The sequence below is a fragment of the Ascaphus truei genome, unplaced genomic scaffold (assembly GCF_040206685.1).
Source record: "Ascaphus truei isolate aAscTru1 unplaced genomic scaffold, aAscTru1.hap1 HAP1_SCAFFOLD_166, whole genome shotgun sequence".
Lineage (NCBI taxonomy): Eukaryota > Metazoa > Chordata > Amphibia > Anura > Ascaphidae > Ascaphus > Ascaphus truei.
The window spans coordinates 6,374-78,462 of NW_027454552.1; the positions used below are offsets into that span (position 1 = coordinate 6,374).

At 51.3% G+C, this 72,089-nt stretch overlaps 2 protein-coding genes and 1 long non-coding RNA gene across 4 annotated transcripts; 2 read left to right on the forward strand and 1 right to left on the reverse strand.

Moving 5' to 3' along the window:
* Positions 1-18,306: 18,306 nt before the first annotated feature.
* LOC142476725 (uncharacterized) lies at positions 18,307-38,205 on the forward strand. 2 transcript variants are annotated; one of them, XM_075581889.1, is made up of 5 exons: positions 18,307-18,373; positions 19,771-19,836; positions 21,128-21,193; positions 32,547-32,735; positions 33,563-38,205. In XM_075581889.1, exon 5 carries the CDS (start codon positions 34,869-34,871, stop codon positions 36,318-36,320), a length of 1,452 nt encoding a protein of 483 aa, XP_075438004.1. In that variant the 5' UTR covers positions 18,307-18,373; positions 19,771-19,836; positions 21,128-21,193; positions 32,547-32,735; positions 33,563-34,868; the 3' UTR covers positions 36,321-38,205. The 2 variants fall into 2 exon arrangements, with proteins under 2 accessions (XP_075438004.1, XP_075438003.1); XM_075581888.1 differs by lacking the exon at positions 21,128-21,193 and having other exon boundaries at positions 32,547-38,205.
* LOC142476727 (uncharacterized) lies at positions 25,681-28,138 on the reverse strand. The gene is made up of 2 exons (XR_012791938.1): positions 27,053-28,138; positions 25,681-26,212 (listed from the first exon to the last, which is right to left on the reverse strand). It is a non-coding gene; the product is annotated as an uncharacterized LOC142476727 (long non-coding RNA).
* A 796-nt stretch (positions 38,206-39,001) lies between the features above and the next one.
* LOC142476726 (uncharacterized) lies at positions 39,002-50,033 on the forward strand. Its single transcript, XM_075581890.1, is given in 4 exon segments — positions 39,002-40,507; positions 48,331-49,006; positions 49,009-49,394; positions 49,396-50,033. Coding segments are annotated over 3 exon segments (1,032 nt in total). The 5' UTR covers positions 39,002-40,507; positions 48,331-48,453; the 3' UTR covers positions 49,489-50,033.
* Positions 50,034-72,089: the final 22,056 nt, after the last annotated feature.

Sequence of the window (72,089 nt, forward strand, 5' to 3'; positions counted from 1 at the left end):
GAAGCACAGTGAGGGGAGGGGGGAGAGGCACAGTGAGGGGAGGGGGGAGAGGCACAGTGAGGGGAGGGGGAGAGGCACAGTGAGGGGAAGGGAGAGAGGCACAGTGAGGGGAAGGGGAGGGGGAGAGGCACAGTGAGGGGAGAGAGGCACAGTGAGGGGAGGGGGGAGAGAGGCACAGTGAGGGGGGGGGAGAGGCACAGTGAGGGGAGAGGGGTGAGAGACACACTGAGGGGAGGGGGAGAGAGGCACAGTGAGGGGAGGGGGGAGAAAGGCACAGTGAGGGGAGTGGGGGAGAGAGGCACAGTGAGGGGAGGGGAGAGAGGCACAGTGAGGGGAGTGGGGGAGAGAGGCACAGTGAGGGGAGAGGGGAGAGAGGCACAGTGAGGGGACAGGGAGAGGCACAGTGAGGGGAGGGAGGAGAGAGGCACAGTGTGAGGGGGGGATAGAGGCACAGTGAGGGGAGGGGGGAGAGAGGCGCAGCGAGGGGAGGGGGGAGAGGCACAGTGAGGGGACTGGGGGAAGGGGTATAGAGGCAGTGAGGGGAGGGGGAGAGAGGCGCAGTGGGAGGAGGGGGAGAGAGGCGCAGTGGGGGGAGGGGAAGAGGTGCGCAGTGAGGGGAGGGGGAAAAAGAGGCACAGTGAGGAGAGGGACATGGGAGAGGCACAGCGAGGGGACGGGGGAGAGGCACAGTGAGGGCAGGGGGGAGAGGCACAGTGAGGGGAGGGGGGAGAGGCACAGTGAGGGGAGCGGGAGAGGCACAGTGATGGGAAGAGAGAGACACAGTGATGGGGAGAGAGAGGCACAGTGATGGGGAGAGGCACAGTGATGGTGAGAGAGAGGCACAGTGATGGGGAGAGAGAGGCACAGTGATGGGGAGAGAGGCACAGTGAGGGGGAGAGAGAGGCACAGTAAGGGAGAGAAAAAAATTAAGGCTGTGCCTATAGTGCCGTCGATGGCGACACGACGGGTGACGACGCCGTCGCCACCGGCAAAAGTTATGTTTCGCCGGGCGGCGGCAGTGCGGGATTCCGGCAATTTGATTTGTTCAAGTGACGTGACGGCCCTTGAAAAATCTAATTTTGCCGGCTACCAGTTTCCGAACCGGCGACGTCGCTTTGTCGCCGTAGCGCGCACTATAAGCGCACGCGGCGGCAATGCTTCTGTTTTCGGGCGACGTCGCCAGTACTATATGCGCGGCCTAAGAATGTAGATTAAATATTTGAAAAATTGTGCTAATTATTCTGCTCTATACAAAATGTTCCTAATATTTCACTATACTGAGATAGATCCCTTAATTTCCCAGCGTTCTCGTGTGGTAACGGGGGAAGGGAGCAGCGCTGATTGAGACGACCCTAGGGAGCGATTCATGGTATGTTTATCAATTTAAACTTTTACATCCTCATAACCTTTTATAAAACACAGAACAAATGCAAAGAAAGCTGCAGAATGGCCGGTGTGGGGATCAAACCCACGGCCGCGGCATTATTATCCCCACAACTGCGCTATCCAGCAAGCAAGCAACTGTATGTAGGGAAGGGGGAGAGAGGCACAGTGAGGGGAGGAGGGGATAGAGGCACAGTGAGGGGAGGAGGGGATAGAGGTACAGTGAGGGAAGGGGGGAGAGAGGCACAGTGAGGGGGGGGAGAGAGGCACAGTGAGGGGGGGGGAGAGAGGCACAGTGAGGGGAGGGGGAGAGAGGCACAGTGAGGGGAGGGCCGCAGAGAGGCACGGGGAGGGGAGAGAGGCACAGTGAGGAGAAGGGAGAGAAACACAGTGAGGGGAGGGGGGAGAGGCACAGTGAGGGGAGAGAGGCACAGTGAGGGGAGGGGGGAGAGGCACAATGAGGGGAGGGGGGAGAGGCACAATGAGGGGAGGGGGGAGAGGCACAGTGAGGGGAAGGGAGAGAGGCACAGTGAGGGGAGGGGGGAGGAGGCACAGTGAGGGGAGGGGGGAGGAGGCACAGTGAGGGGAGGGGGGAGAGGCACAGTGAGGGGAGGGGGGAGAGAGGCACAGTGAGGGGGGGGGAGAGGCACAGTGAGGGGAGAGGGGAGAGAGACACAGTGAGGGGAGGGGGAGAGAGGCACAGTGAGGGGCGGGGGTGAGAGGCACAGTGAGGGGAGGGGGGAGAGAGGCACAGTGAGGGGGGCAGAGGGGCACAGTGAGGGGAGGGGGAGAGCCACGGGGAAGGGAGAGGCACAGCGAGAGGGGAGCGAGGCATATTGAGGGGAGCGAGTCACAGTGAGGGGAGAGAGGCACAGTGAGGGGGAGAGAGGCACAGTGAAAGGAGGGGAGAGTGAGGAAAGGGGGGAGAGGCACAGTGAGGGGAGGGGGAGAGAGGCACAGTGAGGGAAGGGAGTAGTGAGGCACAATGAGGGGAGGGGGGGAGAGAGGCACATTGAGGGAAGGAGGAGAGAGAGGCACAGTGAGGGAAGGAGGAGAGGCACAGTGAGGGGAGGGAGGAGAGAGGCACAGTGAGGGGGGGAGAAGCACAGTGAAAGGAGGGAAGAGTGAGGAAAGGGGGGAGAGGCACAGTGAGGGGAGGGGGAGAGAGGCACAGTGAGGGATGGAGGAGAGAGGCTCAGTGAGGGAAGGGAGGAGAGAGGCACAGTGAGGGGAGGGGGGGAGAGAGGCACATTGAGGAAAGGAGGAGAGGCACAGTGAGGGGAGGGAGGAGAGAGGCACAGTGAGGGGGGGAAGCACAGTGAGGGGACAGGGAGAGGCACAGTGAGGGGACAGGGAGAGGCACAGTGAGGGGAGGGGGGTGAGAGGCACAGTGAGGGGAGGGAGGAGAGAGGCACAGTGAGGGAAGGGAGGAGAGAGGCACAGTGAGGGGGGGATAGAGGCACAGTGAGGGGAGGGGGGAGAGAGGCGCAGCGAGGGGAGGGGGGAGAGGCACAGTGAGGGGACTGGGGGAAGTGGGTATAGAGGCAGTGAGGGGAGGGGGAGAGAGGTGCTGTGGGAGGAGGGGGTGAGAGGCGCAGTGGGGGGAGGGGAAGTGGTGCGCAGTGAGGGGAGGAGGAAAAAGAGGCACAGTGAGGGGAGGGAGGAGAGGGACATGGGAGAGGCACAGCGAGGGGACGGGGGAGAGGCACAGTGAGGGCAGGGGGGAGAGGCACAGTGAGGGGAGCGGTAGAGGCACAGTGATGGGGAGAGTTAGGCACAGTGATGGGGAGAGTTAGGCACAGTGATGGGGAGAGAGAGGCACAGTGATGGGGAGAGAGAGGCACAGTGATGGGGAGAGAGAGGCACAGTGATGGGGAGAGAGGCACAGTGAGGGGGAGAGAGAGGCACAGTAAGGGAGAGAAAAAAATTAAGGCTGTGCCTATAGTGCCGTCGATGGCGACACGACGGGTGACGACGCCGTCGCCACCGGCAAAAGTTATGTTTCGCCGGGCGGCGGCAGTGCGGGATTCCGGCAATTTGATTTGTTCAAGTGACGTGACGGCCCTTGAAAAATCTAATTTTGCCGGCTACCAGTTTCCGAACCGGCGACGTCGCTTTGTCGCCGTAGCGCGCACTATAAGCGCACGCGGCGGCAATGCTTCTGTTTTCGGGCGACGTCGCCAGTACTATATGCGCGGCCTAAGAATGTAGATTAAATATTTGAAAAATTGTGCTAATTATTCTGCTCTATACAAAATGTTCCTAATATTTCACTATACTGAGATAGATCCCTTAATTTCCCAGCGTTCTCGTGTGGTAACGGGGGAAGGGAGCAGCGCTGATTGAGACGACCCTAGGGAGCGATTCATGGTATGTTTATCAATTTAAACTTTTACATCCTCATAACCTTTTATAAAACACAGAACAAATGCAAAGAAAGCTGCAGAATGGCCGGTGTGGGGATCAAACCCACGGCCGCGGCATTATTATCCCCACAACTGCGCTATCCAGCAAGCAAGCAACTGTATGTAGGGAAGGGGGAGAGAGGCACAGTGAGGGGAGGAGGGGATAGAGGCACAGTGAGGGGAGGGGGGGAGAGAGGCACAGTGAGGGGGGGAGAAAGGCACAGTGAGGGGAGGGCCGGAGAGAGGCACAGTGAGGGGAGAGGGGAGAGAGGCACAGTGAGGAGAAGGGAGAGAAGCACAGTGAGGGGGGAGAGGCACAGTGAGGGGAGAGAAGCACAGTGAGGGGAGGGGGGAGAGGCACAGTGAGGGGAGGGGGGAGAGGCACAGTGAGGGGAGGGGGAGAGGCACAGTGAGGGGAAGGGAGAGAGGCACAGTGAGGGGAAGGGGAGGGGGAGAGGCACAGTGAGGGGAGGGGGGAGAGAGGCACAGTGAGGGGGGGGGAGAGGCACAGTGAGGGGAGAGGGGAGAGAGACACAGTGAGGGGAGGGGGAGAGAGGCACAGTGAGGGGCGGGGGTGAGAGGCACAGTGAGGGGAGGGGGGAGAGAGGCACAGTGAGGGGGGCAGAGGGGCACAGTGAGGGGAGGGGGAGAGCCACGGGGAAGGGAGAGGCACAGCGAGAGGGGAGCGAGGCATATTGAGGGGAGCGAGTCACAGTGAGGGGAGAGAGGCACAGTGAGGGGGAGAGAGGCACAGTGAAAGGAGGGGAGAGTGAGGAAAGGGGGGAGAGGCACAGTGAGGGGAGGGGGAGAGAGGCACAGTGAGGGAAGGGAGTAGTGAGGCACAATGAGGGGAGGGGGGGAGAGAGGCACATTGAGGGAAGGAGGAGAGAGAGGCACAGTGAGGGAAGGAGGAGAGGCACAGTGAGGGGAGGGAGGAGAGAGGCACAGTGAGGGGGGGAGAAGCACAGTGAAAGGAGGGAAGAGTGAGGAAAGGGGGGAGAGGCACAGTGAGGGGAGGGGGAGAGAGGCACAGTGAGGGATGGAGGAGAGAGGCTCAGTGAGGGAAGGGAGGAGAGAGGCACAGTGAGGGGAGGGGGGGAGAGAGGCACATTGAGGAAAGGAGGAGAGGCACAGTGAGGGGAGGGAGGAGAGAGGCACAGTGAGGGGGGGAAGCACAGTGAGGGGACAGGGAGAGGCACAGTGAGGGGACAGGGAGAGGCACAGTGAGGGGAGGGGGGTGAGAGGCACAGTGAGGGGAGGGAGGAGAGAGGCACAGTGAGGGAAGGGAGGAGAGAGGCACAGTGAGGGGGGGATAGAGGCACAGTGAGGGGAGGGGGGAGAGAGGCGCAGCGAGGGGAGGGGGGAGAGGCACAGTGAGGGGACTGGGGGAAGTGGGTATAGAGGCAGTGAGGGGAGGGGGAGAGAGGTGCTGTGGGAGGAGGGGGTGAGAGGCGCAGTGGGGGGAGGGGAAGTGGTGCGCAGTGAGGGGAGGAGGAAAAAGAGGCACAGTGAGGGGAGGGAGGAGAGGGACATGGGAGAGGCACAGCGAGGGGACGGGGGAGAGGCACAGTGAGGGCAGGGGGGAGAGGCACAGTGAGGGGAGCGGTAGAGGCACAGTGATGGGGAGAGTTAGGCACAGTGATGGGGAGAGTTAGGCACAGTGATGGGGAGAGAGAGGCACAGTGATGGGGAGAGAGAGGCACAGTGATGGGGAGAGAGAGGCACAGTGATGGGGAGAGAGGCACAGTGAGGGGGAGAGAGAGGCACAGTAAGGGAGAGAAAAAAATTAAGGCTGTGCCTATAGTGCCGTCGATGGCGACACGACGGGTGACGACGCCGTCGCCACCGGCAAAAGTTATGTTTCGCCGGGCGGCGGCAGTGCGGGATTCCGGCAATTTGATTTGTTCAAGTGACGTGACGGCCCTTGAAAAATCTAATTTTGCCGGCTACCAGTTTCCGAACCGGCGACGTCGCTTTGTCGCCGTAGCGCGCACTATAAGCGCACGCGGCGGCAATGCTTCTGTTTTCGGGCGACGTCGCCAGTACTATATGCGCGGCCTAAGAATGTAGATTAAATATTTGAAAAATTGTGCTAATTATTCTGCTCTATACAAAATGTTCCTAATATTTCACTATACTGAGATAGATCCCTTAATTTCCCAGCGTTCTCGTGTGGTAACGGGGGAAGGGAGCAGCGCTGATTGAGACGACCCTAGGGAGCGATTCATGGTATGTTTATCAATTTAAACTTTTACATCCTCATAACCTTTTATAAAACACAGAACAAATGCAAAGAAAGCTGCAGAATGGCCGGTGTGGGGATCAAACCCACGGCCGCGGCATTATTATCCCCACAACTGCGCTATCCAGCAAGCAAGCAACTGTATGTAGGGAAGGGGGAGAGAGGCACAGTGAGGGGAGGAGGGGATAGAGGCACAGTGAGGGGAGGGGTGGAGAGAGGCACAGTGAGGGGGGGAGAAAGGCACAGTGAGGGGAGGGCCGGAGAGAGGCACAGTGAGGGGAGAGGGGAGAGAGGCACAGTGAGGAGAAGGGAGAGAAGCACAGTGAGGGGGGAGAGGCACAGTGAGGGGAGAGAAGCACAGTGAGGGGAGGGGAGAGAAGCACAGTGAGGGGAGGGGGGAGAGGCACAGTGAGGGGAGGGGGGAGAGGCACAGTGAGGGGAGGGGGAGAGGCGCACAGTGAGGGGAAGGGGAGGGGGAGAGGCACAGTGAGGGGAGAGAGGCACAGTGAGGGGAGGGGGGAGAGAGGCACAGTGAGGGGGGGGGAGAGGCACAGTGAGGGGAGAGGGGTGAGAGACACACTGAGGGGAGGGGGAGAGAGGCACAGTGAGGGGAGGGGGGAGAAAGGCACAGTGAGGGGAGTGGGGGAGAGAGGCACAGTGAGGGGAGGGGAGAGAGGCACAGTGAGGGGAGTGGGGGAGAGAGGCACAGTGAGGGGAGAGGGGAGAGAGGCACAGTGAGGGGACAGGGAGAGGCACAGTGAGGGGAGGGAGGAGAGAGGCACAGTGAGGGGGGGATAGAGGCACAGTGAGGGGAGGGGGGAGAGAGGCGCAGCGAGGGGAGGGGGGAGAGGCACAGTGAGGGGACTGGGGGAAGGGGTATAGAGGCAGTGAGGGGAGGGGGAGAGAGGCGCAGTGGGAGGAGGGGGAGAGAGGCGCAGTGGGGGGAGGGGAAGAGGTGCGCAGTGAGGGGAGGGGGAAAAAGAGGCACAGTGAGGAGAGGGACATGGGAGAGGCACAGCGAGGGGACGGGGGAGAGGCACAGTGAGGGCAGGGGGGAGAGGCACAGTGAGGGGAGGGGGGAGAGGCACAGTGAGGGGAGCGGGAGAGGCACAGTGATGGGAAGAGAGAGACACAGTGATGGGGAGAGAGAGGCACAGTGATGGGGAGAGGCACAGTGATGGGGAGAGAGAGGCACAGTGATGGGGAGAGAGAGGCACAGTGATGGGGAGAGAGGCACAGTGAGGGGGAGAGAGAGGCACAGTAAGGGAGAGAAAAAAATTAAGGCTGTGCCTATAGTGCCGTCGATGGCGACACGACGGGTGACGACGCCGTCGCCACCGGCAAAAGTTATGTTTCGCCGGGCGGCGGCAGTGCGGGATTCCGGCAATTTGATTTGTTCAAGTGACGTGACGGCCCTTGAAAAATCTAATTTTGCCGGCTACCAGTTTCCGAACCGGCGACGTCGCTTTGTCGCCGTAGCGCGCACTATAAGCGCACGCGGCGGCAATGCTTCTGTTTTCGGGCGACGTCGCCAGTACTATATGCGCGGCCTAAGAATGTAGATTAAATATTTGAAAAATTGTGCTAATTATTCTGCTCTATACAAAATGTTCCTAATATTTCACTATACTGAGATAGATCCCTTAATTTCCCAGCGTTCTCGTGTGGTAACGGGGGAAGGGAGCAGCGCTGATTGAGACGACCCTAGGGAGCGATTCATGGTATGTTTATCAATTTAAACTTTTACATCCTCATAACCTTTTATAAAACACAGAACAAATGCAAAGAAAGCTGCAGAATGGCCGGTGTGGGGATCAAACCCACGGCCGCGGCATTATTATCCCCACAACTGCGCTATCCAGCAAGCAAGCAACTGTATGTAGGGAAGGGGGAGAGAGGCACAGTGAGGGGAGGAGGGGATAGAGGCACAGTGAGGGGAGGAGGGGATAGAGGTACAGTGAGGGAAGGGGGGAGAGAGGCACAGTGAGGGGGGGGAGAGAGGCACAGTGAGGGGGGGGGAGAGAGGCACAGTGAGGGGAGGGGGAGAGAGGCACAGTGAGGGGAGGGCCGCAGAGAGGCACAGTGAGGGGAGGGGAGAGAGGCACAGTGAGGAGAAGGGAGAGAAACACAGTGAGGGGAGGGGGGAGAGGCACAGTGAGGGGAGAGAGGCACAGTGAGGGGAGGGGGGAGAGGCACAATGAGGGGAGGGGGGAGAGGCACAATGAGGGGATGGGGGAGAGGCACAGTGAGGGGAAGGGAGAGAGGCACAGTGAGGGGAGGGGGGAGGAGGCACAGTGAGGGGAGGGGGGAGGAGGCACAGTGAGGGGAGGGGGGAGGAGGCACAGTGAGGGGAGGGGGGAGAGGCACAGTGAGGGGAGGGGGGAGAGAGGCACAGTGAGGGGGGGGAGAGAGGCAGAGTGAGGGGGGGAGAGAGGCAAAGTGAGGGGAGCGGGGCACAGTGAGGGGAGGGGAGAGAGGCACAGTGAGGGGAGTGGGGGAGAGGCACAGTGTGGGGAAGGAGGGGAGAGAGGCACAGTGAGGGGAGGGGGGAGAGGCACAGTGAGGGAAGGGGGAGAGAGGCACAGTGAGGGGAGGGGGGAGAGAGGCACAGTGAGGGGAGTGGGGGAGAGAGGCACAGTGAGGGGAGGGGGGAGCGAGGCACAGTGAGGGGACGGAGGGACAGAGGCACAGTGAGGGGATGGGGACAGAGGCACAGTGAGGGGAGGAGGGGAGAGAGGCACAGTGAAGGGAGGGGGGGAGAGAGGCACAGTGAGAGGAGGGGCGGAGAGAGGCACAGTGAGGAGAAGGGAGAGAAGCACAGTGAGGGGAGGGGGGAGAGAGGCACAGTGAGGGGAGGGCCGGAGAGAGGCACAGTGAGGGGAGAGGGGAGAGAGGCACAGTGAGGAGAAGGGAGAGAAGCACAGTGAGGGGAGGGGGAGAGGCACAGTGAGGGGAGGGGAGAGAGACACAGTGAGGGGAGGGGGGAGATGCACAGTGAGGGGAGGGGGGAGAGGCACAGTGAGGGGAGGGGGGAGAGGCACAGTGAGGGGAAGGGGGGAGAGGCACAGTGAGGGGAAGGGGAGAGAGGCACAGTGAGGGGAAGGGGAGAGAGGCACAGTGAGGGGAAGGGGAGAGAGGCACAGTGAGGGGTAGGGGAGGGGGAGAGGCACAGTGAGGGGGGGGGAGAGACACAGTGAGGGGAGGGGGGAGAGAGGCACAGTGAGGGGAGTGGGGGAGAGAGGCACAGTGAGGGGAGGGGAGAGAGGCACAGTGAGGGGAGGGGAGAGAGGCACAGTGAGGGGAGTGGGGGAGAGAGGCACAGTGAGGGGAGGGGAGAGAGGCACAGTGAGGGGAGTGGGGGAGAGAGGCACAGTGAGGGGAGAGGGGAGAGAGGCACAGTGAGGGGAGGGGGGAGGAGGCACAGTGAGGGGGGGAGAGAGGCACAGTGAGGGGAGGGGGGAGAGAGGCAAAGTGAGGGGAGCGGGGCACAGTGAGGGGAGGGGAGAGAGGCACAGTGAGGGGAGTGGGGGAGAGAGGCACAGTGAGGGGAAGGAGGGGAGAGAGGCACAGTGAGGGGAGGGGGGAGCGAGGCACAGTGAGGGGAGGAGGGGAGAGAGGCACAGTGAGGGGAGGAGGGGAGAGAGGCACAGTGAAGGGAGGGGGGGAGAGAGGCACAGTGAGGGGAGGGAGGAGAGAGGCACAGTGAGGGGGGGAGAAGCACAGTGAGGGGACAGGGAGAGGCACAGTGAGGGGACAGGGAGAGGCACAGTGAGGGGAGGGGGTGAGAGGCACAGTGAGGGGAGGGGGGAGAGAGGCACAGTGAGGGGGGGGATAGAGGCACAGTGAGGAGAGGGGGGAGAGAGGCGCAGCGAGGGGAGGGGGGAGAGGCACAGTGAGGGGACTGGGGGAAGGGGGTATAGAGGCAGTGAGGGGAGGGGGAGAGAGGCGCAGTGGGAGGAGGGGGAGAGAGGCGCAGTGGGGGGAGGGGAAGAGGTGCGCAGTGAGGGGAGGGGGAAAAAGAGGCACAGGGAGGGGGAGAGAGGCACAGTGAGGGGAGTGGGGGAGAGAGGCACAGTGAGGGGAGGGGGGAGCGAGGCACAGTGAGGGGAGGGTGGGACAGAGGCACAGTGAGGGGAGGAGGGGAGAGAGGCACAGTGAGGGGACGGGGGGAGAGAGGCACAGTGAGGGGGGAGAGAGGCACAGTGAGGGGAGGGGCGGAGAGAGGCACAGTGAGGGAGGTTGGAGAGGCACAGTGAGGAGAAGGTAGAGAAGCACAGTGAGGGGAGGGGGGAGAGGCACAGTGAGGGGAGAGAGGCACAGTGAGGGGAGGGGGGAGAGGCACAGTGAGGGGAGGAGGGAGAGGCACAGTGAGGGGAAGGGGAGAGAGGCACAGTGAGGGGAGGGGGGAGGAGGCACAGTGAGGGGGGAGGAGGCACAGTGAGGGGGGAGTGAGGCACAGTGAGGGGAGGGGGGAGAGAGGCACAGTGAGGGGGGGAGAGAGGCAAAGTGAGGGGAGCGGGGCACAGTGAGGGGAGGGGAGAGAGGCACAGTGAGGGGAGAGGGGAGAGAGGCACAGTGAGGGGAGGGGGGAGGAGGCACAGTGAGGGGAGGGGGGAGGAGGCACAGTGAGGGGGGGAGAGGCACAGTGAGGGGAGGGGGGAGAGAGGCACAGTGAGGGGGGGGAGAGAGGCAGAGTGAGGGGGGGAGAGAGGCAAAGTGAGGGGAGCGGGGCACAGTGAGGGGAGGGGAGAGAGGCACAGTGAGGGGAGTGGGGGAGAGGCACAGTGTGGGGAAGGAGGGGAGAGAGGCACAGTGAGGGGAGGGGGGAGAGGCACAGTGAGGGAAGGGGGAGAGAGGCACAGTGAGGGGAGGGGGGAGAGAGGCACAGTGAGGGGAGTGGGGGAGAGAGGCACAGTGAGGGGAGGGGGGAGCGAGGCACAGTGAGGGGACGGAGGGACAGAGGCACAGTGAGGGGATGGGGACAGAGGCACAGTGAGGGGAGGAGGGGAGAGAGGCACAGTGAAGGGAGGGGGGGAGAGAGGCACAGTGAGAGGAGGGGCGGAGAGAGGCACAGTGAGGAGAAGGGAGAGAAGCACAGTGAGGGGAGGGGGGAGAGAGGCACAGTGAGGGGAGGGCCGGAGAGAGGCACAGTGAGGGGAGAGGGGAGAGAGGCACAGTGAGGAGAAGGGAGAGAAGCACAGTGAGGGGAGGGGGAGAGGCACAGTGAGGGGAGGGGAGAGAGACACAGTGAGGGGAGGGGGTAGATGCACAGTGAGGGGAGGGGGGAGAGGCACAGTGAGGGGAGGGGGGAGAGGCACAGTGAGGGGAAGGGGGGAGAGGCACAGTGAGGGGAAGGGGAGAGAGGCACAGTGAGGGGAAGGGGAGAGAGGCACAGTGAGGGGAAGGGGAGAGAGGCACAGTGAGGGGAAGGGGAGAGAGGCACAGTGAGGGGTAGGGGAGGGGGAGAGGCACAGTGAGGGGTGAGAGGCACAGTGAGGGGGGGGGAGAGACACAGTGAGGGGAGGGGGGAGAGAGGCACAGTGAGGGGAGTGGGGGAGAGAGGCACAGTGAGGGGAGGGGAGAGAGGCACAGTGAGGGGAGGGGAGAGAGGCACAGTGAGGGGAGTGGGGGAGAGAGGCACAGTGAGGGGAGTGGGGGAGAGAGGCACAGTGAGGGGAGGGGAGAGAGGCACAGTGAGGGGAGTGGGGGAGAGAGGCACAGTGAGGGGAGAGGGGAGAGAGGCACAGTGAGGGGAGGGGGGAGGAGGCACAGTGAGGGGGGAGAGAGGCACAGTGAGGGGAGGGGGGAGAGAGGCAAAGTGAGGGGAGCGGGGCACAGTGAGGGGAGGGGAGAGAGGCACAGTGAGGGGAGTGGGGGAGAGAGGCACAGTGAGGGGAAGGAGGGGAGAGAGGCACAGTGAGGGGAGGGGGGAGAGAGGCACAGTGAGGGGAGGGGGGAGAGAGGCACAGTGAGGGGAGTGGGGGAGAGAGGCACAGTGAGGGGAGGGGGGAGCGAGGCACAGTGAGGGGATGGGGAGAGAGGCACAGTGAGGGGAGGAGGGGAGAGAGGCACAGTGAAGGGAGGGGGGGAGAGAGGCACAGTGAGGGGAGGGAGGAGAGAGGCACAGTGAGGGGGGGAGAAGCACAGTGAGGGGACAGGGAGAGGCACAGTGAGGGGACAGGGAGAGGCACAGTGAGGGGAGGGGGTGAGAGGCACAGTGAGGGGAGGGGGGAGAGAGGCACAGTGAGGGGGGGGATAGAGGCACAGTGAGGAGAGGGGGGAGAGAGGCGCAGCGAGGGGAGGGGGGAGAGGCACAGTGAGGGGACTGGGGGAAGGGGGTATAGAGGCAGTGAGGGGAGGGGGAGAGAGGCGCAGTGGGAGGAGGGGGAGAGAGGCGCAGTTGGGGTTAGGGGAAGAGGTGCGCAGTGAGGGGAGGGGGAAAAAGAGGCACAGTGAGGGGAGGGGGAGAGAGGCACAGTGAGGGGAGTGGGGGAGAGAGGCACAGTGAGGGGAGGGTGGGACAGAGGCACAGTGAGGGGAGGGTGGGACAGAGGCACAGTGAGGGGAGGAGGGGAGAGAGGCACAGTGAGGGGACGGGGGGAGAGAGGCACAGTGAGGGGGGAGAGAGGCACAGTGAGGGGAGGGGCGGAGAGAGGCACAGTGAGGGAGGTTGGAGAGGCACAGTGAGGAGAAGGTAGAGAAGCACAGTGAGGGGAGGGGGGAGAGGCACAGTGAGGGGAGAGAGGCACAGTGAGGGGAGAGAGGCACAGTGAGGGGAGGGGGGAGATGCACAGTGAGGGGAGGAGGGAGATGCACAGTGAGGGGAAGGGGAGAGAGGCACAGTGAGGGGAAGGGGAGAGAGGCACAGTGAGGGGGGAGGAGGCACAGTGAGGGGGGAGGAGGCACAGTGAGGGGGGAGTGAGGCACAGTGAGGGGAGGGGGGAGAGAGGCACAGTGAGGGGGGGAGAGAGGCAAAGTGAGGGGAGCGGGGCACAGTGAGGGGAGGGGAGAGAGGCACAGTGAGGGGAGAGGGGAGAGAGGCACAGTGAGGGGAGGGGGGAGGAGGCACAGTGAGGGGAGGGGGGAGGACGCACAGTGAGGGGGGGAGAGGCACAGTGAGGGGAGGGGGGAGAGAGGCACAGTGAGGGGGGGGAGAGAGGCAGAGTGAGGGGGGGAGAGAGGCAAAGTGAGGAGAGCGGGGCACAGTGAGGGGAGGGGAGAGAGGCACAGTGAGGGGAGTGGGGGAGAGGCACAGTGTGGGGAAGGAGGGGAGAGAGGCACAGTGAGGGGAGGGGGGAGAGGCACAGTGAGGGAAGGGGGAGAGAGGCACAGTGAGGGGAGGGGGGAGAGAGGCACAGTGGGGGGAGTGGGGGAGAGAGGCACAGTGAGGGGAGGGGGGAGCGAGGCACAGTGAGGGGACGGAGGGACAGAGGCACAGTGAGGGGAGGAGGGGAGAGAGGCACAGTGAAGGGAGGGGGGGAGAGAGGCACAGTGAGAGAAGGGGCGGAGAGAGGCACAGTGAGGAGAAGGGAGAGAAGCACAGTGAGGGGAGGGGGGAGAGAGGCACAGTGAGGGGAGGGGAGAGAGACACAGTGAGGGGAGGGGGGAGATGCACAGTGAGGGGAGGGGGGAGAGGCACAGTGAGGGGAGGGGGGAGAGGCACAGTGAGGGGAGGGGCGAGAGGCACAGTGAGGGGAAGGGGGGAGAGGCACAGTGAGGGGAAGGGGAGAGAGGCACAGTGAGGGGAAGGGGAGAGAGGCACAGTGAGGGGAAGGGGAGAGAGGCACAGTGAGGGGTAGGGGAGGGGGAGAGGCACAGTGAGGGGTGAGAGGCACAGTGAGGGGTGAGAGGCACAGTGAGGGGGGGGGAGAGACACAGTGAGGGGAGGGGGGAGAGAGGCACAGTGAGGGGAGTGGGGGAGAGAGGCACAGTGAGGGGAGGGGAGAGAGGCACAGTGAGGGGAGTGGGGGAGAGAGGCACAGTGAGGGGAGGGGAGAGAGGCACAGTGAGGGGAGTGGGGGAGAGAGGCACAGTGAGGGGAGAGGGGAGAGAGGCACAGTGAGGGGAGGGGGGAGGAGGCACAGTGAGGGGAGGGGGGAGAGAGGCAAAGTGAGGGGAGCGGGGCACAGTGAGGGGAGGGGAGAGAGGCACAGTGAGGGGAGTGGGGGAGAGAGGCACAGTGAGGGGAAGGAGGGGAGAGAGGCACAGTGAGGGGAGGGGGGAGAGAGGCACAGTGAGGGGAGGGGGGAGAGAGGCACAGTGAGGGGAGGGGGGAGAGAGGCACAGTGAGGGGAGGGGGGAGGAGGCACAGTGAGGGGAGTGGGGGAGAGAGGCACAGTGAGGGGAGGGGGGAGCGAGGCACAGTGAGGGGATGGGGACAGAGGCACAGTGAGGGGAGGAGGGGAGAGAGGCACAGTGAAGGGAGGGGGGGAGAGAGGCACAGTGAGAGGAGGGGCGGAGAGAGGCACAGTGAGGAGAAGGGAGAGAAGCACAGTGAGGGGAGGGGGGAGAGGGGCACAGTGAGGGGAGGGCCGGAGAGAGGCACAGTGAGGGGAGAGAGGCACAGTGAGGAGAAGGGAGAGAAGCACAGTGAGGGGAGGGGGAGAGGCACAGTGAGGGGGGAGAGGCACAGTGAGGGGAGGGGAGAGAGGCACAGTGAGGGGAGGGGGGAGAGGCACAGTGAGGGGAGGGGGAGAGGCACAGTGAGGGGAGGGGGGAGAGGCACAGTGAGGGGAAGGGAGAGGCACAGTGAGGGGAAGGGGAGAGAGGCACAGTGAGGGGAGGGGAGGGGGAGAGGCACAGTGAGGGGAGAGAGGCACAGTGAGGGGGGGGGAGGCACAGTGAGGGGAGGGGGAGAGGCACAGTGAGGGGAGGGGGAGAGGCACAGTGAGGGGGGGGAGAGACACAGTGAGGGGAGGGGGGAGAGACACAGTGAGGGGAGGGGGGAGAGAGGCACAGTGAGGGGAGTGGGGGAGAGAGCACAGTGAGGGGAGGGGAGAGAGGCACAGTGAGGGGAGTGGGGGAGAGAGGCACAGTGAGGGGAGGGGAGAGAGGCACAGTGAGGGGAGTGGGGGAGAGAGGCACAGTGAGGGGAGTGGGGGAGAGAGGCACAGTGAGGGGAGAGGGGAGAGAGGCACAGTGAGGGGAGGGGGGAGGAGGCACAGTGAGGGGGGAGAGAGGCACAGTGAGGGGAGGGGGGAGAGAGGCACAGTGAGGGGGGGAGAGAGGCAAAGTGAGGGGAGCGGGGCACAGTGAGGGGAGGGGAGAGAGGCACAGTGAGGGGAGAGGGGAGAGAGGCGCAGTGAGGGGAGGGGGGAGGAGGCACAGTGAGGGGGGGAGAGAGGCACAGTGAGGGGAGGGGGGAGAGAGGCACAGTGAGGGGGGGAGAGAGGCAAAGTGAGGGGAGCGGGGCACAGTGAGGGGAGGGGAGAGAGGCACAGTGAGGGGAGTGGGGGAGAGGCACAGTGTGGGGAAGGAGGGGAGAGAGGCACAGTGAGGGGAGGTGGGAGAGGCACAGTGAGGGAAGGGGGGAGAGAGGCACAGTGAGGGGAGGGGGGAGAGAGGCACAGTGAGGGGAGTGGGGGAGAGAGGCACAGTGAGGGGAAGGGAGAGGCACAGTGAGGGGAAGGGGAGAGAGGCACAGTGAGGGGAGGGGAGGGGGAGAGGCACAGTGAGGGGAGAGAGGCACAGTGAGGGGGGGGAGGCACAGTGAGGGGAGGGGGAGAGGCACAGTGAGGGGAGGGGGAGAGGCACAGTGAGGGGGGGGGAGAGACACAGTGAGGGGAGGGGGGAGAGACACAGTGAGGGGAGGGGGGAGAGAGGCACAGTGAGGGGAGTGGGGGAGAGAGCACAGTGAGGGGAGGGGAGAGAGGCACAGTGAGGGGAGTGGGGGAGAGAGGCACAGTGAGGGGAGGGGAGAGAGGCACAGTGAGGGGAGTGGGGGAGAGAGGCACAGTGAGGGGAGTGGGGGAGAGAGGCACAGTGAGGGGAGAGGGGAGAGAGGCACAGTGAGGGGAGGGGGGAGGAGGCACAGTGAGGGGGGAGAGAGGCACAGTGAGGGGAGGGGGGAGAGAGGCACAGTGAGGGGGGGAGAGAGGCAAAGTGAGGGGAGCGGGTCACAGTGAGGGGAGGGGAGAGAGGCACAGTGAGGGGAGAGGGGAGAGAGGCGCGGTGAGGGGAGGGGGGAGGAGGCACAGTGAGGGGGGGAGAGAGGCACAGTGAGGGGAGGGGGGAGAGAGGCACAGTGAGGGGGGGAGAGAGGCAAAGTGAGGGGAGCGGGGCACAGTGAGGGGAGGGGAGAGAGGCACAGTGAGGGGAGTGGGGGAGAGGCACAGTGTGGGGAAGGAGGGGAGAGAGGCACAGTGAGGGGAGGTGGGAGAGGCACAGTGAGGGAAGGGGGAGAGAGGCACAGTGAGGGGAGGGGGGAGAGAGGCACAGTGAGGGGAGTGGGGGAGAGAGGCACAGTGAGGGGAGGGGGGAGCGAGGCACAGTGAGGGGACGGGGGGACAGAGGCACAGTGAGGGGAGGAGGGGAGAGAGGCACAGTGAGGGGAGGGGGGAGAGAGGCACAGTGAGGTGGGGAGAGAGGCACAGTGAGGGGAGGGGCGGAGAGAGGCACAGTGAGGAGAAGGGAGAGAAGCACAGTGAGGGGAGGGGGGAGAGGCACAGTGAGGGGAGAGGTACAGTGAGGGGAGGGGGGAGAGGCACAGTGAGGGGAGGGGAGAGAGGCACAGTGAGGGGAGAGAGGCACAGTGAGGGGAGAGAGGCACAGTGAGGGGAAGGGGAGAGAGGCACAGTGAGGGGAGGGGGAGAGGCACAGTGAGGGGAGGGGGAGAGGCACAGTGAGGGGAGAGAGGCACAGTGAGGGGAGGGAGAGAGGCACAGTGAGGGGGAGAGAGGCACAGTGAGGGGAGGGAGAGAGGCACAGTGAGGGGAGGGGGAGAGGCACAGTGAGGGGAGAGAGGCACAGTGAGGGGAGGGGGAGAGTGAGGAAAGGGGGGAGAGGCACAGTGAGGGAATGGGGAGAGAGAGGCACAGTGAGGGGAGGGGGGAGGAATGCACAATGAGGAGGGGGAGAGAGGCACAGTGAGGGGAGGGGAGGGGAAAGAGGCACAGTGAGGGGAGGGAGAGAAGCACGGGGAGGGGAGAGGCACAGGGAGAGGGGAGCGAGGCACAGTGAGGGGAGAGGGGAGAGAGGCACAGTGAGGGGGAGAGAGGCACAGTGAAAGGAGGGGAGAGTGAGGAAAGGGGGAGAGGCACAGTGAGGGGAGGGGGGGAGAGGCACAGTGAGGGATGGAGGAGAGAGAGAGGCTCAGTGAGGGAAGGGAGGAGAGAGGCTCAGTGAGGGAAGGGAGGAGAGAGGCACAGTGAGGGGAGGGGAGGAGAGAGGCACATTGAGGGAAGGAGGAGAGAGGCACAGTGAGGGAAGGGGTGAGAGGCACAGTGAGGGGAGGGAGGAGAGAGGCACAGTGAGGGGAGGGGGAGAGAGGCGCAGCAAGGGGAGGGGGAGAGGCACAGTGAGGGGAGTGGGGGAAGGGGGTATAGAGGCAGTGAGGGGAGGGGGAGAGAGGCGCAGTGAGGGGAGGGGGAAGAGGTGCGCAGTGAGGGGAGGGGGAAAAAGAGGCACAGTGAGGGGAGGGGGAGAGGGATGGGAGAGGCACAGTGAGGGGACGGGGGGAGGCACAGTGAGGGGAGGGGGAGAGGCACAGTGAGGCGAGCGGGAGAGGCACAGTGATGGGGAGAGAGAGGCACAGTGATGGGGAGAGAGAGGCACAGTGATGGGGAGAGAGAGGCACAGTGATGGGGAGAGAGAGGCACAGTGAGGGGGAGAGAGGCACAGTAAGGGAGAGAAGAAATGATTAAGGCTGTTCCTATAGTGCCGTCGATGGCGACATGACGGGTGACGACGCCGTCGCCACCGGCAAAAGTTATGTTTCGCCGGGCGGCGGCAGTGCGGGATTCCGGCAATTTGATTTGTTCAAGTGACGTGACGTGACGGCCCTTGAAAAATCTAATTTTGCTGGCTACCAGTTTCCGCAACGGCGACGTCGCTTTGTCGCCGTAGCGGGCACTATAAGTGCACGTGGCGGCAATGCTTCTGTTTTCGGGCGACGTCGCCAGTACTATATGCGCGGCCTAAGAATGTAGATTAAATATTTGAAAAATTGTGCTTATGATGGGCTTTATTTTCCTGTTATTTTCCCTGTGCTAATTATTCTACTCCATACAAAATGTTCCTAATATTTCACTATACTGAGATAAATCCCTTAATTTCCCAGCGTTCTCGTGTGGTAACGGGGGAAGGGAGCAGCGCTGATTGAGACGACTCTAGGGAGCGATTCATGGTATGTTTATCAATTTAAACTTTTACATCCTCGTAACCTTTTATAAAACACAGAACAAATGCAAAGAAAGCTGCAGAATGGCCGGTGTGGGGATCAAACCCACGGCCGCGGCATTATTATCCCCACAACTGCGCTATCCAGCAAGCAACTGTATGTAGCAAGCGAGTCAGCGCAGGAGCTGCGGGAAAGTGTTTTACCTAGTATAGAACGGCTGGCTAACCACAGCCATATATAAGTGCCACGCGCGCACGCCGGAGCAAGCGCGCCCACTATATTACGTGCCGTAGTGTATATTTACAGACAGAAAGGAACAAATAACGTTTCCGGGCGGCAGCCCTTCCGTCTGATCGCCCCTCAGTGTTACACAAATATAACAGACAGACATTTATGTAACACTGACATTCGCCCCCACCCACTTGGCGCCAAAACGCCATTAAGCAGACCCCGTTCCAGGTGTGTGGAGGTCTCAAATTAGCCGGTAAGACCACGCGTGTCTGGTTGCCGGTGCTTCCGGGTTGTGACATCACGTGTCACGGCAAGGTCTGCCCCTCATAACGAGCGTCGTTGCCACGGGACCACAGGTGTATCATGCTTGTTACCATGGCAACAAAGGACGCTAGCGCACATTTATATATACAATGTAACAAACATTTAAAAGCCCATAATGAGAAATATAAGAACTGGAACCAAACTACTAGTGAAGAAGCTGGTTAAGGGATAAGAACTGAATAAACAATGTCGTGTGTGTGTGTGTGTGTGTGTGTGTGTGTGTGTGTTTGTGTGTGTGTGTAGACCCGGCGTTGCACGTGAGCTAAATTTCCAGCTATGAGGGGGGGGGGGGGGCAGTGGAGAGGAGGGGGGGACGGACAGTGGACAGGAGGGGAGCGGAAGAGGCTCAGTGAGGGGGAGAGAGGCATAGTGATGGGGAGAGAGAGGCTCAGTGAGGGGGAGAGAGAGGCTCAGTAAGGGAGAGAAAAAATGATTAAGGCTGTGCCTATAGTGCCGTCGATGGCGACACGACGGGTGACGACGCCGTCGCCACCGGCGAAAGATATGTTTCGCCGGGCGGTGGCAGTGCGGGATTCCGGCAATTTGATTTGTTCAAGTGACGTGACGGCCCTTGAAAAATCTAATTTTGCCGGCTACCAGTTTCCGCAACGGCGATGTCGCTTTGTCGCCGTAGCGGGCACTATAAGTGCACGCGGCGGCAATGCTTCTGTTTTCGGGCGACGTCGCCAGTACTATATGCGTGGCCTAAGAATGTAGATTAAATATTTGAAAAATTGTGCTTATGATGGGCTTTATTTTCCTGTTATTTTCCCTGTGCTAATTATTCTGCTCCATACAAAATGTTCCTAATATTTCACTATACTGAGATAAATCCCTTAATTTCCCAGCGTTCTCGTGTGGTAACGGGGGAAGGGAGCAGCGCTGATTGAGACGACTCTAGGGAGCGATTCATGGTATGTTTATCAATTTAAACTTTTACATCCTCGTAACCTTTTATAAAACACAGAACAAATGCAAAGAAAGCTGCAGAATGGCCGGTGTGGGGATCAAACCCACGGCCGCGGCATTATTATCCCCACAACTGCGCTATCCAGCAAGCAAGCAACTGTATGTAGCAAGCGAGTCAGCGCAGGAGCTGCGGGAAAGTGTTTTACCTAGTATAGAACGGCTGGCTAACCACAGCCATATATAAGTGCCACGCGCGCACGCCGGAGCAAGCGCGCCCACTATATTACGTGCCGTAGTGTATATTTACAGACAGAAAGGAACAAATAACGTTTCCGGGCGGCAGCCCTTCCGTCTGATCGCCCCTCAGTGTTACACAAATATAACAGACAGACATTTATGTAACACTGACATTCGCCCCCACCCACTTGGCGCCAAAACGCCATTAAGCAGACCCCGTTCCAGGTGTGTGGAGGTCTCAAATTAGCCGGTAAGACCACGCGTGTCTGGTTGCCGGTGCTTCCGGGTTGTGACATCACGTGTCACGGCAAGGTCTGCCCCTCATAACGAGCGTCGTTGCCACGGGACCACATGTGTATCATACTTGTTACCATGGCAACAAAGGACGCTAGCGCACATGTATATATATACAATGTAACAGACATTTAAAAGCCCATAATGAGAAATATAAGAACTGGAACCAAACTACTAGTGAAGAAGCTGGTTAAGGGATAAGAACTGAATAAACAATGTCGTGTGTGTGTGTGTGTGTGTGTGTGTGTGTGTGTGTGTGTGTGTGTGTGTGTGTGTGTGTAGACCCGGCGTTGCACGTGAGCTAAATTTCCAGCTATGAGGGGGGGGGGAGAGGAGGGGGGGACGGACAGTGGACAGGAGGGGGGAGCGGGAGAGGCACAGTGATGGGGAGAGAGAGGCTCAGTAAGGGAGAGAAAAAATGATTAAGGCTGTGCCTATAGTGCCGTCGATGGCGACACGACGGGTGACGACGCCGTCGCCACCGGCGAAAGATATGTTTCGCCGGGCGGTGGCAGTGCGGGATTCCGGCAATTTGATTTGTTCACGTGACAATGTCACTATAAGTGCACGCGGCAGCAATGCTTCTGTTTTCGGCCGACGTCGCCAGTACTATAAGCGCGGCCTAAGAATGTAGATTAAATATGTGAATAATTGTGCTTATGATGGACTTTATTTTCTTGTTATTTTCCCTGTGCTAATTATTCTGCTCCATACAAAATGTTCCTAATATTTCACTATACTGCTATAAATCCCTTAATTTCCCAGCGTTCTCATGTGGTAACGGGGGAAGGGAGCAGCGCTGATTGAGACGACCCTAGGGAGCGATTCATGGTATGTTTATCAATTTAAACTTTTACATCCTCATAATCTTTTATAAAACACAGAACAAATGCAAAGAAAGCTGCAGAATGGCCGGTGTGGGGATCAAACCCACGGCCGCGGCATTATTATCCCCACAACTGCGCTATCCAGCAAGCAACTGTATGTACTGTAGCAAGCGAGTCAGCGCAGGAGCTGCGGGAAAGTATTTTACTCATCACTTAGGCTGCGGCCACGCTAGCGCTGAGCGTGCTGACCGCGCTGTGCTTGCCGAGTTTAGTTTTCACCCAGGCTTTAAAAAAAAGAAAATGGATAGAAGTGCGGCGCAACTGCGCATGTCCAATGAAAGGCTCCCGGATGACTAGTTCAACATAACTTTATTTGACACACACCAGGGCTACACCAGCATCTCCCCCTCAACGCGTTTCACCCTTACGCAGAGGGCTTCGTCTTGGAGTGGGGAGAAGTGGTGACAGCCTCTTAAATACCTAAAAGCCCGCGAAAGCGGCATTAAAACTTTAACCCCTTCAGTGCTATATGCCTGTTAGCTAATATCATGCTATTTAAAGTATTTAATGTCTGTGCAGCTCACTATAAACATATTATATGCACAGAGAGCATCTAAATTATATATTCAGACATACACAGTAGCAAAATGATAAGACTATTTGGCAGCACATTCCAGGTATATGAATAAACATAAAAAGCTGTTGCAAACACTGCAAGTGGAATATACTCAACACTAGATTCACAATAACCCAAGTTATATACCGATTAGTCAGTCATACATATAGGGGCTTCCTAATGCTTTATTTAGACATATTTGTGACTTATAGACCAGTGAATCAAGGGAAGGTAGGTGGGAAAGGGAGAGAAACAAGGGTAAAAGGGGGGGGGGGAGAGAAGGGAGGGAAAAGAGGAGGGGGGGAGGTATGGAAGGGGGGGGGGGATGAGAAGTGTGAGGGAGGGAAAGAGAGGGGGGGGGGAGGAGGAGGGGGGGAGGGGAGGGGGAAAGGCTAAGGGAGGGACAGTGCAGAGAATAAATCAGAAATACACAATAGACGTTCTGTTCTAAAGAAGACCATAATATGTACATATCTGCATTCCACGTATAACACTCTTATATATCTCTTAAAGAAAACATCGTAGATCCCAATCCACATTAAGTCCACTGGGTTGTAATGTGTTTAATGTGTGGATCCAGTGCGCCTCCCTTTGGTGTGGGAGCTTGATTCTATCCCCTCCCCGAGGGGGGAGGACTACATGTTCTATAGCGCAACAACTGAAATTGTCCACAGAACCCAATGGACAGTTGTTAAAGTGGATTGGGACCGGATGTGTCATGTCTGAATTCTTGATGAGCCTTAAGTGTTCTAGAATGCGAATTTTTAAGGCTCTACTGGTAAGCCCCACATACTGTTTTTTTACATCCGCATTGTAACAAGTATATGACATAATTGGTCTGACATGACATAAAGGTTTTTATCTGATATTTCCGTGTTTCAAGTTTATCAGTGAAATGTTTAACTTTCTTCATTTTGGGACAAATCTTACAGTGCCCACATTTAAATGATCCAATCAATTTTGGAAAGAAAGACAGTTTATTCTGGTTAGTATTAGTAGTTTTCAGCAAACTGGGTGACAGAAGATTCCCTAGCGTAGCTGCTCTACGGAACACTATTTTGGGTCCCACACATGCCATTTTATTTAGTAAAGGGTCTAGTGAAAGTGTGGCCCAATGTTTGCGTATGATGGTTTAATTGAGTTTGCTTGTTCGCTATAGTTTGTAATAAAGAATGGCGCTTCTGTGTTCTCGGCCTGTGTATCTATCTGGGTACTGTTGGCTGCTATGTTGGTGAGGGTATTCCTATCCATATTCAGTGCATGCTGATATGCCTGATCAAGGTCTGCACCATCGTATCCCCTCGACAGGAACCTCCTCCTCATCTCTTTCGCCCTGTGGATAAAGGCCTCCAATGTGGAGCAGTTACGGCGTAATCGCAGGAACTGCCCCTTTGGAATGCCCTTAACCAGAGGGCGTGCGTGACAACTGTTATAATGAAGTAATGAGTTCCTGGCATTCTCCTTTCTATAGATGTCTGATTGAATATTATACTCCATATCCACATATAAATTTAAATCTAGAAAGTAAATGTGGTTTTTATTATATGTGTGAGTAAATTTCAAGTTGAGAGTATTGTCTGCCAGGTATTCAAAGAACCTCAAAAGGTCTTCCTCCCCACCACTCCAGATCAAAATCAGGTCGTCAATGTAGCGTTTGTAAAACACCACATGACGCCTGAAGGGATTGGAATCTCCAAACACGTGGGACATCTCCCACCAACCCATGAACAAGTTGGCGTAGGAGGGGGCAAAGGATGTCCCCATAGCTGTCCCACGTGTTTGGAGATAATACTGCTGGTCAAAGAAAAAATAATTGTGCGTAAGTGAAAATCTAATACTGTCAAGAATAAAAACTATGTGTGCTGGCGAAAGAGTGGAAAAAAAAGAGACTTTGAAGCGCGCTCAACTTGCCCGCAGCACTCCCCGCGTGAGCTTGCGAAATAGCCAGGACACCCGGCGCTCCTGCTTGGGGAGCTGGTGACGTCACTGCTCTGCTCATACACACACAAACGCACACGCACACACACATACACACACACACATACACACACACACAAGCACACACACACAAGCACACACACACGCACACGCACACACACATATATATATATATATATACAGTGTTCGACAATCCTATACATTTACACGCCCGGGGCGGGTGGATTTAACCCCTGGGCGAGTAAATATTGGCCCAAGCAGCACACGTGTTTATTTTTTTAAATTTCCCTGCTCGCGCTGAAATTTTCCCGCTCTAGCTGCCTGAAACAAAAAAAAAAAAAAAAAACTCCCCCTACCTGACTGCTGATTGGCGCGCGCTCCCAGGCTTTGTGGGCGCGCGGCCAGGCTCTATATGAGCCGGCCCCCAACGTATGGCCATTTTTTCTGGCCGGAGATCTGTTGGAGAGTACGAGCGTAAGTACTCTCCAATCCTCCATCCCCTCTGCTCCTTCCCTGCCTCCTGCAGTTCCCCCTTTCTCCCCCCAACCCCCGATACCCGCGCGTGGCTGGATATGGTAGCGTGGGTGTTCCCCCTTCTCTCCCCGGCCCCCGCTTACCCCAGCTTCCCGCGCGGGGCAGAGGTGTCCCCCCCCTTCTCCCCCCCCCCCCCCCCCCCCGGCCTCCCCCGATCCCTGGGTGATGGTAGTGGGTGTTCCCCGGCTTCCCGCGATACCCGCGCGGGGCTGGTGATGGTAGTGGGGATGTTCCCCGCGATACCCTTGGGGGGCGGGTGATGGTAGTGGGGGGCTTCCCCACTTACCCCGGCTTCCCGCGATACCCTTGGGGGGCGGGTGATGGTAGTGGGGGTGTTCCCCGCTTACCCCGGCTTCCCGCGCCGCTTCGCCTGATCCCCGCGCGGGGCTGGAGATGGTAGCGGGGGTTTTCCCCCCTTACCTACTTTGTCTCCGCTTCTCCACTGTCCCGTGGCTGTCCGCGCAGGGCGGGAGATGGTCGCGGGGGGGGGGGGGGGAGCGAGCGGGTCAGTGGTGGTGCTCGGTCGTGCGGCCTTTCCTCTTCTACCCCCTGTCGTGTGTGTGTGTGTGTGTGTGTGTGTGTGTGCATGTGCATGCATGGGAGAGTGTGTGTATGTGTGTGCATGCATGCATGGGAGAGTGTGTGTGTGTGTGTCACCCCAGTCAGTCACCCCGTCACGGAGGTTATTTGGACTGGGGCGCTCCCTAAATTTTGTGGCTTAAAAAGTTGTTGTAACGCCTTACTCTGTTAAAAAATGATAAAATATAAAATATGATTTTGGTGTTTGTGGTGCAAAAGGGTGTGTAGAAAAACATATACTGGCCCTTTTAGTTGATTTTGTGGTTGCTGCTTGACCTTGGAGAAGGGAATCCCGTGTCCTTCTCAGCGTGGCAGTAGTGGTGTGAAGATGGTCAGCGCGAACCTCGTGGACCTCACGGATATAGTGAATCCGGATGCAGTATTAAGACAAGAATAAAAGAATAAAACACGATATTAGTGTATCATGTCCACATTGGGGGATTGGGGGGAAAAAAAGGGGAGGGGGGGAGTGGGAAGGGGGAGTAGGGGGGTGGGGTAGGAGTGGACGGTGGTGGGATGGATGGTGGGTTCCCACTAACTAATCACAGAATACATAGAATATATGGATCCAGTGACTCACACGGGCTTGTGTGGTGTCTCTCCCTCAACGCTGACTGGTGTGGGTAAATACAGACTCATATACTGGAGTCTCAGATATACATTAAACTCACACGGCCTGATGTGAGTCCTTGCCCTCAGAGGGTAATGTCCTGTATGGATGGTGTCCTGTTGTTTCAGCAGAGTTGTCCCCCGATGGGTGTGGTGTGTGAGTGTCTCCTCTCCCCGTATCCCAAATGACCAAAAAGAAATGTGCAAACCAAAAGTCAAAATGAATTAAAAGGTCTTTAATGGGTTAACAGTGAAGACATGTGCATACACTATGCATACATGTTGTGGTGCTTAAAAGGTATAAAACAATATATGACACGATAACACAATGAACTAAACAGTATGTGATGTACTGAAGCAAACACAAAAAAGGACTCTCACACTAAACGAATATACAAAATCACTTGCCCAGCATCATCCGCTCAGAGCACTCCTGCACGATCTCCTCCTCCGTTTTTTGCTCCAACTGGCGCGTCCGGCAGCGGAACCGGAAAGGGGGATCTGAACCGGATGTCCTGCAGTGTGCTGGGTCCCTCTGTCAATGAGCTCCGGCAGGGAACTACGCGTTTCGCAATAAGCTTCGTCAGGTTCCTGCCGGATGCTCATTGTGTGCTGCATTTATAGGTGCCCCCATTAGTTTAATTGGAGAAACACCTGGATTAAGGGCATGGTTTAAATTTAGACGGTTATATCTCTTTATAGGAGCTACCTTTGGAAGCCCCTAATGTCAGGGATAGTGAGATGTGCCTGTAAATATAAATAATGGGTTAGATAAGCATATATTAAAATTAGATAAGCATATATTAAAATAAATCAATACATTATAAAAACTACATTTTAAAAAATACTTAGAGATGATCATTGTATTTGTCCTTAGAAGCATTTTAAGTTTAATAAAAAACGGTGGAAATTGGAATTTGATTGGGGTATTTGTGTGATTTGGAATCTTTTAGTTCCTCCGTGTGCAGTATTTTTAAAACCATTCTCTGTTGGTTAAAATCTTTACATATGTAATACAATAGTGCCACCATGTGGCTGGATGTGAAAATTACCTCAACACTGTCATAACCTAATGGTAAAAGTTAAGCAATCTTGGTAGTGTGGCACACATCCCTTTAAAGTAACTTAAAAATGTGCCAGAGTGTATTACAGCAAAAAATATATTTATGTGACAAAAGTTATAACGAATTACATATTTGACGGAAAAAATATAATATTATTATTATCAAGATGGTTAAAAAACCTTACTGTTTATAGCCACTACATCTGACATAAGGGTAGAACAACCTAGGCACCCAAAATCTTGGTTTCCTCATTCAGCTATCTAAAATGTACCACTCAATATCTCCGTGTTAGTTAAAAGATATTTCATTTGTAATACAATGCTGCCACCAAGTGGCCGCATATCGAAATTGCTACTTCAAAACCCTAATATTATCTCTACCACACTGTGGATAGTGCGGTATTCAGTTAAGTGTAGAGTCATTGTTTAAAATATATTGCAAAAGTATATTCCAGCGGATGACGAGAGTATATCAAACATGCATGAGCATGGGTTTACACAGACATTTGATATTAGAAAAAAACTTGTATAGGTGATTTCGACGCGGAGCTCTCATGTGGTGAAAATGTTCAAAACGTATAGTCCAGATTCTTCATAACTCCTTTCTAACTTCAATTCATGTTGCAGAGGTTGTCGCGATGGTATGCATCATTTCTGGTCCTCAAGGGTTGGTTCGAGGTAGATTCATATTTGGGACGTGCGCCCTATTGGAGATTGGAGAGGAAGTGGATCAGTGTGTGTTAAAACAAAGAGGTAGATGTAAATGAAATTTAATAAAATAAAATAGTAGATGTTATAGAATAGTAGATGTTTATAAAATATTAAAAAATAAAAGTTGTTTAAAAATTGTTTACAAATGGGGGATTTGGAGCAGATTGATGGGTGTTCAGAGAAAGGCTGCAATGTCTATCTCTACATTGAGGCCTGTGGGTACCAGGCTTTTCAATTTGTAGATCCAAAACGTTTCTTTTCTTGATAGAGATGTCAGTCTGTCGCCTCCCCTCCAATGTGGGGGGACTACTTCAATGCCCCTAAATTCAAGGCCCGACGGATCTCCTTGGTGATGTAGTGCGAAATGCTTAGAGACACTATGTGTCATTAGTTTCCGTCTGATATTCCCTAGGTGTTCCAAAATACGCACCCGCAGGGGTCGACTGGTGCGCCCTACATATTAGAGTCCACAGGGGCAGTTTAAAAGGTAGACTACGAATTCTGATTTGCAATTAATGAAGCTGCCGGTTTTGAACTGTTCTCCTGTTGTATTAGAGCTGAACTGAATTGTTTCCTTACTTCCCTGTTTGCATGCTTTGCATGTATTACATCTATGGAAACCTTTGGCTGTTTGTAGCCAGTTTGAGTCCTGGCCTGTTGTTCTATTCTCCATTCTAAAGAGGCTTGGTGCTAACTTTCTTTTGATGTTATCTGCCCTTTTATAGATGACTTTCGGTTTTTCTGGGAGGTACTCTTTCAGGGTGGGGTCTCCCTGTAGGAGATGCCAGTGTTTATTCAGGATCTGTTGTATGCTTCCTGCATCCTGACTAAACTGTGTTAAGAAAGCGATGCTGAACTCTTCTTTGGGCTTAGGTGGATTAGTTTTAAGGATTTCACTACGTTCGAGCTCCCCTACTTTTCTCTTATTGCTATATCCATCTTATCGTTATCATAGTTTTTAGCAATGAAACGCTTCTTAAGAATATTGGATTGTTCCCTATAAATATGGTCATCGCTACAGTTTCTCCTAATTCGACGAAACTGTCCTGGGGGTATGTTCTTTAACCATTTTTTGTGGTGGCAGCTAGTGTTAAGTAGGTAGTTGTTACAGTCCACTTTTTTGAAGAAAGTTTTAGTCTTTAGTTTGGTGTCTTCTATGTAAATAGTAAGGTCTAAGAAGTCTACCGTGTTATTTCCTATGCAAGTTGTAAAAGCCAAGTTCCTCTCATTAGTATTAATATAGTTTAAGAAATGGTTCAAGTTTTCACTACTACCTTTCCAGATGAAAAACACATCATCGATGTATCTTCGCCATAGCACGAGATCCGCACCAAATTCATGCTCTGACCAGATGGTATCAGTCTCCCAATTGTCCATGAACAGATTGGCATAACTTGGTGCGAATTTCGTACTCATCGCTGTGCCACATTTTTGTAGGAAATATGTTCCATCAAATTTAAAAAGGTTATGCTTCAGAATAAAATTGATACTTTCTAAAATGAAGCGTCTTTGTTCTATTTTAACAGTTGGGTCTTTTGTTAATGTCCTATTGATGGCTTCAATTCCATCGTCGTGTTTTATGGATGTGTATAATGAAGTTACATCACAAGTGCAGATTTTGTAGTCATCTTGCCAAATTACCTGTTCTAATACATTAAGAATTTGCGTGGTATCTCTTAGATAGGACCGCATCTCCGCAACATATGGTTGTAGAAAACCATCTATATATTCCGATAGTCGCGACGTGAGTGAGCCTATCCCAGAGATGATGGGTCTCCCTGGTGGTGCTTTAATATCCTTATGTATTTTGGGTAAAAAATAAAATATCGGCATAACTGGGAATTTTATATTTAAATAGTCGTATTCTTTTTCATTTAGGACTCCTGTTGTACTGCCTTTGTCTAGTAGGGTGAGGAATTCTATACAGAATTCTTTATGCGGATTCGTCTTAAGACGTGCATAGGTGATGTCGTCAAATAATATCCTCTCTGCTTCTCCCTTATAATATTCAGTGTCCATAATGACAACCCCCCCCCCTTTGTCTGCTTGTTTGAATATGATATCCTTATCTTTCTCTAAGTTTTGCAAAGCGATTTTCTCTTTTAGTGTTAAATTGTTCTTCGTTATCTTTGTCGTACCTGAGGTCAGTTTGTCAAAGTCTTCCTGGATTTTTTGGTGGAACACTTCTAGATTATGGCCTTTTGCCCAGCTAGGATAGAATTTGGACTTGTTTTTAAGATTTGAATGTTTAAAATCACTCTCTATGTTTATGTTCGTATCATTACTTACTATCTCCCTAGTTTGTGCGTCTTTGGAAAGAATTTTTTTTTTAAGCGTAAGCTGTCTGATGTATTTGTGTGCGTCTATATACAGATTAAAACTATTCGCCTTAGCAACTGGCGCGAAATTCAGCCCCTTTTTTATAAGCTTACATTCATCTATGTTGAGTTCTTTTTTACTTAGATTAAATATACAGTATTGTTTACATCGCTGCTCTTTTCCTGTGTCCTTCTTCCTCCCCGCTTTCCTCGTGTGGTCTTTTTCTGAGTTTTGTGTTTGGTGTTTCTATTTCTTTCTGTTCTTCTACCACTAGAGTGCGATTCTGGGTGGCTATTGGTGGTGGTTTTGCTACTTGGGCCTGTTCTAAAAAATGACCTGTATGTGGTCTGGGTGATCGTTGTTCTCTCACGTGACCTTGCTCCTTATCATGTCTTTCTCTGTATGTTTGCCTCTGTTCCCTGTAAGGTGATTTGCGTTCCCGTCTTGGGCTCTGGTCCCTATATTGTTTGTGGGGTGACCGGTAGTGTCTCCTTTGGCTTTCTTCTCTCTCATAGCGTCTCTCTCTGTATTCCCGATTTGACCCATAGTGTTTGTAAGGTGATCTGTGGTCCCTATCTCTGCTCCTTTCTTTCTCATACCTGTTATCACGGCGTTCAAGTGGTGATCTAGTTCTGTAGTTATATGTTGTTGGCTTAGCAGTGTGATACCTTTCGTGATACTCTTTTGCTTTAGAATAGTATTTATTGTCCTGCCAATGTTCTTCTCTGTCTCTATCATTTTTCTTTGCCTCGTCCCTTTTGTGGCTTCCTGTGTCTTCAATAGTGTGCGTTTTAGTTTCTTTATTCTCTCTAGGGGTTTCTAGGGCACCCGCCTCCTGCCTTCTTGGTGGAATTTGTCTAGCCTCTTTATTAAATGATACATTCTTATTGTTTTCATATTTGGGATAGTTCTTATGCCTCTCTGGATTCGTTGGATAGCTTAATGTGTTGGATCTTGAATTCTGGTTTTTATTACTATCTTCTCTACTCCTATATTCGAACATTTTCCTATCCCTTGGGGTGCTAGGTGGGACTAGTGAGATCCGTTGCCATTTGGGGTTTGACCCCACTACATAATCTTCCTCGTCTCGTCTGAATTTTTTGTTCTTTGACTCTATCAGGTTTTTTTCTATGGCGTCTATTTCATCCGCTAGTTTTCTGTCCCTACTTATGAAGGTGGGATTATCTATAGAGGTTTCTAATCTTTTCTGAATTAGTGTGACTTCTCGGTCAATTTCTATTAGTGTCTTTGTATGGTGTTTAATGATAAGTTTCATTAAAGTGAATGAACAGGCATCCATAGCTTCCTCCCATTGTACATTGTATTCTACATCTGCTAATTCAAAGGATGATTTTTTATCAAACCGTAAACCCCTAGGAATACGTTTGATGTCAATGTATTTTTCTAGGTAGACTTTGTCCCAGACCTTTTTGGTCTCCTTCTTAAGTAAATTCTCTAGTTTATCGAATTCATTATTTATTGTTTCTAAGTCTCCCATTTCCGCTGACTCAATTTCTCTCATTTTGTTCTCTATGTTGTTACTTCTAAAAATTCTTTTTGTGAAAACACTCTCCTTGATTTCGACCATATCTTCTATCTCTATGGTTGCTACTTCCATGTTGAGATTTCTAATGTGGGGTGCTGCCACCAGGATGGGATTAGAGAAGTCTGGAGGTTATTTGGACTGGGGCGCTCCCTAAATTTTGTGGCTTAAAAAGTTGTTGTAACGCCTTACTCTGTTAAAAAATGATAAAATATAAAATATGATTTTGGTGTTTGTGGTGCAAAAGGGTGTGTAGAAAAACATATACTGGCCCTTTTAGTTGATTTTGTGGTTGCTGCTTGACCTTGGAGAAGGGAATCCCGTGTCCTTCTCAGCGTGGCAGTAGTGGTGTGAAGATGGTCAGCGCGAACCTCGTGGACTTCACGGATATAGTGGATCCGGATGCAGTATTAAGACAAGAATAAAAGAATAAAACACGATATTAGTGTATCATGTCCACATTGGGGGATTGGGGGGAAAAAAAGGGGAGGGGGGGAGTGGGAAGGGGGAGTAGAGGGGTGGGGTAGGAGTGGACGGTTGTGGGATGGATGGTGGGTTCCCACTAACTAATCACAGAATGCATAGAATATATGGATCCAGTGACTCACACGGGCTTGTGTGGTGTCTCTCCCTCAACGCTGACTGGTGTGGGTAAATACAGACTCATATACTGGAGTCTCAGATATACATTAAACTCACACGGCCTGATGTGAGTCCTTGCCCTCAGAGGGTAATGTCCTGTATGGATGGTGTCCTGTTGTTTCAGCAGAGTTGTCCCCCGATGGGTGTGGTGTGTGAGTGTCTCCTCTCCCCGTATCCCAAATGACCAAAAAGAAATGTGCAAACCAAAAGTCAAAATGAATTAAAAGGTCTTTAATGGGTTAACAGTGAAGACATGTGCATACACTATGCATACATGTTGTGGTGCTTAAAAGGTATAAAACAATATATGACACGATAACACAATGTGATGTACTGAAGCAAACACAAAAAAGGACTCTCACACTAAACGAATATACGGGAATATAAGGGAATATCAGACGGAAACTAATGACACATAGTGTCTCTAAGCATTTCGCACTACATCACCAAGGAGATCCGTCGGGCCTTGAATTTAGGGGCATTGAAGTAGTCCCCCCACATTGGAGGGGAGGCGACAGACTGACATCTCTATCAAGAAAAGAAACGTTTTGGATCTACAAATTGAAAAGCCTGGTACCCACAGGCCTCAATGTAGAGATAGACATTGCAGCCTTTCTCTGAACACCCATCAATCTGCTCCAAATCCCCCATTTGTAAACAATTTTTAAACAACTTTTATTTTTTAATATTTTATAAACATCTACTATTCTATAACATCTACTATTTTATTTTATTAAATTTCATTTACATCTACCTCTTTGTTTTAACACACACTGATCCACTTCCTCTCCAATCTCCAATAGGGCGCACGTCCCAAATATGAATCTACCTCGAACCAACCCTTGAGGACCAGAAATGATGCATACCATCGCGACAACCTCTGCAACATGAATTGAAGTTAGAAAGGAGTTATGAAGAATCTGGACTATACGTTTTGAACATTTTGAACTTTTTCACCACATGAGAGCTCCGCGTCGAAATCACCTATACAAGTATTTTTCTAATATCAAATGTCTGTGTAAACCCATGCTCATGCATATTTGATATACTCTCGTCATCCGCTGGAATATACTTTTGCAATATATTTTAAACAATGACTCTACACTTAACTGAATACCGCACTATCCACAGTGTGGTAGAGATAATATTAGGGTTTTGAAGTAGCAATTTCGATATGCGGCCACTTGGTGGCAGCATTTGAAATATCTTTTAACTAACACGGAGATATTGAGTGGTACATTTTAGATAGCTGAATGAGGAAACCAAGATTTTGGGTGCCTAGGTTGTTCTACCCTTATGTCAGATGTAGTGGCTATAAACAGTAAGGTTTTTTAACCATCTTGATAATAATATTATATTTTTTCCGTCAAATATGTAATTCGTTATAACTTTTCTCACATAAATATATTTTTTGCTGTAATACACTCTGGCACATTTTTAAGTTACTTTAAAGGGATGTGTGCCACACTACCAAGATTGCTTAACTTTTACCATTAGGTTATGACAGTGTTGAGGTAATTTTCACATCCAGCCACATGGTGGCACTATTGTATTACATATGTAAAGATTTTAACCAACAGAGAATGGTTTTAAAAATACTGCACACGGAGGAACTAAAAGATTCCAAATCACACAAATACCCCAATCAAATTCCAATTTCCACCGTTTTTTATTAAACTTAAAATGCTTCTAAGGACAAATACAATGATCATCTCTAAGTATTTTTTAAAATGTAGTTTTTATAATGTATTGATTTATTTTAATATATGCTTATCTAATTTTAATATATGCTTATCTAACCCATTATTTATATTTACAGGCACATCTCACTATCCCTGACATTAGGGGCTTCCAAAGGTAGCTCCTATAAAGAGATATAACCGTCTAAATTTAAACCATGCCCTTAATCCAGGTGTTTCTCCAATTAAACTAATGGGGGCACCTATAAATGCAGCACACAATGAGCATCCGGCAGGAACCTGACGAAGCTTATTGCGAAACGCGTAGTTCCCTGCCGGAGCTCATTGACAGAGGGACCCAGCACACTGCAGGACATCCGGTTTAGATCCCCCTTTCCGGTTCCGCTGCCGGACGCGTCAGTTGGAGCAAAAAACGGAGGAGGAGATCGTGCAGGAGTGCTCTGAGCGGATGATGCTGGGCAAGTGATTTTGTATATTCGTTTAGTGTGAGAGTCCTTTTTTGTGTTTGCTTCAGTACATCACATACTGTTTAGTTCGTTGTGTTATCGTGTCATATTGTTTTATACCTTTTAAGCACCACAACATGTATGCATAGTGTATGCACATGTCTTCACTGTTAACCCATTAAAGACCTTTTAATTCATTTTGACTTTTGGTTTGCACATTGCTTTTTGGTCATTTGGGATACGGGGAGAGGAGACACTCACACACCACACCCATCGGGGGACAACTCTGCTGAAACAACAGGACACCATCCATACAGGACATTACCCTCTGAGGGCAAGGACTCACATCAGGCCGTGTGAGTTTAATGTATATCTGAGACTCCAGTATATGAGTCTGTATTTACCCACACCAGTCAGCGTTGAGGGAGAGACACCACACAAGCCCGTGTGAGTCACTGGATCCATATATTCTATGTATTCTGTGATTAGTTAGTGGGAACCCACCATCCATCCCACCACCGTCCACTCCTACCCCACCCCCTACTCCCCCTTCCCACTCCCCCCCTCCCCTTTTTTTCCCCCCAATCCCCCAATGTGGACATGATACACTAATATCGTGTTTTATTCTTTTATTCTTGTCTTAATACTGCATCCGGATCCACTATATCCGTGAGGTCCACGAGGTTCGCGCTGACCATCTTCACACCACTACTGCCACGCTGAGAAGGACACGGGATTCCCTTCTCCAAGGTCAAGCAGCAACCACAAAATCAACTAAAAGGGCCAGTATATGTTTTTCTACACACCCTTTTGCACCACAAACACCAAAATCATATTTTATATTTTATCATTTTTTAACAGAGTAAGGCGTTACAACAACTTTTTAAGCCACAAAATTTAGGGAGCGCCCCAGTCCAAATAACCTCCAGACTTCTCTAATCCCATCCTGGTGGCAGCACCCCACATTAGAAATCTCAACATGGAAGTAGCAACCATAGAGATAGAAGATATGGTCGAAATCAAGGGGAGTGTTTTCACAAAAAGAATTTTTAGAAGTAACAACATAGAGAACAAAATGAGAGAAATTGAGTCAGCGGAAATGGGAGACTTAGAAACAATAAATAATGAATTCGATAAACTAGAGAATTTACTTAAGAAGGAGACCAAAAAGGTCTGGGACAAAGTCTACCTAGAAAAATACATTGACATCAAACGTATTCCTAGGGGTTTACGGTTTGATAAAAAATCATCCTTTGAATTAGCAGATGTAGAATACAATGTACAATGGGAGGAAGCTATGGATGCCTGTTCATTCACTTTAATGAAACTTATCATTAAACACCATACAAAGACACTAATAGAAATTGACCGAGAAGTCACACTAATTCAGAAAAGATTAGAAACCTCTATAGATAATCCCACCTTCATAAGTAGGGACAGAAAACTAGCGGATGAAATAGACGCCATAGAAAAAAACCTGATAGAGTCAAAGAACAAAAAATTCAGACGAGACGAGGAAGATTATGTAGTGGGGTCAAACCCCAAATGGCAACGGGTCTCACTAGTCCCACCTAGCACCCCAAGGGATAGGAAAATGTTCAAATATAGGAGTAGAGAAGATAGTAATAAAAACCAGAATTCAAGATCCAACACATTAAGCTATCCAACGAATCCAGAGAGGCATAAGAACTATCCCAAATATGAAAACAATAAGAATGTATCATTTAATAAAGAGGCTAGACAAATTCCACCAAGAAGGCAGGAGGCGGGTGTCCTAGAAACCCCTAGAGAGAATAAAGAAACTAAAACGCACACTATTGAAGACACAGGAAGCCACAAAAGGGACGAGGCAAAGAAAAATGATAGAAACAGAGAAGAACATTGGCAGGACAATAAATACTATTCTAAAGCAAAAGAGTATCACGAAAGGTATCACACTGCTAAGCCAACAACATATAACTACAGAACTAGATCACCACTTGAACGTGATAGCAGGTATGAGAAAGAAAGGAGCAGAGATAGGGACCACAGATCACCTTACAAACACTATGGGTCAAATCGGGAATACAGAGAGAGACGCTATGAGAGAGAAGAAAGCCAAAGGAGACACTACCGGTCACCCCACAAACAATATAGGGACCAGAGCCCAAGACGGGAACGCAAATCACCTTACAGGGAACAGAGGCAAACATACAGAGAAAGACATGATAAGGAGCAAGGTCACGTGAGAGAACAACGATCACCCAGACCACATACAGGTCATTTTTTAGAACAGGCCCAAGTAGCAAAACCACCACCAATAGCCACCCAGAATCGCACTCTAGTGGTAGAAGAACAGAAAGAAATAGAAACACCAAACACAAAACTCAGAAAAAGACCACACGAGGAAAGCGGGGAGGAAGAAGGACACAGGAAAAGAGCAGCGATGTAAACAATATATTTAATCTAAGTAAAAAAGAACTCAACATAGATGAATGTAAGCTTATAAAAAAGGGGCTGAATTTCGCGCCAGTTGCTAAGGCGAATAGTTTTAATCTGTATATAGACGCACACAAATACATCAGACAGCTTACGCTTAAAAAAAAAATTCTTTCCAAAGACGCACAAACTAGGGAGATAGTAAGTAATGATACGAACATAAACATAGAGAGTGATTTTAAACATTCAAATCTTAAAAACAAGTCCAAATTCTATCCTAGCTGGGCAAAAGGCCATAATCTAGAAGTGTTCCACCAAAAAATCCAGGAAGACTTTGACAAACTGACCTCAGGTACGACAAAGATAACGAAGAACAATTTAACACTAAAAGAGAAAATCGCTTTGCAAAACTTAGAGAAAGATAAGGATATCATATTCAAACAAGCAGACAAAGGGGGGGGGGGTTGTCATTATGGACACTGAATATTATAAGGGAGAAGCAGAGAGGATATTATCTGACGACATCACCTATGCACGTCTTAAGACGAATCCGCATAAAGAATTCTGTATAGAATTCCTCACCCTACTAGACAAAGGCAGTACAACAGGAGTCCTAAATGAAAAAGAATACGACTATTTAAATATAAAATTCCCAGTTATGCCGATATTTTATTTTTTACCCAAAATACATAAGGATATTAAAGCACCACCAGGGAGACCCATCATCTCTGGGATAGGCTCACTCACGTCGCGACTATCGGAATATATAGATGGTTTTCTACAACCATATGTTGCGGAGATGCGGTCCTATCTAAGAGATACCACGCAAATTCTTAATGTATTAGAACAGGTAATTTGGCAAGATGACTACAAAATCTGCACTTGTGATGTAACTTCATTATACACATCCATAAAACACGACGATGGAATTGAAGCCATCAATAGGACATTAACAAAAGACCCAACTGTTAAAATAGAACAAAGACGCTTCATTTTAGAAAGTATCAATTTTATTCTGAAGCATAACCTTTTTAAATTTGATGGAACATATTTCCTACAAAAATGTGGCACAGCGATGGGTACGAAATTCGCACCAAGTTATGCCAATCTGTTCATGGACAATTGGGAGACCGATACCATCTGGTCAGAGCATGAATTTGGTGCGGATCTCGTGCTATGGCGAAGATACATCGATGATGTGTTTTTCATCTGGAAAGGTAGTAGTGAAAACTTGAACCATTTCTTAAACTATATTAATACTAATGAGAGGAACTTGGCTTTTACAACTTGCATAGGAAATAACACGGTAGACTTCTTAGACCTTACTATTTACATAGAAGACACCAAACTAAAGACTAAAACTTTCTTCAAAAAAGTGGACTGTAACAACTACCTACTTAACACTAGCTGCCACCACAAAAAATGGTTAAAGAACATACCCCCAGGACAGTTTCGTCGAATTAGGAGAAACTGTAGCGATGACCATATTTATAGGGAACAATCCAATATTCTTAAGAAGCGTTTCATTGCTAAAAACTATGATAACGATAAGATGGATATAGCAATAAGAGAAGTAGGGGAGCTCGAACGTATTGAAATCCTTAAAACTAATCCACCTAAACCCAAAGAAGAGTTCAGCATCGCTTTCTTAACACAGTTTAGTCAGGATGCAGGAAGCATACAACAGATCCTGAATAAACACTGGCATCTCCTACAGGGAGACCCCACCCTGAAAGAGTACCTCCCAGAAAAACCGAAAGTCATCTATAAAAGGGCAGATAACATCAAAAGAAAGTTAGCACCAAGCCTCTTTAGAATGGAGAATAGAACAACAGGCCAGGACTCAAACTGGCTACAAACAGCCAAAGGTTTCCATAGATGTAATACATGCAAAGCATGCAAACAATGAAGTAAGGAAAAAATTCAGTTCAGCTCTAATACAACAGGAGAACAGTTCAAAACCGGCAGCTTCATTAATTGCAAATCAGAATTCGTAGTCTACCTTTTAAACTGCCCCTGTGGACTCCAATATGTAGGGCGCACCAGTCGACCCCTGCGGGTGCGTATTTTGGAACACCTAGGGAATATCAGACGGAAACTAATGACACATAGTGTCTCTAAGCATTTCGCACTACATCACCAAGGAGATCCGTCGGGCCTTGAATTTAGGGGCATTGAAGTAGTCCCCCCACATTGGAGGGGAGGCGACAGACTGACATCTCTATCAAGAAAAGAAACGTTTTGGATCTACAAATTGAAAAGCCTGGTACCCACAGGCCTCAATGTAGAGATAGACATTGCAGCCTTTCTCTGAACACCCATCAATCTGCTCCAAATCCCCCATTTGTAAACAATTTTTAAACAACTTTTATTTTTTAATATTTTATAAACATCTACTATTCTATAACATCTACTATTTTATTTTATTAAATTTCATTTACATCTACCTCTTTGTTTTAACACACACTGATCCACTTCCTCTCCAATCTCCAATAGGGCGCACGTCCCAAATATGAATCTACCTCGAACCAACCCTTGAGGACCAGAAATGATGCATACCATCGCGACAACCTCTGCAACATGAATTGAAGTTAGAAAGGAGTTATGAAGAATCTGGACTATACGTTTTGAACATTTTGAACTTTTTCACCACATGAGAGCTCCGCGTCGAAATCACCTATACAAGTGTTTTTCTAATATCAAATGTCTGTGTAAACCCATGCTCATGCATATTTGATATACTCTCGTCATCCGCTGGAATATACTTTTGCAATATATTTTAAACAATGACTCTACACTTAACTGAATACCGCACTATCCACAGTGTGGTAGAGATAATATTAGGGTTTTGAAGTAGCAATTTCGATATGCGGCCACTTGGTGGCAGCATTTGAAATATCTTTTAACTAACACGGAGATATTGAGTGGTACATTTTAGATAGCTGAATGAGGAAACCAAGATTTTGGGTGCCTAGGTTGTTCTACCCTTATGTCAGATGTAGTGGCTATAAACAGTAAGGTTTTTTAACCATCTTGATAATAATAATATTATATTTTTTCCGTCAAATATGTAATTCGTTATAACTTTTGTCACATAAATATATTTTTTGCTGTAATACACTCTGGCACATTTTTAAGTTACTTTAAAGGGATGTGTGCCACACTACCAAGATTGCTTAACTTTTACCATTAGGTTATGACAGTGTTGAGGTAATTTTCACATCCAGCCACATGGTGGCACTATTGTTTTACATATGTAAAGATTTTAACCAACAGAGAATGGTTTTAAAAATACTGCACACGGAGGAACTAAAAGATTCCAAATCACACAAATACCCCAATCAAATTCCAATTTCCACCGTTTTTTATTAAACTTAAAATGCTTCTAAGGACAAATACAATGATCATCTCTAAGTATTTTTTAAAATGTAGTTTTTATAATGTATTGATTTATTTTAATATATGCTTATCTAATTTTAATATATGCTTATCTAACCCATTATTTATATTTACAGGCACATCTCACTATCCCTGACATTAGGGGCTTCCAAAGGTAGCTCCTATAAAGAGATATAACCGTCTAAATTTAAACCATGCCCTTAATCCAGGTGTTTCTCCAATTAAACTAATGGGGGCACCTATAAATGCAGCACACAATGAGCATCCGGCAGGAACCTGACAAAGCTTATTGCGAAACGCGTAGTTCCCTGCCGGAGCTCATTGACAGAGGGACCCAGCACACTGCAGGACATCCGGTTCAGATCCCCCTTTCCGGTTCCGCTGCCGGACGCGCCAGTTGGAGCAAAAAACGGAGGAGGAGATCGTGCAGGAGTGCTCTGAGCGGATGATGCTGGGCAAGTGATTTTGTATATTCGTTTAGTGTGAGAGTCCTTTTTTGTGTTTGCTTCAGTACATCACATACTGTTTAGTTCATTGTGTTATCGTGTCATATATTGTTTTATACCTTTTAAGCACCACAACATGTATGCATAGTGTATGCACATGTCTTCACTGTTAACCCATTAAAGACCTTTTAATTCATTTTGACTTTTGGTTTGCACATTGCTTTTTGGTCATTTGGGATACGGGGAGAGGAGACACTCACACACCACACCCATCGGGGGACAACTCTGCTGAAACAACAGGACACCATCCATACAGGACATTACCCTCTGAGGGCAAGGACTCACATCAGGCCGTGTGAGTTTAATGTATATCTGAGACTCCAGTATATGAGTCTGTATTTACCCACACCAGTCAGCGTTGAGGGAGAGTCACCACACAAGCCCGTGTGAGTCACTGGATCCATATATTCTATGTATTCTGTGATTAGTTAGTGGGAACCCACCATCCATCCCACCACCGTCCACTCCTACCCCACCCCCCTACTCCCCCTTCCCACTCCCCCCCTCCCCTTTTTTTCCCCCCAATCCCCCAATGTGGACATGATACACTAATATCGTGTTTTATTCTTTTATTCTAGTCACCCCGTCACCCCAGTCAGTCACCCCGTCACCCCCCCCCCAGTCAGCCACCCCCCCCAGTCAGTCACCCCCCCCCCCCGAGTCCGTCATGCCTCCCCCCCCCAGTCAGTCATGCCTCCCCACCCCCAGTCAGGCCACCCCCCCCAGTCAGTCACCCCCGCCCCAGTCAGTCACCCACCCTCTCTCTCTCTCTGTGTATCACCCACCCTCTGTGTGTGTCACCCACCGTTTCTCCCCTCTGTGTCTCCCCCCTCTGTCTCTCCACTCTCTCTCCCCCCCACACTCTCTCTCACCCCCACACTCTCTCTCTCACCCCCACACTCTCTCTCCCCCCCACACTCTCTCTCCCCCCACACTCTCTCTCCCCCCCACACTCTCTCTCCCCCCCACACTCTCTCTCCCCCCCCACACTCTCTCCCCCCCACACTCTCTCTCCCCCCCACACTCTCTCTCCCCCCCACACTCTCTCTCTCTCCCCCCACACTCTCTCTCTCTCCCCCCACACTCTCTCTCTCTCCCCCCCACACTCTCTCCCCCCCACTCTCTCTCCCCCCCACTCTCTCTCTCTCCCCCCCACACTCTCTCTCTCCCCCCCACACTCTCTCTCCCCCCCACACTCTCTCTCTCCCCCCACACTCTCTCTCTCCCCCCACACTCGTCTCCCCCCCACACTCTCTCTCCCCCCCACACTCTCTCTCCCCCCCACACTCTCTCTCTCCCCCACACTCTCTCTCTCTCCCCCCCACTCTCTCCCCCCCACACTCTCTCCCTCTCCCCCCACACTCCCTCCCTCTCCCCCCCACACTCTCTCTCTCCCCCCCACACTCTCTCTCTCCCCCCCACACTCTCTCTCCCCCCCACACTCTCTCTCCCCCCCACACTCACTCCCTCTCCCCCCCACACTCTCTCTCTCCCCCCCACACTCTCTCTCTCCCCCCCCACACTCTCTCTCTCCCCCTCACACTCTCTCCCTCTCCCCCCCACACTGTCTCCCCCCCACACTCTCTCCCCCCCACACTCTCTCCCCCCCACACTCTCTCCCCCCCCACACTCTCTCCCCCCCCACACTCTCTCCCCACCCACACTCTCTCTCCCACACTCTCTCTCTCCCCCACACACTCTCCCCCACACTCTCTCTCTCTCCCCCACACACTCTCTCTCTCGCTCTCTCGCTCTCTCTCTCCCACGCGCGCTCTCCCACGCGCTCTCTCCCCCACACACTCTCTCTCTCCCCCACACACTCTCTCTCTCCCCCACACTCTCTCTCTCTCTCCCCCACACTCTCTCTCTCTCTCCCGCACACACTTTCTCTCCCCCCCACACTTTCTCTCTCCCCCCCACACTTTCTCTCTCCCCCCCACACTTTCTCTCTCCCCCACACTCTCTCTCTCCCCCACACTCTCTCTCCCCCACACTCTCTCCCCCACACTCTCTCTCTCCCCCACACTCTCTCTCTCTCCCCCACACTCTCTCTCTCTCCCCCACACTCTCTCTCTCCCCCACACTCTCTCTCTCCCCCCACACTCTCTCTCTCTCCCCCCACACTCTCTCTCTCTCCCCCACACTCTCTCTCTCTCCCCCACACTCTCTCTCTCTCCCCCACACTCTCTCTCTCCCCCACACTCTCTCTCTCCCCCACACTCTCTCTCTCTCCCCCACACTCTCTCTCTCCCCCACACTCTCTCTCTCTCCCCCACACTCTCTCTTTCCCCCACACTCTCTCTCTCCCCCACACTCTCTCTCTCCCCCACACTCTCTCTCTCCCCCACTCTCTCTCTCTCTCCCCCACTCTCTCTCTCTCTCCCACACTCTCTCTCTCTCGCCCCCACACTCTCTCTCGCCCCCACGCTCTCTCTCTCACCCACACTCTCTCTCTCACCCACACTCTCTCTCTCACCCACACTCTCTCTCCCCCACACTCTCTCCCCCCCACACTCTCTCCCCCCCACACTGTCTCCCCCCCACACTCTCTCCCCACCCACACTCTCTCTCTCTCACCCACACTCTCTCCCCACCCACACTCTCTCTCACCCACACTCTCTCTCTTTCCCCCACACTCTCTCTCTCCCCCACACTCTCTCTCCCCCACACTCTCTCTCTCCCCCACACTCTCTCTCTCCCCCACACTCTCTCTCTCTCCCCCACACTCTCTCTCTCTCCCCCACACTCTCTCTCTCTCCCCCACACACTCTCTCTCTCCCCCACACACTCTCTCTCCCCCACACACTCTCTCTCGCTCTCTCGCTCTCTCTCCCACGCGCGCTCTCTCTCCCACGCGCTCTCTCCCCCACACACTCTCTCTCTCTCCCCCACACACTCTCTCTCTCTCCCCCACACACTCTCTCTCTCTCCCCCACACACACTCTCTCTCTCTCCCCCACACACTCTCTCTCTCTCCCCCACACACTCTCTCTCTCTCTCCCGCACACTCTCTCTCTCCCCCCCACACTTTCTCTCTCCCCCCCACACTTTCTCTCTCCCCCACACTCTCTCTCCCCCACACTCTCTCCCCCACACTCGCTCTCTCTCCCCCACACTCTCTCTCGCTCTCTCTCCCACGCGCGCTCTCTCTCCCACGCGCGCTCTCTCTCCCACGCGCTCTCTCCCCCACGCTCTCTCTCTCCCCCACACACTCTCTCTCTCCCCCACACTCTCTCTCTCTCCCGCACACACTCTCTCTCCCCCCCACACTTTCTCTCTCCCCCCACACTTTCTCTCTTCCCCCCACACTTTCTCTCTCCCCACACTCTCTCTCCCCCACACTCTCTCTCCCCCACACTCTCTCCCCCACACTCTCTCTCTCCCCCACACTCTCTCTCTCTCCCCCACACTCTCTCTCTCCCCCACACTCTCTCTCTCTCCCCCCACACTCTCTCTCTCTCCCCCCACACTCTCTCTCTCTCCCCCCACACTCTCTCTCTCTCTCCCCCACACTCTCTCTCTCTCCCCCACACTCTCTCTCTCTCCCCCACACTCTCTCTCTCTCCCCCACACTCTCTCTCTCTCCCCCACACTCTCTCTCTCTCCCCCACACTCTCTCTTTCCCCCACCTTTCCCCCACACTCTCTCTCTCCCCCACACTCTCTCTCTCCCCCACTCTCTCTCTCTCTCCCACGCTCTCTCTCTCTCGCCCCCACGCTCTCTCTCGCCCCCACACTCTCTCTCTCACCCACACTCTCTCTCTCTCTCACCCACACTCTCTCTCTCTCACCCACACTCTCTCACCCACACTCTCTCTCTCTCCCCCACACTCTCCCCCCCACACTCTCTCCCCCCCACACTCTCTCCCCCCACACTGTCTCCCCCCCACACTCTCTCCCCACCCACACTCTCTCTCACCCACACTCTCTCCCCACCCACACTCTCTTTCCCCCACACTCTCTCCCCGACACTCTCTCTCTCCCCCACACACTCTCTCTCCCCCACACACTCTCTCTCGCTCTCGCTCTCTCTCCCACGCGCGCTCTCTCTCCCACGCGCTCTCTCCCCCACACACTCTCTCTCTCTCCCCCACACACTCTCTCTCTCTCCCCCACACACACTCTCTCTCTCTCCCCCACACACTCTCTCTCTCTCCCCCACACACTCTCTCTCTCTCTCCCGCACACTCTCTCTCTCCCCCCCACACTTTCTCTCTCCCCCCCACACTTTCTCTCTCCCCCACACTCTCTCCCCCCTCTCTCCCCACACTCTCTCCCCCACACTCTCTCTCCCCCACACTCTCTCCCCCACACTCTCTCTCTCTCCCCACACACTCTCTCTCTCTCCCCCACACACTCTCTCTCTCTCTCCCGCACACTCTCTCTCTCCCCCACACTTTCTCTCTCCCCCCCACACTTTCTCTCTCCCCCACACTCTCTCTCCCCCACACTCTCTCCCCCACACTCTCTCTCCCCCACACTCTCTCCCCCACACTCGCTCTCTCTCCCCCACACTCTCTCTCGCTCTCTCGCTCTCTCTCCCACGCGCGCTCTCTCTCCCACGCGCGCTCTCTCTCCCACGCGCGCTCTCTCTCCCACGCGCGCTCTCTCTCCCACGCGCGCTCTCTCTCCCACGCGCTCTCTCTCTACCACGCTCTCTCTCTCTCCCCCACACACTCTCTCTCTCTCCCCCACACTCTCTCTCTCTCCCGCACACTCTCTCTCTCCCCCCCACACTTTCTCTCTCCCCCCTACACTTTCTCTCTCCCCCCCACACTTTCTCTCTCCCCACACTCTCTCCCTCCCCCACACTCTCTCCCTCCCCCACACTCTCTCCCTCCCCCACACTCTCTCTCTCTCCCCCACACTCTCTCTCTCTCCCCCACACTCTCTCTCTCCCCCACACTCTCTCTCTCTCCCCCCACACTCTCTCCCCCCACACTCTCTCTCTCTCCCCCCACACTCTCTCTCTCTCTCCCCCACTCTCTCTCTCTCTCTCTCTCCCCCCCACACTCTCTCTCTCCCCCACACTCTCTCTCTCTCCCCCACTCTCTCTCTCTCTCCCCCACACTCTCTCTTTCCCCCACACTCTCTCTCTTTCCCCCATACTCTCTCTCTCCCCCACACTATCTCTCTCCCCCACACTCTCTCTCTCCCCCACACTCTCTCTATCTCGCCCCCACACTCTCTCTCTCGCCCCCACACTCTCTCTCGCCCCCACGCTCTCTCTCTCTCTCACCCACACTCTCTCTCTCTCTCACCCACACTCTCTCTCTCTCACCCACACTCTCTCTCTCACCCACACTCTCTCTCTCACCCACACTCTCTCTCACCCACACTCTCTCTCTCCCACACTCTCTCTCTCTCTCCCACACTCTCTCTCTCTCTTCCCCACACTCTCTCTTCCCCACACTCTCTCTCCCCCACTCTCTCTCTCCCCCTCTCTCTCTCTCGCCCCCACACTCTCTCTCTCCCCCACACTCTCTCTCTCCCCCACACTCTCTCTCTCCCCCACACTCTCTTTCTCCCCTACACTCTCTTTCTCCCCCACACTCTCTCTCTCCCACACTCTCTCTCTCTCCCACACTCTCTCTCTCTCCCACACTCTCTCTCTCCCCCACACTCTCTCTCTCCCCCACACTCTCTCTCTCCCCCACACTCTCTCTCTCCCCCACACTCTCTCTCTCCCCCACACTCTCTCCCACACTTTCTCTCTCCCCCACACTTTCTCTCTTTATCCCCCACACTCTCTCTCTCTCTCTGTCCCCCACACTGCAGCAAAGGTTATTCCCACCTTTCTCCTAGGGCAGGGATATCCAAACAATGTAATTCCAGCGCACAGCAAAAAGAGAGTCGGGTTAATAAAAAATAAAATAATTTATTTAAACCGCATTAAAAAAATAGAGGGTGCAACCTTTCAAGGATGAGGTGTGTATGTATATATATGTGTGTGTGTATGTATATACAGTATATGTGTGTGGACTGGGGGCGGGACTAGGTGGCGAGTAGATTTTTTGGTTGGGCGAGTAGATTTTTGGGTGATTTGTCGAACACTGTATATATATATATATATATATATATATATATAGCTTATTGCTGCAGCAAAGGTTATTCCCACCTTTCTCCTAGGGCAGGGATATCCAAACAATGTAATTCCAGCGCACAGCAAAAAGAGAGTCGGGTTAATAAAAAATAAAATAATTTATTTAAACCGCATTAAAAAAATAGAGGGTGCAACCTTTCAAGGATGAGTTGTGTATGTATATATATGTGTGTGTATGTATATACAGTATATGTGTGTGTGTATATATATACTTTTATTTTTAATTATTTTATTTTTTATTAACCCGACTCTCTTTTTGCTGTGCGCTGGAATTACATTGTTTGGATATCCCTGCCCTAGGAGAAAGGTGGGAATAACCTTTGCTGCAGCAATAAGCTTGAGAAGTATATTATTTATATTTTTTCTTACATTTTCTTTTGAAGATTTTTTGCACCATAATGTATGGCACTTTTTGTTAAACTGTTTTAATTGCTGTGTAGCACAAATCAGGAAAAATGATGTAAATACGGCAGAAACGTCGGTTCCTATTTTAATCAACCAAGTTAAGTCTACTGTAAGCTGTATATTTACCCATTTTTGGACATTAGTGGTGTCAAGTGTGGGGGTTTTGGCCCAGGATTACAGGGGTTAAACCCCATTAGGCCACCCTCTACTCTCACCTGAGAAGCAAGGGGTTAACTGGGCTGGAGTCCAGTAATGTGGTTTTGCCTTGCTTCAGCCATCCAACTGTTTATTCCCCTGTAAAAATTTATTGTTTCTGTTCCAGTGACTGCACCACACAAACACTGGAATCCATCCGGGAGGGCAAGGGTTAATAGTTGAATAGTGATTCTAGCCCTTTGTTTAAGTTACCCTCAAAGATGCCTGCCTACTAAGGAATGCGACCAAATGTTTAGGAAGCTGGAGTGGTTGGTGAGTGTTAAAACTCACACTTACAAACCATAGTATCCTGCCAGACACTCAATTTGGTAGACTGGCCAAACGCCCCTGATTTAGGAGTGGGGCTACAGAATGAGTGACCTTATTAAATATAAGAATATTATGAGATGTCCTCGGCTGAACATGCTATAAGTTACATATGTGTAAGCGGGGGGCCGAGCCGCAAATAATGATTACAGACACCTGCTGTTTAGCAGGTCCTATGAGACAGATATTAATATCTCTCTTAATTTTAGTATTACACTGTAATATTTAGTCTTATTGGGAGCGTCATGCGTGTCGGAATGTATTAATATGGCTCGCGTGCCAGTAAGTTTCACTGAACTGAAGTTATGACGTTATTTAGATAGGAAAAGCAGTTTTTAAACGTCCTTGGGTGGGAGGAGTTTTACTCTGAGGAAAACTGTCAACCTCACCACTGATTTATGAGAGGGGCTGGGTTTAGGTTGTGTTCAATGGGAAATAATTGTATAAGAACCAGGCTCAGCCTATGGCTATTGTCTTTCGTGTCTTGATGATTATGAAGATTGCTGTATGAACTGCCAGTCCAGATGTGACTGTTTCATCATTCCATCTTAAGTGAGTGTCCATATTTTGTCTGTCATTTGTATATCTCGTGTGTTCACCTTTTTCAAGGAATAAATTATATTTTATCATATCTAAGTCTCGTCCAGTTCAACCCAGTTATATTTTGGTGTGTATTATTAATAGCCTGTCTCAAAGCTACCGTCACAAGTGGTCAGATACTCGTGGGATGCCAATGGCTAGCTGGCCCCTTGAGCCACTAAAGGGTTAATATATCACAAAGTACAACAAAAGTTATTTGATAAGAACAATATATGAAGAACATTGATACAGGGAGTAATGTGATTTCTATTACTGGCGTGAGGAGAAAATATTTATTTCCATTTATGAGACATAATTGTAACATGATTAATTGGGGTGTTTTTTTTGCCTTCCTCTGGGTGAATGTAACGATAACAATGTAGCTTTAATTATGTTCAGTATGTTGCACGAGTAGAATTTTATAAAGGTTCAACTCAATGAACATATATCTCTCATCCAAATCTTCTCTGATGCATTGCAATGTTACATTAATACATTTTCTCACCATAGATGTATCTTCAGCACATGACTCGTCTGTGAGCAAGAAGCAACGTAAGAAATGTCCCAAACATCAAATTACATGAGGGGTTAATGGAAATATGTTTTAAGGACTTCAACATTGCATAAGTCTGTATGAGAATTGGAACAAGATTACCAGAAACTCGGCAGAGCATTTCTATACATCAACAGCCTTTTACTAAACTTACAGACACCGCAAGACAAGGAGAGGGTTTAAAGAACAGAGACATGAACCCCTACTGTGGGACATACGGTAATGTTATACCGCAGATAATCCATACAGGGAAGAAATCCTATAACTGCTCTGAATGTGGGAAAAGCTTCAATAAGAAATATCATCTTGTTACACACCAAATAATCCACACAGGGGTGAAGCCTTATAACTGCTCTGAATGTGGGAAAAGCTTCAGTCAGAAATCAAATCTTGTTACACACCAAATAATCCACACAGGGGTGAAGCCTTATAACTGCTCTGAATGTGGGACTAGTTTCCATGATCAATCAAGTTTTTGTAGACACCAAAGAATCCACACAGGGGAGAGACCCTATAACTGCTCTGAATGTGGGAAAAGCTTCATTAAGAAATCGCATCTTGTTACACACCAAAGAATCCACACAGGCGTGAGACTTTCTAACTGCTCTGAATGTGGGAAAAGCTTCAGTAACAAATGGCTCTTGTTACACACCAAAGAATCCACACAGATGTGAGACCTTTTAACTGCTCTGAATGTGGGAAAAGCTTCAAGCAGAAATCAATTCTTGTTACACACCAAAGAATCCACACAGGGGTGAGACCTTATAAATGCTCTGAATGTGGGAAAAGCTTCTGTCAAAAATCAAGTCTTGTTACACACCAAAGAATCCACACAGGGGAGAAGCCTTATGATTGCTCTGAATGTGGGAAAAGCTTCAGTCGGAAATCGCATCTTGTTACACACCAAAGAATCCACACAAGGGAGAGGCCCTATAACTGCTCTGAATGTGGGAAAAGCTTCAGTCGGAAATCGCATCTTGTTAGACACCAAACAATCCACACAGGGATGACACCCTATAAACTGCCCTGAATGTGGAAAAAGCTTCAGTAAGAAATCACATCTTATCTCGGGAGATCTCAGACTTCTCTGCTGTCGATGCCGGCTCCATTCTTGATCAAAATCTCACTCCTACTCTGTACTCTGAACAGTCACGACTTTGGACTCCTTCCCCCCCTCGTACATAGATACACATTCTCTACTGTTTAAAATGCATTCAATTTGTATTAATTATGGGGTATATTTTAGTGCAATTCACTAAGGCTTCTTCAGGAGTTAATGTGGGTATATCTGTCCCTACCTTCTTTATAGGCACTTCCCTGTTTCTATTGGTTCCCATAAGCGCAATCCAATTGATTGAGAAACATCTTGATGTAATATTTCTCTTCTACATTGAGTTTGTATACTATGTAACATACTTTGTGTATCTGCACTATTCTATATAGATTATAAAATATAACTTGTGTGATTATAGATAACCAGATCTGTGTCTTTAACATTCAGAGATTGGTTATATCTCTATTTAACACTTCTCTTTGCATTAAGTTTATGCTATGGATTCTGTGTTATATTGTACTATTTGGGGTTTCAGTATATTCCCACTGCTATATGTATTACTCTGTGTATTAGATTTTAAGTAAAGAATTGTGCAAATTAAGATAACCCCGATCTGTGTCTTTAATTATTAGACACATTAGACAGTGAATCTCTTTCCCCTCTATATACACTATTTGAGGGACTATATGTGTCTGATTATTTAAGATGTCTTTTTTCAACAAATGTAGTTCATCAATATTTGTTGATTTAAATTCTTTCCTTTACATTCAAATTATGAGTGATATGTGTGATTTAAGATATTCCTATCTAGGTCTTTATTTATTAGACATAAATGGACTATATATCTTTCTTTATTAAATTCAGTGTGATTTAAGATATTCCTATGTCTTTATTTATCAGACATAGATGGACTATATATCTTTCTGAGGTTCGTTACTGTATTAAATTCAGTGTGTGATTTAAGATAATCATTCTTTGTCTCTAATTAGATATGTCTTTCTATACATATACTGTATAAGTGATACTTATTCCTAATGGGGATAGTAACATTCTCTATTGAATATATTCATCCTTTCTTTAAGGGTGTAATTTCCAATAAGCTGCCACTCTTACAGTAGTTTGTGAATTAAACCAACTTTATTCTAAGTAGTGATACCATGTTAAATATGCATCAAATTGTCTGCCCTTTATTAACATGGCTGCAAAGTAACAGTATATACCCAGCGGAGTTTGTATTGATTTATATGTATGGGACAAGGAATCAGATGGTGGTTATGTTATGATATAACAGTAAATCCTTCTCCTGAATGTATACTGATTATTGTTAGGAGTACCAATTACATTTCAGTGCACAGTATTACAACTGTCACAGACACGATGCACAGCTATCTCTCACTCCCTGACACACACACGATGCACAGCTATCTCTCCCTGTCACACACACACACACGATGCACAGCTATCTCTCACTCCCTGACACACACACACACACGATGCACAACTATCTCTCACTGTCACACACACACGATGCACAGCTATTTCTCACTATCACACACACACGATGCAAAGCTATCTCTCCATGTCACACACACACGATGCACAACTATCTCTCACTGTCACACACACACACGATGAACAGTAATCTCTCACTATCACACACACGATGCACAGCTATCTCTCCATGTCACACACACATGATGCACAACTATCTCTCTCTGTCACACACACACAATGCACAGCTATCTCTCACTCCCTGACACACACACACGATGCACAGCTATCTCTCACTGTCAACAGCTATCTCTCACTGTCACACACACATGATGCACAGCTATCTCTCACTGTCACACACACACACGATGCACAGCTATCTCTCACTGTCACATGCACACGATGCACAGCTATCTCTCCCTGTCACACACACACGATGCACAGCTATCACTCAATGTCACACACACGATGCACAGCTATCTCTCCCTGTCACACACACACGATACACAGCTATCTTTCACTGTCACACACACACACGATGCACAGCTATTTCTCACTGTCACACACACACATGATGCACAGCTATCTCTCCCTGTCACACACACACGATGCACAGCTATCTCTCACTGTCACACACACACACACGATGCACAGCTATCTCTTACTGTCACACACACACATGATGCACAGCTATCTCTCCCTGTCACACACACACGATACACAGCTATCTTTCACTGTCACACACACGATGCACAGCTATCTCTCACTGTCACACACACACATGATGCACAGCTATCTCTCCCTGTCACACACACACACGATGCACAGCTATCTTTCACTGTCACACACACACGATGCACAGCTATTTCTCACTGTCACACACACACATGATGCACAGCTATCTCTCCCTGTCACACACACACGATGCACAGCTATCTCTCACTGTCACACACACACACACGATGCACAGCTATCTCTTACTGTCACACACACACACACACACACACACACGATGCACAGCTATCTCTCACTGTCAACACATACGATGCACAGCTATCTCTCACTGTCACACACGATGCACAGATATCTCTCCCTGTCTCACACATACAATGCACAGCTATCTCTCACTGTCTCACACACACACACACACACGATGCACAGCTCTCTCTCACTGTACACACACAAACGATGCACATCTATCTCACACTGTCACACACACACGATGCACAGCTATCTCACACTGTCACACACACACGATGCACAGCTCTCACTCCGCCACACACGATGCACAGCAATCTCTCCCTGTCACACACACGATGCACAGCTATCTCTCCCTGTCATACACACACGATGCACAGCTATCTCTCCCTGTCACACACACACGCTGCACAGCTATCTCTCACTGTCATACACACACGATGCACAGCTATCTCTCCCTGTCACACACACACGCTGCACAGCTATCTCTCACTGTCACACACACGATGCACAATTATCTCTCACTCCGTCACACATGAGGCACAGCTATCTCTCACTCCCTGTCACACACAAGGCACAGCTATCTCTCACTCCCTGTCACACATGAGGCACAGTTATCTCTCCCTCTCTGTAACACACGAGGCACAGTGATCTGTGCTGATTATTGAGTGACAGCTGCTCCGCCTGCAACAAAACTCGCTAATTAAAGAGAAGCATCTGGCTCAGCGGAGAGATCCTCGGCCCCTCACTCATTGCCCCGGGGGGCGGCCCGGGGTACGTCAGGCACTGCCACCTGCCAATATGTAACACCAGCATCTAATATAGAGCAGGGCCGAGTATCATTCCTGCAGGAATTCCTCTCCTGGAGACTTAACCCCTTTTGTGATATACTGTAGAGGCCATAGTCCCATTGCGTACGTTAATGCGGGGTATGCCTGTAGTTACTCAGGCCTGTTAGCTTAGTCCCATTGCGTACGTTAATGCGGGGTATGCCTGTAGTTACTCAAGCCTGTTAGCTTAGTCCCATTGCGTACGTTAATGCGGGGTATGCCTTTAGTTACTCAGGCCTGTTAGCTTAGTCCCATTGCGTACGTTAATGCGGGGAATGCCTTTAGTTACTCAGGCCTATTAGATTGTCCCATTGCGTACGTTAATGCGGGGTATGCCTGTAGTTACTCAAGCCTGTTAGCTTAGTCCCATTGCGTACGTTAATGCGGGGTATGCCTGTGTTACTCAGGCCTGTTAGCTTTGTCCCATTGCGTACGTTAATGCGGGGTATGCCTGTGTTACTCAGGCCTGTTAGCTTTGTCCCATTGCGTACATTAATGCGGGGTATAACTTTAGTTACTCAGGCCTGTTAGCTTAGTCCCATTGTGTACGTTAATGCGGGGTATGCCTGTAGTTACTCAGGCCTGTTAGCTTAGTCCCATTGCGTACGTTAATGCGGGGTATGCCTGTAGTTACTCAGGCCTGTTAGCTTAGTCCCATTGCGTACGTTAATGCGGGGTATGCCTGTGTTACTCAGGCCTGTTAGCCTAGTCCCATTGCGTACGTTACTGCGGGGTATGCCTGTGTTACTCAGGCCTGTTAGCTTAGTCCCATTGCGTACGTTATTGCGGGTGTGCCTGTAGTTACTCAGGCCTGAGAGAGAAAGAAGTAACCCCTGCCTCACCCCATAGTAACCCCTGCCTCACCCCATAGTAACCCCTGCCTCACCCCATAGTAACCCCTGCTTCACCCCATAGTAACCCCTGCCTCACCCCATAGTAACCCCTGCCTCACCCCATAGTAACCCCTGCCTCACCCCATAGTAACCCCTGCCTCACCCCATATTAACGCCTGCCGCACCCCATATTAACCCCTGCTTCACCCCATAGTAACCCCTGCTTCACCCCATAGTAACCCCTGCTTCACCCCATAGTAACCCCTGCCTCACCCCATAGTAACCCCTGCCTCACTGGCCTCTACAGTATATCACAAAAGGGGTTAAGTCTCCAGGAGAGGAATCCCTGCAGGAATGATACTTGGCCCTGCTCTATATTAGATGCTGGTGTTACATATTGGCAGGTGGCAGTGCCTGATGTACCCCGGCTCGCCCCCCGGGGCAATGAGTGAGGGGCCGAGGATCTCTCTGCTGAGCCAGATGCTTCTGTTTAATTAGCGAGTTTTGTTGCAGGCGGAGCAGCTGTCACTCAATAATCAGCACAGATCACTGTGCCTCGTGTGACAGGGAGGGAGAGATAACTGTGCCTCATGTGTGACAGGGAGTGAGAGATAGCTGTGCATCGTGTGTGTGTGACAGGGAGAGATAGCTGTGCATTGTGTGTGTTTCAGGGAGTGAGAGATAGCTGTGCATCGTGTGTGTGACAGGGAGAAATAGCTGTTCATCGTGTGTGTGTGACAGTGAGACATAGCTGTGCATCGTGTGTGTGTGTGTGACAGTGAGAGATAGCTGTGCATCGTGTGTGTTTCAAGGAGTGAGAGATAGCTGTGCATTGTGTGTGTGTGTCAGGGAGTGAGAGATAGCTGTGCATCGTGTGTGTGTGGCAGGGAGTGAGAGATAGCTGTGCCTCGTGTGTGTGTGTGTGTGACAGTGAGAGTTAGCTGTGCATCGTGTGTGTGACAGTGAGAGATAGCTGTGCATCGTGTGTATGTGACAGGGAGAGATAGCTGTGCCTTGTGTGTGTGTGTGTGTGACAGTGTGAGATAGCTGTGCATCGTGTGTGTGTGACAGGGAGAGATAGCTGTGCATCGTATGTGTGACAGTGAGAGATGCACACACGATGCACAACTATCTCTCCCTGTCACACACACACACATGATGCACAGCTATCTCTCACTGTCACACACACGATGCACAGCTATCTCTCACTCCCTGAAACACACACACGATGCACAGCTATCTCTCACTCCCTGACACACACACGATGCACAACTATCTCTCACTCCTTGACACACACACACACACACACACGATGAACAGCTATCTCTCCCTGTCACACACACACGATGCACAGCTATCTCTCCTTGTCACACACACATGATGCACAGCTATCTCTCACTCCCTGACACACACACACGATGCACAGCTATCTCTCCCTGTCTCACACACACGATGCACAGCTATCTCTCCCTGTCACACACACACGATGCACAGCTATCTCTCCCTGTCACACACACACGATGCACATCTATCTCTCCCTGTCACACACACACGATGCACAGCTAACTCTCACTGTCACACACACACGATGCACAGCTATCTATCACTCCCTGAAACACTCACACAATGCACAACTATCTCTCACTCCCTGACACACACAAGATTCACAACTATCTCTCACTCCTTGACACACACACACACGATGAACAGCTATCTCTCCCTGTCACACACACACATTGCACAGCTATCTCTCACTGTCACACACACAATGCACAGCTATCTCTCCCTGTCACACACACATGATGCACAGCTATCTCTCCCTGTCACACACACATGATGCACAGCTATCTCTCACTCCCTGACACAAACACGATGCACAGCTATCTCTCCCTGTCACACACACACAATGCACAGCAATCTCTCCCTGTCACACACACACGATGCACAGCTATCTATCACTGTCACACACACACACACACACACACACACGATGGACAGCTATCTCTCACTGTCACACACACATGATGCACAGCTATCTCTCCCTGTCACACACACACACACACACGATGCACAGCTATCTCTCACTGTCACATACACTCGATGCACAGCTATCTCTCCCTGTCACACACACACGATGCACAGCTATCACTCAATGTCACACACACACGATGCACAGCTATCTCTCCCTGTCACACACACACGATACACAGCTATCTCTCCCTGTCATACACACATGATGCGCAGCTATCTCTCCCTGTCACACACACACGATGCACAGCTATCTCTCACTGTCACACACACACACACACACACGATGCACAGCTATCTCACTGTCACACACACACGATGCACAGCTATCTTTCACTGTCACACACACACACACACGATGCACAGCTATCTCTCACTGTCACACACACACATGATGCACAGCTATCTCTCCCTGTCACACACACACACACACACGATGCACAGCTATCTTTCAGTGTCACACACACACGATGCACAGCTATTTCTCACTGTCACACACACATGATGCACAGCTATCTCTCCCTGTCACACACACACGATGCACAGCTATCTCTCACTGTCACAAACACACACACGATGCACAGCTATCTCACTGTCACACACACACACACACACACACACACGATGCACAGCTATCTCTCACTGTCAACACATACGATGCACAGCTATCTCTCACTGTCACACACGATGCACAGATATCTCTCCCTGTCTCACACATACAATGCACAGCTATCTCTCACTGTCTCACACACACACACGATGCACAGCTCTCTCTCACTGTCACACACACAAACGATGCACAGCTATCTCACACTGTCACACACACACGATGCACAGCTATCTCACACTGTCACACACACACACGATGCACAGCTCTCACTCCGCCACACACGATGCACAGCTATCTCTCCCTGTCACATACTGCACCGACACACTTTATTCGAGCAAATACCCGGTATGTACCTGGCAGATACCTGGAATGCGCCGCTCCTCACCTCTGACAAGCCCCGTTGCATTTGCCTTCCCAGCCTGGGTTCATGCCTGGCTGATGGGCGGCTGATCTGTTAAATGATAATGATTAGGATTTAATAGGCTGCAATGCTTCGCGTGTCTACCAGATGGCATAAATTCATGAATTGTAATGCAGTATATATATATGTAGTGTGCAGTATTGCAGCCAATGGGAATAAAATGCTTCAATCCCTGCCGGAAAATAACTCAATGCACTCGGGCAGAAAACAGTCACAAACCTCAATACACCCGGGTATACCCGAATTCGTGGGACTAGCCAAGCTCGAATAAAGTGTGTCGCCAGTGTACACACGATGCACAGCTATCTCTCCCTGTCATACACACACGATGCACAGCTATCTCTCCCTGTCACACACACACGCTGCACAGCTATCTCTCACTGTCACACACACGATGCACAATTATCTCTCACTCCCTCACACATGAGGCACAGCTATCTCTCACTCCCTGTCACACACAAGGCACAGCTATCTCTCACTCCCTGTCACACATGAGGCACAGTTATCTCTCCCTCCCTGTCACACACGAGGCACAGTGATCTGTGCTGATTATTGAGTGACAGCTGCTCCGCCTGCAACAAAACTCGCTAATTAAAGAGAAGCATCTGGCTCAGCGGAGAGATCCTCGGCCCCTCACTCATTGCCCCGGGGGGCGGCCCGGGGTACGTCAGGCACTGCCACCTGCCAATATGTAACACCAGCATCTAATATAGAGCAGGGCCGAGTATCATTCCTGCAGGAATTCCTCTCCTGGAGACTTAACCCCTTTTCTGATATACTGTAGAGGCCATAGTCCCATTGTGAACGTTAATGCGGGGTATGCCTGTGTTACTCAAGCCTGTTAGCTTAGTCCCATTGCGTACGTTAATGCGGGGTATGCCTGTGTTACTCAGGCCTGTTAGCTTTGTCCCATTGCGTACGTTAATGCGGGGTATGCCTTTAGTTACTCAGGCCTGTTAGCTTTGTCCCATTGCGTACATTAATGCGGGGTATACCTTTAGTTACTCAGGCCTGTTAGCTTAGTCCCATTGTGTACGTTAATGCGGGGTATGCCTGTAGTTACTCAGGCCTGTTAGCTTAGTCCCATTGCGTACGTTAATGCGGGGTATGCCTGTGTTACTCAGGCCTGTTAGCCTAGTCCCATTGCGTACGTTACTGCGGGGTATGCCTGTGTTACTCAGGCCTGTTAGCTTAGTCCCATTGCGTACGTTAATGCGGGTGTGCCTGTAGTTACTCAGGCCTGAGAGAGAAAGAAGTAACCCCTGCCTCACCCCATAGTAACCCCTGCCTCACCCCATAGTAACCCCTGCCTCACCCCATAGTAACCCCTGCCGCACCCCATAGTAACCCCTGCCTCACCCCATAGTAACCCCTGCCTCACCCCATAGTAACCCCTGATTCACCCCATAGTAACCCCTGCCTCACACCATAGTAACCCCTGCCGCACCCCATAGTAACCCCTGCCTCACCCCATAGTAACCCCTGCCTCACCCCATAGTAACCCCTGCCGCACCCCATAGTAACCCCTGCCTCACCCCATAGTTGCCCCTGCCTTACTCCATATTAACCCCTGCCGCACACCATATTCACCCCTGCCTCACCCCATAGTAACCCCTTCCTCACCCCATATTAACCCCTGCCTCACCCCATATTAACTCCTGCTTCACCCCATAGTAACCCCTGCCTCACCCCATAGTAAACCCTGCCTCACCCCATATTAACTCCTGCTTCACCCCATAGTAATCCCTGCCTCATCCCATAGTAAACCCTGCCTCACCCCATAGTAACCCCTGCCTCACCCCACAGTAACCCCTGCCTCACCCCATATTAACCCCTGCCTCACCCCATAGTAACCCCTGCCTCACCCCATAGTAACCCCTGCCTCACCCCATAGTAACTCCAGCCTCACACCATAGTAACCCTTGCCTCACCCCATAGTAACCCCTTCCTCACCCCATAGTAACCCTTGCCTCACCCCATATTAACCCCTGCCTCAACCCATAGTAACCCCTGCCTCACCCCATAGTAACCCCTGCCTCACCCCATATTAACTCCTGCTTCACCCCATAGTAACCCCTGCCTCACCCAATATTAACCCCGCCTCACCCCATACTAAACCCTGCCTCACCCCATATTAACCCCTGCCTCACCCCATAGTAACCCCTGCCTCACCCCATAGTAATCCCTGCCTCACCCCATAGTAACCCCTGCCTCACCCCATAGTAACCCCTGCCTCACCCCATATTAATCCCTGCCTCACCCCATAGTAAACCCTGCCTCACCCCATAGTAAACCCTGCCTCCCCCCATAGTAACCCCTGCTTCACCCCATATTAACCCCTGTTTCACCCCATATTAACCCCTGCCTCACCCTATATCAACCCCTGCCTCACCCCATAGTAACCCCTGCCTCACCCCATATTAACCCCTGTTTCACCCCATATTAACCCCTGCCTCACCACATATTAACCCCTGCCTCACCCCATAGTAAACCCTGCCTCACCCCATAGTAAACCCTGCCTCACCCCATAGTAAACCATGCCTCACCCTATATCAACCCCTGCCTCACCCCATAGTAACCCCTGCCTCACCCCATAGTAACCCCTGCCTCACCCCATACTAAACCCTGCCTCACCCCATAGTAACCCCTGCCTCACCCCATAGTAAACCCTGCCTCACCCCATAGTAATCCCTGCCTCACCCCATAGTAACCCCTGCCGCACCCCATAGTAACCCCTGCCTCAACCCATAGTAACCCTTGCCTCACCCCATAGTAACCCCTGCCGCACCCCCTAGTAACCCTGCCTCACCCCATAGTAACCCTTGCCTCACCCCATAGTAACCCCTGCCGCACCCCATAGTAACCCCTGCCTCACCCCATAGTAACCCCTGCCTCACCCCATAGTAACCCCTGCCTCACCCTCATAGCACTGACAGTGACGCGGCGCATTGTGTGCGTGTGTCAGGGAGTGAGAGATAGCTGTGCATCGTGTGTGTGACAGTGAGAGATAGCTGTCCATTGTGTGTGTGTGTCAGGGTGTGAGAGATAGCTATGCCTCGTGTGTTTGTGACAGTGAGAGTTAGCTGTGCATCGTGTGTGTGTGTGTGACAGTGAGAGATAGCTGTGCATCGTGTGTATGTGACAGGGAGAGATAGCTGTGTCTAGTGTGTGTGTGTGTGTGTGTGACAGTGTGAGATAGCTGTGCATCGTGTGTGTGTGACGGAGAGATAGCTGTGCATCGTATGTGTGACAGTGAGAGATGCACACACGATGCACAACTATCTCTCCCTGTCACACACACACACATGATGCACAGCTATCTCTCACTCCCTGAAACACACACACGATGCACAGCTATCTCTCACTCCCTGACACACACACGATGCACAACTATCTCTCACTCCTTGACACACACACACACGATGAACAGCTATCTCTCCCTGTCACACACACACGATGCACAGATATCTCTCACTGTCACACACACACAATGCACAGCTATCTCTCCCTGTCACACACACATGATGCACAGCTATCTCTCACTCCCTGACACACACACGATGCACAGCTATCTCTCCCTGTCACACACACACGACGCACAGCTATCTCTCACTGTCACACACACACAATGCACAGCTATCTCTCACTGTCTCACACACACGATGCACAACTATCTCTCACTCCCTGACACACACACGATGCACAGCTATCTCTCCCTTTCACACACACAATGCACAGCTATCGCTCACTGTCACACACACGATGCACAGCTATCTCTCACTCCCTGACACACACACACGATGCACAGCTATCTCTCTCTGTCACACACACACACGATGCACAGCTATCTCTCCCTGTCTCACACACACGATGCACAGCTATCTCTCCCTGTCACACACACACGATGCACAGCTATCTCTCGATGTCACACACTCGATGCACATCTATCTCTCCCTATCACACACACACGATGCACAGCTAACTCTCACTGTCACACACACACAATGCACAGCTATCTATCACTCCCTGAAACACTCACACGATGCACAGCTATCTCTCACTCCCTGACACACACAAGATTCACAACTATCTCTCACTCCCTGACACACACACGATGCACAGCTATCTCTCCCTTTCACACACACACAATGCACAGCTATCTCTCCCTGTCACACACACATGATGCACAGCTATCTCTCACTCCCTGACACACACACGATGCACAGCTATCTCTCCCTGTCACACACACACAATGCACAGCTATCTCTCCCTGTCACACACACACGATGCACAGCTATCTATCACTGTCACACACACACACGATGCACAGCTATCTCTCACTGTCACACACACATGATGCACAGCTATCTCTCCCTGTCACACACACACGATGCACAGCTATCTCTCACTGTCACATACACACGATGCACAGCTATCTCCCTGTCACACACACACGATGCACAGCTATCACTCAATGTCACACACACACGATGCACAGCTATCTCTCCCTGTCACACACAAGATACACAGCTATCTCTCCCTGTCATACACACATAATGCACAGCTATCTCTCCCTGTCACACACACACGATGCACAGCTATCTCTCACTGTCACACACACAGACACACGATACACAGTTATCTCTCACTGTCACACACACACATGATGCACAGCTATCTTTCACTGTCACACACACACACGATGCACAGCTATCTCTCACTGTCACACACACACATGATGCACAGCTATCTCTCCCTGTCACACACACACGATGCACAGCTATCTTTCACTGTCACACACACACGATGCACAGCTATTTCTCACTGTCACACACACACGATGCACAGCTATCTCTCACTGTCACACACACACAATGCACAGCTATCTTTCACTGTCACACACACACGATGCACAGCTATTTCTCACTGTCACACACACATGATGCACAGCTATCTCTCCCTGTCACACACACACGATGCACAGCTATCTCTCACTGTCACACACACACACACGATGCACAGCTATCTCTCACTGTCACACACACACACACGATGCACAGCTATCTCTCACTGTGAACACATACGATGCACAGCTATCTCTCACTGTCACACACGATGCACAGATATCTCTCCCTGTCTCACACATACAATGCACAGCTATCTCTCCCTGTCACACACACACGATGCACAGCTATCTTTCACTGTCACACACACACGTTGCACAGCTATTTCTCACTGTCACACACACACATGATGCACAGCTATCTCTCCCTGTCACACACACACGATGCACAGCTATCTCTCACTGTCACACACACACACACACGATGCACAGCTATCTCTCCCTGTCACACACACACGACGCACAGCTATCTCTCACTGTCACACACACACAATGCACAGCTATCTCTCACTGTCTCACACACACACGATGCACAACTATCTCTCACTCCCTGACACACACACGATGCACAGCTATCTCTCCCTTTCACACACACAATGCACAGCTATCGCTCACTGTCACACACACGATGCACAGCTATCTCTCACTCCCTGACACACACACACGATGCACAGCTATCTCTCACTGTCACACACACACAATGCACAGCTATCTCTCACTGTCTCACACACACGATGCACAACTATCTCTCACTCCCTGACACACACACGATGCACAGCTATCTCTCCCTTTCACACACACAATGCACAGCTATCGCTCACTGTCACACACACGATGCACAGCTATCTCTCACTCCCTGACACACACACACGATGCACAGCTATCTCTCTCTGTCACACACACACACGATGCACAGCTATCTCTCCCTGTCATACACACACGATGCACAGCTATCTCTCCCTGTCATACACACAAGATGCACAGCTATCTTTCACTGTCACACACACACACACGATGCACAGCTATCTCTCACTGTCACACACACACATGATGCACAGCTATCTCTCCCTGTCACACACACACGATGCACAGCTATCTTTCACTGTCACACACACACGATGCACAGCTATTTATCACTCACACACACACATGATGCACAGCTATCTCTCCCTGTCACACACACACACGATGCACAGCTATCTCTCACTGTCACACACACACACGATGCACAGCTATCTTTCACTGTCACACACACACGATGCACAGCTATTTCTCACTGTCACACACACACATGATGCACAGCTATCTCTCTCTGTCACACACACACGATGCACAGCTATCTCTCACTGTCACACACACACACACGATGCACAGCTATCTCTCACTGTCACACACACACACACACGATGCACAGCTATCTCACTGTCAACACATACGATGCACAGCTATCTCTCACTGTCACACACGATGCACAGATATCTCTCCCTGCCTCACACATACAATGCACAGCTATCTCTCACTGTCTCACACACACACACACGATGCACAGCTATCTTTCACTGTCACACACACACACTGCACAGCTATTTCTCACTGTCACACACACACATGTTGCACAGCTATCTCTCCCTGTCCCACACACACGATGCACAGCTATCTCACTGTCACACACACACACACGATGCACAGCTATCTCTCACTGTCACACACACACACACACACACACACGCACACACACACACACACACGATGCACAGCTATCTCTCACTGTCAACACATACGATGCACAGCTATCTCTCACTGTCACACACGATGCACAGATATCTCTCCCTGTCTCACACATACAATGCACAGCTATCTCTCACTGTCTCTCACACACACACAATGCACAGCTATCTCTCACTGTCTCACACACACACACACGATGCACAGCTCTCTCTCACTGTCACACACACATACGATGCACAGCTATCTCACACTGTCACACACACACGATGCACAGCTATCTCACACTGTCACACACACACACGATGCACAGCTCTCACTCCGCCACACACGATGCACAGCTATCTCTCCCTGTCACATACACACGATGCACAGCTATCTCTCCCTGTCATACACACACGATGCACAGCTATCTCTCCCTGTCACACACACACGCTGCACAGCTATCTCTCACTGTCACACACACGATGCACAATTATCTCTCACTCCCTCACACATGAGGCACAGCTATCTCTCACTCCCTGTCACACACAAGGCACAGCTATCTCTCACTCCCTGTCACACATGAGGCACAGTTATCTCTCCCTCCCTGTCACACACGAGGCACAGTGATCTGTGCTGATTATTGAGTGACAGCTGCTCCGCCTGCAACAAAACTCGCTAATTAAAGAGAAGCATCTGGCTCAGCGGAGAGATCCTCGGCCCCTCACTCATTGCCCCGGGGGGCGGCCCGGGGTACGTCAGGCACTGCCACCTGCCAATATGTAACACCAGCATCTAATATAGAGCAGGGCCGAGTATCATTCCTGCAGGAATTCCTCTCCTGGAGACTTAACCCCTTTTCTGATATACTGTAGAGGCCATAGTCCCATTGTGAACGTTAATGCGGGGTATGCCTGTGTTACTCAAGCCTGTTAGCTTAGTCCCATTGCGTACGTTAATGCGGGGTATGCCTGTGTTACTCAGGCCTGTTAGCTTTGTCCCATTGCGTACGTTAATGCGGGGTATGCCTTTAGTTACTCAGGCCTGTTAGCTTTGTCCCATTGCGTACATTAATGCGGGGTATACCTTTAGTTACTCAGGCCTGTTAGCTTAGTCCCATTGTGTACGTTAATGCGGGGTATGCCTGTAGTTACTCAGGCCTGTTAGCTTAGTCCCATTGCGTACGTTAATGCGGGGTATGCCTGTGTTACTCAGGCTGTTAGCCTAGTCCCATTGCGTACGTTACTGCGGGGTATGCCTGTGTTACTCAGGCCTGTTAGCTTAGTCCCATTGCGTACGTTAATGCGGGTGTGCCTGTAGTTACTCAGGCCTGAGAGAGAAAGAAGTAACCCCTGCCTCACCCCATAGTAACCCCTGCCTCACCCCATAGTAACCCCTGCCTCACCCCATAGTAACCCCAGCCTCACCCCATAGTAACCCCTGCCGCACCCCATAGTAACCCCTGCCTCACCCCATAGTAACCCCTGCCTCACCCCATAGTAACCCCTGCCTCACCCCATAGTAACCCCTGCCTCACACCATAGTAACCCCTGCCGCACCCCATAGTAACCCCTGCCTCACCCCATAGTAACCCCTGCCTCACCCCATAGTAACCCCTGCCGCACCCCATAGTAACCCCTGCCTCACCCCATAGTTGCCCCTGCCTTACTCCATATTAACCCCTGCCGCACACCATATTCACCCCTGCCTCACCCCATAGTAACCCCTTCCTCACCCCATATTAACCCCTGCCTCACCCCATATTAACTCCTGCTTCACCCCATAGTAACCCCTGCCTCACCCCATAGTAAACCCTGCCTCACCCCATATTAACTCCTGCTTCACCCCATAGTAATCCCTGCCTCATCCCATAGTAAACCCTGCCTCACCCCATAGTAACCCCTGCCTCACCCACAGTAACCCCTGCCTCACCCCATATTAACCCCTGCCTCACCCCATAGTAACCCCTGCCTCACCCCATAGTAACCCCTGCCTCACCCCATAGTAACTCCAGCCTCACACCATAGTAACCCCTGCCGCACCCCATAGTAACCCCTGCCTCACCCCATAGTAACCCTTGCCTCACCCCATAGTAACCCCTTCCTCACCCCATAGTAACCCTTGCCTCACCCCATATTAACCCCTGCCTCAACCCATAGTAACCCCTGCCTCACCCCATAGTAACCCCTGCCTCACCCCATATTAACTCCTGCTTCACCCCATAGTAACCCCTGCCTCACCCAATATTAACCCCGCCTCACCCCATACTAAACCCTGCCTCACCCCATATTAACCCCTGCCTCACCCCATAGTAACCCCTGCCTCACCCCATAGTAATCCCTGCCTCACCCCATAGTAACCCCTGCCTCACCCCATAGTAACCCCTGCCTCACCCCATATTAATCCCTGCCTCACCCCATAGTAAACCCTGCCTCACCCCATAGTAAACCCTGCCTGCCCCCATAGTAACCCCTGCTTCACCCCATATTAACCCCTGTTTCACCCCATATTAACCTCTGCCTCACCACATATTAACCCCTGCCTCACCCCATAGTAAACCCTGCCTCACCCCATAGTAAACCCTGCCTCACCCCATAGTAAACCATGCCTCACCCTATATCAACCCCTGCCTCACCCCATAGTAACCCCTGCCTCGCCCCATATTAACCCCTGTTTCACCCCATATTAACCCCTGCCTCACCACATATTAACCCCTGCCTCACCCCATAGTAAACCCTGCCTCACCCCATAGTAAACCCTGCCTCACCCCATAGTAAACCATGCCTCACCCTATATCAACCCCTGCCTCACCCCATAGTAACCCCTGCCTCACCCCATAGTAACCCCTGCCTCACCCCATACTAAACCCTGCCTCACCCCATATTAACCCCTGCCTCACCCCATAGTAACCCCTGCCTCAACCCATAGTAAACCCTGCCTCACCCCATAGTAATCCCTGCCTCACCCCATAGTAACCCCTGCCGCACCCCATAGTAACCCCTGCCTCAACCCATAGTAACCCTTGCCTCACCCCATAGTAACCCCTGCCGCACCCCCTAGTAACCCCTGCCTCACCCCATAGTAACCCTTGCCTCACCCCATAGTAACCCCTGCCGCACCCCATAGTAACCCCTGCCTCACCCCATAGTAACCCCTGCCTCACCCCATAGTAACCCCTGCCTCACCCTCATAGCACTGACAGTGACGCGGCGCATTGTGTGCGTGTGTCAGGGAGTGAGAGATAGCTGTGCATCGTGTGTGTGACAGTGAGAGATAGCTGTCCATTGTGTGTGTGTGTCAGGGTGTGAGAGATAGCTATGCCTCGTGTGTTTGTGACAGTGAGAGTTAGCTGTGCATCGTGTGTGTGTGTGTGACAGTGAGAGATAGCTGTGCATCGTGTGTATGTGACGGAGAGATAGCTGTGTCTAGTGTGTGTGTGTGTGTGTGTGTGACAGTGTGAGATAGCTGTGCATCGTGTGTGTGTGTGACGGAGAGATAGCTGTGCATCGTATGTGTGACAGTGAGAGATGCACACACGATGCACAACTATCTCTCCCTGTCACACACACACACATGATGCACAGCTATCTCTCACTCCCTGAAACACACACACGATGCACAGCTATCTCTCACTCCCTGACACACACACGATGCACAACTATCTCTCACTCCTTGACACACACACACACGATGAACAGCTATCTCTCCCTGTCACACACACACGATGCACAGATATCTCTCACTGTCACACACACACAATGCACAGCTATCTCTCCCTGTCACACACACATGATGCACAGCTATCTCTCACTCCCTGACACACACACGATGCACAGCTATCTCTCCCTGTCACACACACACGACGCACAGCTATCTCTCACTGTCACACACACACAATGCACAGCTATCTCTCACTGTCTCACACACACGATGCACAACTATCTCTCACTCCCTGACACACACACGATGCACAGCTATCTCTCCCTTTCACACACACAATGCACAGCTATCGCTCACTGTCACACACACGATGCACAGCTATCTCTCACTCCCTGACACACACACACGATGCACAGCTATCTCTCTCTGTCACACACACACACGATGCACAGCTATCTCTCCCTGTCTCACACACACGATGCACAGCTATCTCTCCCTGTCACACACACACGATGCACAGCTATCTCTCGATGTCACACACACGATGCACATCTATCTCTCCCTATCACACACACACGATGCACAGCTAACTCTCACTGTCACACACACACAATGCACAGCTATCTATCACTCCCTGAAACACTCACACGATGCACAGCTATCTCTCACTCCCTGACACACACAAGATTCACAACTATCTCTCACTCCCTGACACACACACGATGCACAGCTATCTCTCCCTTTCACACACACACAATGCACAGCTATCTCTCCCTGTCACACACACATGATGCACAGCTATCTCTCACTCCCTGACACACACACGATGCACAGCTATCTCTCCCTGTCACACACACACAATGCACAGCTATCTCTCCCTGTCACACACACACGATGCACAGCTATCTATCACTGTCACACACACACACGATGCACAGCTATCTCTCACTGTCACACACACATGATGCACAGCTATCTCTCCCTGTCACACACACACGATGCACAGCTATCTCTCACTGTCACATACACACGATGCACAGCTATCTCCCTGTCACACACACACGATGCACAGCTATCACTCAATGTCACACACACACGATGCACAGCTATCTCTCCCTGTCACACACAAGATACACAGCTATCTCTCCCTGTCATACACACATAATGCACAGCTATCTCTCCCTGTCACACACACACGATGCACAGCTATCTCTCACTGTCACACACACACACACACGATACACAGTTATCTCTCACTGTCACACACACACATGATGCACAGCTATCTTTCACTGTCACACACACACACGATGCACAGCTATCTCTCACTGTCACACACACACATGATGCACAGCTATCTCTCCCTGTCACACACACACGATGCACAGCTATCTTTCACTGTCACACACACACGATGCACAGCTATTTCTCACTGTCACACACACACGATGCACAGCTATCTCTCACTGTCACACACACACAATGCACAGCTATCTTTCACTGTCACACACACACGATGCACAGCTATTTCTCACTGTCACACACACATGATGCACAGCTATCTCTCCCTGTCACACACACACGATGCACAGCTATCTCTCACTGTCACACACACACACACGATGCACAGCTATCTCTCACTGTCACACACACACACACACACGATGCACAGCTATCTCTCACTGTGAACACATACGATGCACAGCTATCTCTCACTGTCACACACGATGCACAGATATCTCTCCCTGTCTCACACATACAATGCACAGCTATCTCTCCCTGTCACACACACACGATGCACAGCTATCTTTCACTGTCACACACACACGATGCACAGCTATTTCTCACTGTCACACACACACATGATGCACAGCTATCTCTCCCTGTCACACACACACGATGCACAGCTATCTCTCACTGTCACACACACACACACACACACGATGCACAGCTATCTCTCACTGTCACACACACACACACACACACACACACGATGCACAGCTATCTCTCACTGTGAACACACACACACATACAATGCACAGCTATCTCTCACTGTCTCACACACACACATGATGCACAGCTCTCTCTCACTGTCACACACACAAACGATGCACAGCACTCTCTCACTGTCACACACACAAACGATGCACAGATATCTCACTGTCACACACACACGATGCACAGCTCTCACTCCGCCACACACGATGCACAGCTATCTCTCCCTCTCACACACACACGATGCACAGCTATCTCTCCCTGTCATACACACACGATGCACAGCTATCTCTCCCTGTCATACACACAAGATGCACAGCTATCTTTCACTGTCACACACACACGATGCACAGCTATCTCTCACTGTCACACACACACATGATGCACAGCTATCTCTCCCTGTCACACACACACGATGCACAGCTATCTTTCACTGTCACACACACACGATGCACAGCTATTTCTCACTCACACACACACATGATGCACAGCTATCTCTCCCTGTCACACACACACACGATGCACAGCTATCTCTCACTGTCACACACACACACGATGCACAGCTATCTTTCACTGTCACACACACACGATGCACAGCTATTTCTCACTGTCACACACACACATGATGCACAGCTATCTCTCTCTGTCACACACACACGATGCACAGCTATCTCTCACTGTCACACACGATGCACAGATATCTCTCCCTGTCTCACACATACAATGCACAGCTATCTCTCACTGTCTCACACACACACACGATGCACAGCTATCTTTCACTGTCACACACACACGCTGCACAGCTATTTCTCACTGTCACACACATGTTGCACAGCTATCTCTCCCTGTCCCACACACACGATGCACAGCTATCTCACTGTCACACACACACACACGATGCACAGCTATCTCTCACTGTCACACACACACACACACACACACAATGCACAGCTATCTCTCACTGTCAACACATACGATGCACAGCTATCTCTCACTGTCACACACGATGCACAGATATCTCTCCCTGTCTCACACATACAATGCACAGCTATCTCTCACTGTCTCTCACACACACACAATGCACAGCTCTCTCTCACTGTCACACACACAAACGATGCACAGCTCTCTCTCACTGTCACACACACAAACGATGCACAGCTATCTCACTGTCACACACACACGATGCACGGCTATCTCACACTGTCACACACACACGATGCACAGCTCTCACTCCGCCACACACGATGCACAGCTATCTCTCCCTGTCACACACACACGATGCACAGCTATCTCTCCCTGTCATACACACACGATGCACAGCTATCTCTTCCTGTAAAAAACACACACGATGCACAGCTATCTTTCACTGTCACACACACACGCGATGCACAGCTATCTCTCACTGTCACACACACACATGATGCACAGCTATCTCTCCCTGTCACACACACACGATGCACAGCTATCTCTCACTGTCACACACACACACACGATGCACAGCTATCTCTCACTGTCACACACACACACACACACGATGCACAGCTATCTCTCACTGTCAACACATACGATGCACAGCTATCTCTCACTGTCACACACGATGCACAGATATCTCTCCCTGTCTCACACATACAATGCACAGCTATCTCTCACTGTCTCACACACACACACGATGCACAGCTCTCTCTCACTGTCACACACACAAACGATGCACAGCACTCTCTCACTGTCACACACACAAACGATGCACAGCTATCTCTCACTGTCACACACACACATGATGCACAGCTATCTCTCCCTGTCACACACACACGATGCACAGCTATCTTTCACTGTCACACACACACGATGCACAGCTATTTCTCACTCACACACACACATGATGCACAGCTATCTCTCCCTGTCACACACACACGATGCACAGCTATCTCACACTGTCACACACACACGATGCACAGCTCTCACTCCGCCACACACGATGCACAGCTATCTCTCCCTGTCACACACACACGATGCACAGCTATCTCTCCCTGTCATACACACACGATGCACAGCTATCTCTCCCTGTCATACACACACGATGCACAGCTATCTTTCACTGTCACACACACACGATGCACAGCTATCTCTCACTGTCACACACACACATGATGCACAGCTATCTCTCCCTGTCACACACACACGATGCACAGCTATCTTTCACTGTCAACACATACGATGCACAGCTATCTCTCACTGTCACACACGATGCACAGATATCTCTCCCTGTCTCACACATACAATGCACAGCTATCTCTCACTGTCTCACACACACACACGATGCACAGCTATCTTTCACTGTCACACACACACGCTGCACAGCTATTTCTCACTGTCACACACACACATGTTGCACAGCTATCTCTCCCTGTCCCACACACACGATGCACAGCTATCTCACTGTCACACACACACACACGATGCACAGCTATCTCTCACTGTCACACACACACACACGATGCACAGCTCTCTCTCACTGTCACACACACACACGATGCACAGCTCTCTCTCACTGTCACACACACAAACGATGCACAGCTCTCTCTCACTGTCACACACACAAACGATGCACAGCTATCTCACTGTCACACACACACGATGCACAGCTATCTCACACTGTCACACACACACGATGCACAGCTCTCACTCCGCCACACACGATGCACAGCTATCTCTCCCTGTCACACACACACACGATGCACAGCTATCTCTCCCTGTCATACACACACGATGCACAGCTATCTCTTCCTGTAAAAAACACACACGATGCACAGCTATCTTTCACTGTCACACACACACACGATGCACAGCTATCTCTCACTGTCACACACACACATGATGCACAGCTATCTCTCCCTGTCACACACACACGATGCACAGCTATCTTTCACTGTCACACACACACGATGCACAGCTATTTCTCACTGTCACACACATGATGCACAGCTATCTCTCCCTGTCACACACACACGATGCACAGCTATCTCTCACTGTCACACACACACACACACACGATACACAGCTATCTCTCACTGTCACACACACACACACACGATGCAAAGCTATCTCTCACTGTCAACACATACGATGCACAGCTATCTCTCACTGTCACACACACACACACACACACGATGCACAGCTATCTTTCACTGTCACACACACTCGATGCA

Bases quoted from the DNA above. Each gene is read 5' to 3' on its own strand.
- LOC142476725 (XM_075581889.1), top strand. From the start codon at position 34,869: ATGGAAGTAGCAACCATAGAGATAGAAGATATGGTCGAAATCAAGGGG.